Raw genomic sequence first — 72,089 nt, 5'->3', positions numbered from 1 at the left:
AGTTATATAGGCACAAAACCGAAAATATCCTATGCATATTTACAAGATCTTCAATCTGCTTTTTCAGTATAAATCTTCAATCAAACATATTTGTAAAATAACAAAACTGTGTAATATAATATTGTTAAATTTCAAATTTATTATGCTTATGAAACTGCAAATAACAAAGCAAGGATTTCATAACATTGATAAAAAAGTTGTTTAACAAAAATCTTTTCGATTAAGAAATAAAATTTTTGTATCATGCTTTTAAAAAGATAATAATTTGATAATAGATATGAACTATAGTTACTTTGAGCACTGGGCTTACGAGTTAATGTCCCTCAGCCCGCCTGAAACACATATGATTATAACGACCAAGTACGCGTCGCTGGTAAAAGTTTGCGACCAGTCAATCAGCATCAACAGTCGCAAAAACAAAATTTGAAGATAGTTATTCCCTGATTTACCATTGCTTTTCGGTCAAGTTAGTGTGAATACCTCGAGCCATTGAAAACCTCCTCTAAGATCTGAAACGATTTTCGCTCTAGCTATGAACTATTATTGTTTGATAGGACTTACAATGGGTTTGACGCGTTAACAGAGGGAGCTATTTTTCTTTGTAGGCCTCTGATCCTACATCTATAATTTCCAGGAAACCGTGATTCATGCCCTTTTCACTTTGTATTGATTATAGATTTTTGGAGATCGATCACTGTTCATTATCTGCACCATCTCATTTCATAGGCAACATTAAAATACTAGGGTGTTTTGAATACAACGAGATCTTTTGAACTTTACCATTTGTATATACTTAACCCAAACGGTCTCTAATCAGTGCCTTAATTTTGAACCGAATTTTATATACATTGGACTTGATGTAAATTATAGCCTTTTTTCTTCTGGCTTTTAACAATCAAAATCATAAAGGATTTGGATTGGTTGTCTTAGAATTTCCATTTTCAAACAGGAAATATGCTTGTACATCTGAATGATCTGTTTTCAAACTTTAAAATGCACGGCATGCAATAACTTTGATCAATATGTACAGTGGAGCCTCATTTATTCGGACGCTTTGGTTCCTAGTCAATTTGTCCGAATATGTGTTGAGTGTCCGGATATTAGAATCACCATTTAAACAAGCCACTGTATAAAAAATAAGGGAAAATCAACTTTGAATGAACCTTTTGCGATTTTTAATCAAATTGATATTTGCTCAAAGTTTAGAAAAAGGTAAAATTCATCGTCTTTTAAATTTCAAATTAAGACGATTTGTTCTCCTTTGCAACATTTAAAGTGTGGGGGTAGAGTATACTTACACATATCAAACCACCCAAGAATTACAATGTTTATTTATCTCGAAATTTTCTCCTTTATTTCAGTTTGGCTCCTATTGTTTTTGTGGTAGTCATGTAAGGTTCTGGATGAAACGCTCAAACAGCGTATGTAACTTAACCTGTCCAGGCAATCACCAGGTCACAAGTTGCGGATCTTGGAGAAACTAAATATTTACTGTTTTACAGTAAAAAGAGATATTGAAAGAGTAATCTTTTTTTACATAGATTTTGTCAGTTAAAATAAGTTCGATGTTTACTTACTTGTTGCCATGGGTACCCATGACAAAGTCTTAGACAAACAAACGTTCATGTAAAATTGCTTTTTTTAATTAATTTTTTCTAGTATAGTCACTTACAACGACAAGATGTATGAAACACAAACATGAGGTTGTTCTTTATATTTTTTTCATACAGCGTATACAAGCAAATTGTATATATAAATTCTTTTTTTTAATTAATTCTCATTGATCTTTATATGTTGTAATTGGTGTGTTGTATTCAAATCTTCATCTGGAGGAAATAAACAATGGATGGAAGTTAGCCATTAAAGATGACTACTTATAATAAAGACGATGAATGTAATTTCCTAAGAGGATAATCAAAAGATCTTTTTGGTTTGAACTATTTTTAAAAAGTAAGGGATGCTTAAATAGATATTACCTGTATTTTATATTGATGGTACTTAAAGGAAAAGAATTTTGACTTTCATGTGTGATTGTACATATATATATCAAAGGAGTTTCCAAGAAATTAAAATAATGAAAAAAAATTGACCTCTTAAATGAACAGGAATTGTCCTTGAAGTCTAGTTCTTATATCTGAAAAACATGCTCACCCAGCTTGTAATTTGAATTATTTTTTAATGGACAGGGATACCTTCTATGTCTACTTCCGTTAAAGAGTTCAATTTAACTGTTTCCATGCATGTTCATAGAATTTTTGTTGTGTTAATTTGATGACAAATACCAGAGTTTGACAAATTAATTTCAGAAATACTCATTTAAGTGAAACGATTTTTAACGAAGGAATTTAAACTTACAAAATGCAAATTCCACTGAAAGTAGTATCATGTTTTCAGAATCTACAAGATATGAGAAAATTATTTTTATGATTGAATGTTAACTAGGGTGTGCCCTACCGATATTGAAATCTATTAAAGACTTGGCTGCAGTATATGCATAATGTGGCAAAACGAAGTCGGATTATACTATGCTTTTTAAAATACATGAAAAAGTCATGTGATGATACAATAGCTTTCAAAAGTCAGTTCAAAAGATTATCTATTATCCGTTGATTTCTTTATAGTATGAATAACAATGCCTTGTAATTTATTGGTACAGTGATCTAGCAGATAGGTTATGTTTAATGTAAAGATCCTTGAAATTCTATTTCTCTGCAAAATATCTGATGAATTTCGTTTAAAATAATTGATAGATGAGTGAGAGTAATTACTGAATAGTTGATATTTTTCTATAATAGATGAAGGTTTGTGTTTTTAATCGATTTCTAAGTTCTTAAATGAGCGCAGTCGTTTGTTCTTAACACCGGTGACAATTTGAGGGATCTATTTGTTATCTGTATAACTGTCCCATTCATTACCTTGTCTAAGGCCACCGCTGTGTCGTTACATTACACAGCTAAAGTTGAATTTGATAATAAAAAGTCAGATAAAGACCTTCTGTGGGAATCTGACGCTCAGTCGTTATGTGTATGTACAATGATGTGTCCAGAAAAGTGTTGCTTCTTTGGTTACAATCCAAGACTGAGGAAATGCCGTGTTCATCGGACTTCCTTCTCTTCCGGAATGTTAGAGGAGCCCGGATGGAGATACTATAGTAACACCAGCCCAGGTATGTCAAGGTTACACTCATATACTTGCCTATGCCATACGACCTCATAGTAACCTATAGCGGTCATTATTTTTAAAAAGGGCATCTAAGAGTGTCACTTCCTTGGAATTTTCTATTTTTTTCAGGTTTAGTATTTTACTTTAAATTTTAATGCACCTATACTTTCTACACTAAATAAAATCGCATAATCAAACTTTTAAGTCAACAGGTTATTTTTGTATTATTACAAATTGCAATTAATTATCCCCGGGGTAGTGTTGAACTTTTAACTTTTTCATTAAGGCATATTTTCTAATTATAGACGTCACGTGGTGACGTCGTACTGAAGTGCTTCATGTAGTATAAGTCCCATTTAAGTCTATAGAATGCATAATTATAACAGAAGTTTTATGCTTGACTTTTCCAATTTATTAGTGTTACATAATTATAAGAAAAGTCTTAATTCGCCGAATTCTGGTCTATGTGCCGCCTGAACATACGTGCGTTTTAATTACTATACAGAGAAATATTTTCTTTTTGATTAATTAGAAGTTGAGAAACACAACTAAAAAGAGATTTTGATTAGTACATTTTTACAATGCACTGTTTAAATGCAGAATTAAATACAATAAAGACCCCTTTATCCTACGGATTCCTTCAGCTTTAAGCATTCGTGAATATTATGTTGGGGGCTTTATAGAAAAATAGTATGAGAAACAAAATTATTAAAGGTTTCGATGAGATGGTTGGAGGCTGCATGATTTAAAATGTTCAAGGTTTGCTACATACTCACCTATTCTATCATTGTTTTATGTTATCAGTACTACTAGTTGCGGTCACATTGGTGTATAGGGGAATCATTTAAGATCAAAAATAAAACTTGTAACTTTGAATTTAATTAAGTCAAAATTAAAGACATAATTACCCGATTTTATTTCTTGTAAAAAAAACCCCAAAAATAAAATCACAAATTACTTTTGTTTGATTTTTACACACACGACACCAGCTGAAAATATTGACATAGCCCCCTTGATCACTGAGATCGGAAATTAACTTAAAATTTAATAAGACTTAATATTCTAAGAGTTCGAACTGAGGCTTTAAGAGAATGATCTTTTAGCTGGACCGCCGCCAGTTTGTGGAATGAACTTTAAATACACATAGGGTGTTGCTCAAAGTGTTGGTGTCCTCAAGAATTTGCTTAAGACACACCTTTTTTAAGAATTGCTTTTCCTGAGTTTCAAACCCTATGATTTTTAAGTCTCTCAAATGCAGGTTTTTAAATCAATTATATATATAAGGTTCCCTTTGTTCGTTTTATTCTTGGTTAGTGTTATTAAGGGGCTCTCTACCATGTCACAACATGGCGTACTTCCATTTTGGTCCCAAATAATCTTATTCGAAGTCACTTAACATCGATAAATCACCGAGCATACCACAACATGCGATATTGTGGATAGGTAGTACATTGTATCACTTCGAGGCGAGAAATCCAACCAGTTATTCTCAAGAAAATGTTGTTTTAAATTTTCTTGTGTCTATTTTTGTAAATCTAAATAAAATTGTGTAGATTTTATCTATAATTCTGGTGTTTATTATTTGAATATTTTATAACATTTAAGTATTGAATATCATATTTTGGGATGTTTTTGGTCCTATAACACACCTGGCCGTACCGACAAATTGAATACCGCGCGTTAGCACGGTATGATACCTGGTAATTTTGTCGGCAGGATCAGGTGTGTTATAAGACCGAAGGCATCCCAAAATATAAATTCAATACAAACATTTACATTCTTTAATTTTTCATCTTCATAATTGTTTATTTCGGTAATTTTTATGTGAATTTAGCACTCTTCAAAATTGGTGCATTATAGAATTAAGAGCCGTCTGTGACGTAGTAAAGTTAAATAACGCAAATGAACATTGCAAGGAAAAAAAGGTGACCGATTGATTTTAAATGCACATTTGTCGTATTACACTGTATTACGTTAATTCAACTGGGTATTTTTAAAGATTAAATTGTGTCAAACAATGTACATGTTGGTGTTCATAAAGTATTGAAAATGCAAATAGTTTTTACTTTGTATTCTAACGTGCAGTGACAAGGTTCCGCGTGTGTTATAGAGATTTGAACGTCATGGATTTTTATTGGATTTCGTAATGAAAATTACACTGAATGTAAATATTAAACTCTGAATGGAAATTTAAAGCACAATGCTTTTAAAAATTAAGAAAGGAAAGGTTTTAACAAAATAAATAAAATATTTTAAATATTTTCAAAATATAAAGTGAAATACTTTCGACTCTTATTTTATCGGATATTGAGCCTATTATTAGAAAGAAATGCATGCAACAAAAATCAATTATACTTCATATGTGTAGAGATCTTCCTGAATACCGAGAAGATATTTTTGTTTTAATTTTATTTGTTTATTCAATCCTACGCAGGTAGGTTAAGGTTACAACCAAATATTCTACTTGCCTATATGATATGACGTCATAGTAAACTATATGACGCGAAGTTTAGATGTAACAATTTCTTGTAATCGATATCCAAGATTGATCTGAGGTCGTAAAAATTAATTAAAATATGCAGAGGCATTATAAAAACAGATTTTGTCGTTTCTGGGTATCTTTAGTTATCACAGGGGATAAATACCAAACCCGTGACGTCATAACTGTTGATCATGCAGTAGCAGAGTGAAAGTGAAACGTAACGAGAATTCATGTAAACAAACACAAGAAATCGGAGTTTAAAAGCATTTAGAATGAATATCATGTGTAATTCATGTGGGAATAAAGCTTATGAATAAGGTATGGTAATATACTTCAACAATTTCTTCCTAAAATTAAAGCAGGGAGGGTGTTTACTTGCCGATCAGCTTTTCCTCTGTTGTTCGTAACAAATAAGATGCAAAAGTTCAACACTTCGCTGCACACTTTGAAACTTAATTTTTGTTTCTTTCTAACGTTCTTATTCTATTGTTTTTGAAAAGTGCTGCTAGAATCGTATTTTTACGGGAATTTTTTTTTATGTTATGAACAAAATGTAAAAATTTTGGGAAGGTTTCGTCAGGAAGTGTTGAACAATTACTTCTGTAATAGGACAGTAGGATTCTAGAAGCACTTTTCATGGTACAGAGATGTTTTTACATAATTATTTTTACAAACTGAAATTAATGATCCCCGGGGTAGTGTTGAACTTTTCACTTTTCATTAAGGCATATTTTCTAATTATAGACGTCGTGGTGAAATGCTTCATGTAGGTATAAGTCCCATTGAGTCTATAGAATGCATAATTCTAACAAAAGTTTTATGCTGGACTTTTCCAAATTATTAGTGTTACCCAATTATTAAAAAGTCTTAATTCGCCGAATTTTGGTCCATGTGCTGCCGTAACATACCCGCGTACTTGTTGCACTTGGTCAGTTCAGAAATTCACACCGTCATGTAGTAACATTTTATTGCTTCGACCTGTTAATGGATAGATATCTATTACAATAAATGACAGTTTGTTGATAATTATACAATTCTCATTATTATTAACAGTCATTTTTAAATATTAAATAACTCACACATTGACGGGCTTAAAACATGACATTGTTTGGCCGTTGAGGAGTCCGTGCATCTCAAACCGGATATTACTTACGAAATAATAAAGTCCGAAACGATACGGACGGAATGTACAATTCCGAAACGTACACTACTTTTTCATTAATGTTTCTCCATTTTTATGCATCTTTCATTCCTTATTCTTTTAAAGCTTCAATAAACTTCTCGTAGATTTATTAAAATATTAATCCTTGTACACTGTTTTAATGTTAATTTTTAGCGCCTCAGACTAGTTTTGATATCTAAGGAGCTATACATTAGATAAATGTATTATTATATTTATCAATTTCTCATTTTCAAAGGCCAAATAAAAAGACTTGGGTGTTTCGAAGACAACTGGAGGAGATCATTTGAACCAAAGAAATTTTATACACTTAACAAAAACGAACCCTCTGCGTGCACTAATTACTGCCTGAAAATTGATCCAGATTTCACATACATCGGACTTCAAGTAATTTTTAGCATTTTTTCTTCTTAATTGTTTTAACAGACAGTATTATGAAGATATTGGAATATTTTCCTATAATTACACTCTTACTAAAAAAAAGTTGCTCCTCTCTTAGAGAAGGATTTTTTTTCATTTAATAGTAATGCATAGTATAGTACATTTCCTATGACAAAAGAGTACACAGACTAAAATAGTGTATTTTCAACCCAAGATGTTATATTTTTTCTTCACATATGAATAACCTGTTTTCAAACTTCAAAACACACGACATGAAATAACTTTGACAAGATATACTTTCAGGATAAGGGAAAAACAACATTTGAAGAATTGTGAACAAGAACTTGTTTAAAAGAAAGAATCTGAGTAAAATGCAAGATGAATACATCTTAAAGACAGGGTTTTTTTAAATAAAGGAAGTTTTTTTAGCAGATGAACCTTCCCATATAAAATTCAAATTCAATATTTTAGATGAATTATCGCATTTTGCAACATTAAACTGTCATTTGTATTTGTGTGTTGGAGTTGTTGGCGGATGGGGTGCCGTAAATCAACTCTTATCGAAACTCAAGATTTTCTTAATTTACCTCCAATATTTCACCTTTTCAGTATGGCTCTGATTGTTTTTGTGGTCGTCATATAAGATTTTGGAACAGACGTCCGGACAGCGAATGTAACTATCCCTGCCCCGGGAATGGACAGGTGACATGTGGCGGAGTGTGGAGAAATGAGATATTTACTGTTTAACAAAGAAGAAAAATCAATTGAAATTTTAGGAACATCTCTTATTATGTAAATATTGACAGAAAATAAGATCCTGATACATATATATGCCGATGTGTTTATTTAAGGAATCATTTATAGAAATGATAATCAAGTTATATGAACAAGGTATGGGATTTGGCAGTATACTCTTGGTAAATAAAAAGCATTTTATTTTATGATCAAAGAAATCTACACAAGGTATAGGAGTATCGCGTGGCTATGTATTTAATTACTTTCTAGCTTAGACGATTTGTTCAGAACATTGGCATTTAAATATTTTATATTGGAATATACTGTCATGCCAAATAATAGATATTTGAGACAAGAAACCTTGTAAAGTAACCGATGCTAAGCAATTTGAAGGGTCTTATCCAATCAATTTTCATTAAATTGAAGATTAAATTTGCTTTTTAAAGTGCATGAGAAATACTTGATTGCCTTGAGGAAACGGTATAAGCCTGATTTTGCGTTAGAAATAGGAAATATGCCTTAAATGCCCGACTGCAGAGAAAGGGGTTCAGCCACAGCGTAAGTGTTTTATCAGTGTGTTCCCGTTTTGCACACATTTAACAATTAAGTATAGAAAAATAGGTGTAAAATGTATTTTTATAACAAATAAAGTCTGATTCCTGTTAAGGATTTACCTGGCTTTACCTGTATATTTCCTATTTGTCATGAATAGGAAGAATACATTTTAATTTAATGTATATGAATAATTATTGGAGAAGGTGAATTTATTTCAAATATTTTTTTTTATTAATTATTATATTTAAAACAATTCATGCAATTTCTGGAAAAACAAATAATTTTTAAAGCTGATATTCAGGAAATTGACACTGATTTCTGAAACTGTTCTTGATTAATTATTTAGTATTTATTTTTAAAATATTTTGTTATAAGACTAAAGAAATAGATGATGACTTGTAATGAACATAATAATTTTTGTTGGTTTTATTACTAATATTAATTTTCTATTCTCTCCTACATAGATTCACCTTTCTCCTATCTACCAACTTTAGTATAGACTATACCAATTATGTCATTATCTAACCTGGTCAAATTTCCATTTTGCAAACATTTTTTCTATGCCTAAAATTACAATGTGTTCAAAACAGGAACAAACCATTTTAACATTATGGAAGAATATATATATATATTATTTTTATCATTTTTTCCCAGCTCTCTGATTGGCTCAAACTTGATCACATGATTTAGTATATAACAGCATAAAGACTTGAGTTACTATTTATAGAATCTGAAATGCATATCGACTTGAGGTTTCTTAAAATGGAGATAATTTCCGTGAAACAAAATAGTACTGTATTCAATCAAAGCTAATACAGTGTATGATTTGATGTTTCTAGAAAAAAAATATTTATTTCAACTTTTACTAACTTTGTTTCAATGTTCTGTATTTGATGAGACAAAAGAAGGCATTGGATTAGGATTACTTCATATTAATTAAAACATATTCGATATGTGTGTCAAATATTGATACAAAACTTAATCAAATAAATGAAGTATTCTGAATAAGTAAATCGTCTAAATCACTCCATCAATATAAAGGAAACGCATTTACATTAAACGGTGTAATTTATTTTGATCTCTAGTCTCTAATTGTTAAAGGGAGAAAACTTTTCCAATTATTTTCATAATTTGTTTTGTCAATCTATGTAAAAAATAATACAGTGAAAACTGTCTAATCCGACACCTGAATAATCCGACACACTGTGAATTCAGACGTAAAATTTCTTTCCCATTTGAGTATTTTCCATGTTTTTAACACTGTGCAATCCGACACCCTGTCTATTCCGACACAAAATTCATCTCCCAGTGCATGTCGGATTAGACAGGTTTCACTGTATAACAAATGTAGCCCTTTAATTCGGTCAATCCATAGATATATCGACTTCACAGAAAAGCATATCGACCTCGCACTTCGTGCTCGGTCGATATGCTTTTCTGTGAAGTCGATATATCTATGGATTGGCCTCATCAAAGGGCTATATTTATATAATATAATTTATTTTATTGTTCATGTAAGAATGTTTTTGTATACAGATGTAATACAACTACAAGTATGTGTTTGAATTAATTCCAATTATTTTTTATGATGTATTTTTATACCAGTTTAATTATATATGATAATTGTCGAATACACTTTCCAATATATCAATATATGCCTGAAATGCTAATCTTTGGTTTTTTGATGTTTAGATCATTTTAACTTAAATTATTTTTTTTCCTGGAGAGTAAGTCGTAGATTGCATAAATGATAAAAAAATGAATTGTGCTTCAATTAAAAAGACCAGTTTAAATCTGTCAGATAATATTATTATAAATTCAAAGTTTATTACATTAACGTTTTATGTGTTATTTGAAGACCAGGACTTCCAACAATCTTATGGAATTGAATTTTTATGGGTATCTGTGCATATCGGTATTAGAAGACCTATATTTTTGTATTCAAATGAAGAAGAGTTTGTTCAAAATTTAAACAGAGAAGTAAAACACACATTGAGTGGCCTTTCACTCAACGTTTATATATATTGCGCATTATGAATTAATAATGATTATTCTATTTCTATATGTTATTATATAAACAAGAGAGTATGCAATGAAAGATACTACTGGGTCTAAATATCTGTTTAATATCTAAATATTAAACTTATATATTAAACTTGAGAGGGATTTTAGCTGTACAGGAAACGTGTTGTCTTTCACTTTTCAATTATCATCTTCCCTTACATGTATTTATGCAGCAATTTACTTTCCTTACCTGAATACAGTGTTCAAATCTCCAAGTTGTTTCGATACGTTACAAGATGCACCACGTAAGAACAATTTCATAAACGAGATATGCAATTAACAAGCAAGTTGCTAAAACAAGACGAACAGCAGTCTCGTTCAAAGTATCATTTCGTAAGTTCTATAGTCGATACAATGACCTAGGCAAAAATACAGTCAACCATTAAACAGATTCTGACAGACGTTTTTCATATTAATTGTTAGACTATTATCTACACTCAAAATAGTGGACAGATGTTTCCATTATTTCTTGATCAAGGCAAAGAGCACACTGCAATTGTGACCGATCGCATAGAATGCTCACTCATACAGAGCACCTGATCCCAATGATCCCACCTCTGATGTTTTACGAAGTTCGTGTTTGCTAAATGTATGCAACAAAATGTGTTTTGGTTAAAGAAATTTGATCTTGAATAGTGTTTGTTATCTTTATACATTTTCATAATTTTGTGTACATTCTAATCTTTGAAAAAACAAAAAGTTATTGTGGAATCATAATTGTGACAGTTTTATAAACCTCTCGGTTTGCTCTTTAGATCGCACAATGATATAAGTTATACACTTGTAAATAACACCATTTTGATTCATGTACAATGTTGTTATATAAACAGCAGATGATAGACACTGCTGATAACAGACAATTTTCAGTACTTGATTACAAAGAAGCATTATAGTTTACAGAAAGATCACATATTTTCGAGGGTCAAATTTTCTTTGTTTGGCAAAAAATATATTAGATCGAGGTTTCGAGGGAATTTGATTTTGAAGTTGAAGAATTGTTAAGAGATAGTATATGTGAAAAATTGCATTTATGGTAGGCATGAATTCGTGGGTCTCTTCATACCTTAAAAACCACAACCCATCAACCCCCGAAATTTAGTGATTTTACAGTATATGAAATAATTATGACTTAAATTTTCTGGCTGTGTGTACTGCCAATTGAAAGAAGTTAGTACTACGTGTAACTCAGAAACATTTGATAAAGTCAAAAGTTCCTGTGTTAATCTCATTTCATCTTATTAAAAATAAATTAAGTTCAGAACATTTCTTATTAGATACTATGAAATAACATATTTCTGTGTTTGATTTATTTTTTACGTTTTCAAGGTATTAAGGAGCCCTAATTTATGAACACCATTAAATGCAAATTTTCACAAACATAACCACTCTGTGATACACAATGACCATAGAAAAATTAGGTTACAACTTAGGACTACAATTTATAATAATGACAACATAGTCATAAAATTTTTTAGATCCTACATTTAAATGTTAGCACTGACGTTGCAATCTAATTCCGGAAAAAAATATTACAGCTTACAATGATAAGTTTAGGATGATTTTACTTTCTAAAGATTCCTTCGTATACAAAGCGGTGGTATTTCAGCAAGAAATGACAGTTTATCTTTCAGCAAGAAATGTTAGTTTGAGGCTTAAAGCTTTATATAAAACATTTGTCCACTGTCGAGCACTCCCTTTGTTAAATATAACTCACTGGAGTGGACTAGTCTTATTCTGCTTAAATGATGGCGGGGAAGAGGCACCATACGAATCTACAAACCATTCAAATGTGTGAGCAAGACAAAAAATATTACAAAAGATATCCAAATTAGCTGTCATGCCAAAGGAATATTGAATTGGCATCTGTTAATTGATCAAAATGATACTTTGAGGTATGAAATACTGTGGACAAGTTTTCATCTCACCGTGTCATTTCCTAACACCGGAACCTCTGACGACGAATTCAGATCTTTGCACTGCTCATCTTTTTATTCGAATTTTTATTAGAGGTTAAGATTATAAGGCTTACAATATTAATGTGTATTATTTGACCTTTGAAACCCTCTGTATATGATTAGATAACGAACTTAAGGGCAATCTAGAGAATCACATGATTTAGAATAAAAATCAATTTTATTGATTAACCGACGAGATTTTTCGACGCATTTTAAACTTGAGATTTCGGATAATCCCTCTAAAACAGAAAGGAGGAACAGAAATAGACATCAGAAGGTTTTGAAGATTTTGTCACCATCAAGGTATCATTGTTACAATAAACATTTATTATATTGAAAAAAAAAACCCAAATATAATTATTAATGTTAGTAACATTAATGTTACTAGTGAAGACAATTTTTTGGGGAAAAATGAAATTATCAAGGGGACAGAAAGAAGTGAATATTATGGTGATCTACTTAATCCATTTCAAAAATACTCGAAATAGAACAATTTCAAATTTCATTTCCTAATTTTTTACTTGAAACAGATATCTTTACTCATTGTTACAGAAAATTTTACCTTTGCGCAATGTAAGTGTCTAAATTTTCATTACACAGTGACAAGTACTTTCCTTGTCTTGATAACTAAAACAATTTGCAATCACTTTACAACGTTCTTATTTCAGATATAATCAATCTTGATCACAAATAATATCACATCATAGGTAACTGTAGTTTAATTAGTTGTTAAAAATTTTATTTGTTTTGTCAGATCAAAGGAAAAAAGTACATTTACAACTGCCTACATTGATACAAAACGACACCAAGTTTATTTCTCATCAGATTACATCCATAACAGCAAAAGATGTGAATTGTTAAACCGTATTATTGTGATATAAATCAGCCAAGAAGACAAATAGGTTTTTACATTTGATATATTTGTTCTGGTTGATAACAGTACATTAGGGCTTACCTAATGCGTATCCAGGTTATTTAAGAATGTTCTATTGACACTTTTTCAAAGTTCATAAAAATTTTAAACCCTGTCCCATGATTATGTAATATATATGTCACCTTTCGATAGTCTGGAAAAGTATCACAAAACTTTGCTGATCATCTGACGGATGTGTTATTTTTAATTCTCGATCCTTATAAAAAGCTTTTTATTTTTGATCAAGGACAAGGATCTATACGAGCTGAAAGTGAAAGTTAAAAGACATTTTTTTTTTTCATTTTTAGTCTACAAAAGGTTTCATTGATTTCAACGACAAAAAATTAAATTAACTACATGAACCCTATTATTTGAAAATATCTTATGTTGATTTGAGCAGAGGAACTTTAAGGTCATATATACACTTAATATATGTTTAATAAAACATCAATGTACATGAATCTTATCATTTGACAATTTATAATTATAGATTGAGTTTAACTATGGAACTTTCCGACCGATCTGCTCAGCACTACATTGAGTGCGAAGACTGTGAAGGCAGGGCAGCCAAATATTTGTGCAAAACGTGCGCTTGGCACCTGTGCGAGATTTGCAAGTCAAAGCACGAAAAGAGAAAAATCACCAGATATCACGAGATTAAAAAAGTTTCGGAAATTCTTGACTGCTCTATCCATAAAACAAAGATACTTAAATTTTACTGTTCACTCTGTCAAACACCAGTATGTTCAAAATGTCGAACAGAAAACCATACAGGACACCAAGTCGCGGGCCTGGAAGTAGTGTACGATAAAATGAGAGCTAAACTTCAGAGTGATAAAAACGAAATAGAAGGAATACTTCTGCCAAAATACCTAGACCTGTTGTTAAAGGAAGAAGCCAAGGAAACAGATCTATCGAGGAGAATAGGTGAAATTCAGAAGCAAATGGAAATTCATACAGAAAAGATTATAGAAAAAGTTATTATGCTTAAAGAAGAGAGAATATGTGATCTTCTCAAAGAAGAACAGAAGGCAAGGAAATGTATCAGAGATAGAAGAAACGATGTAGAAAGGCGGATTAATACACTAAGGGATATCAATAATGATATATCACACAATTTAAGTGCTAACCGAGGGATTGTATTTTTGAAAACCATACAGTGTAACAAATTATATGAAATGCGAGTTTTTCCTTGTTCTTCTGATTTCAGTATTGGGGATTTTCGTCCTGGTGATGTGGATCAAATTTTAAACAAAGGAAAATTTGGTGATTCGCCGAAATTTCTCCCAAAAGAAGACATAAAGGAGATAAAGAGAAAGAGACGAGAAACGCCGGTTATGTGCTGTGAAGAGTATGATGAAATTGAAGACTTCCATAGATCACTCTTGTTAGAAATTGAAGATAAAGATCAACATTGCTCGTATTCCTTTATTTCAGACCCCACTCTCCCTATGCCTATTATGTTTTTAGAAAGTCTCTACAGCTCAATACCATTTTTCCGATTGATTTCTACAGAGGGTGGAATCTGATTAGCAAAGAAAAAAAAAACTTACAGAAATGTGGTCCATCCTTGCAAACTGACAGCATAATGAACAACCAATCCAAAACAATCATAAACAAAGCAATTCTTAGACATTTACCCTTTTTACGGTAATAAATTTTGAATAAAAGCCCTAGAAAATCTAATTGTGTGATAAAGAAACAGACTTTCAGGATGGAAATAAGAACATCTCTATTTCAGATATTTGTAAAATGTTCTAGTTTTGCACCCTAAGACCTTTCCTGGGATATTATTTGGAGAAGTCAAGAATATCAGCAGTCTTGTTTAAAGTCATCATTTCGTAAGTTCTATGTTTGATACAATGACCTTGTCAGCAAATATAATTTATCATTAAGTCAAATGCTGACTGACGTTTTTCATACCAATTGTTAATCCATTATAATTATTTATACACTGAATTGACGACGGATTTTTTCCGATATTTCCTTATCATGACGAGGAGCACACGGCGGGTGTGGTTGGTGGGGAGGGGATGCTCAGTCCTCCATGTCACCTGATCCCATCTCTGATGTTTCGGGGATCCGTGTTTGCTCTGCTCTTATTTTGTATTGTTTTATGGACTTTGAGACTGCATACTTTTCGTTATCTCCATATCCTTCCTAAGAAATATCCCAAGACACGTCTTATGGCGCAACTTATGACATTTTCATGATCATACCTGCTGGTATATTTTTTCTGACATTTTATGAAATGATATCGTAAATAAAAATTGTATTTCCGCATAAATATCTACCATTAAAATATATATCTGAAATGTGAATACCTTATTCCAACAGTATTTAGATCCATGTATTCTTTTACATGAAGGAAGGATATGGAGATAACGAACAGTATTCAATATCGAAGTCCATAAAACAATACAAAAGAGGAGCTGAGCAAACTAGGTACTCCGATACATAATACATTTGATAAAGCTGTTGGACGTCAATTCCTTAAATTCAAATAAATCCAACACATCATAATCTGGTATACCAGAAATGGCACCGAGTATTTAAGCAATTTGCAATTTAATGCCCTCATTGCATGCTGTTCGTTATCTTCATATCCATCATATAGCTTTCAAATCCTTCAAAAAGAATGTAAAAAATAAAATCCACAACCATTAGCTTGTGATCATCTATTATTTTTGTCATATTTATGAAAGACAATTTAAACTCTATCTTTTTCATTGATTATGTGATGATATTCTTATTCCAACCAAATAGGTTAAAATATCAACTTTGAAAACTATAAATGTGCATTACGTACTTAATGGTACTTTCATCGTCCTTTGCTAAGCAGATATTACATTAGAATATATATTTTTAATAAGTTGTGTAAAACTGACATTTATCATGTAATAGGAAATGATAAACATGTCTTATCTAAACATGTAATATGTTTACATCCTTTCCCGACAACGAAGAAGTTTTATGATACATATTAGTCACACTTTAGAATAACTCAATGACGTCAATAACCGTCTATTGCTTACTCCTATGAGTGTTAGATAGTACAGTTAATACCATAAATGTTTTTACAATCGCATTATTTGTTTAATTCCGGCTTTCAAATTTCATGATGGGCAATTAAATCCAATTTCATTGACATTTAAAAATCTACATCCTTGAAAATGAAAGCACAGTCTTAGCGTAGAACCTACGTCGTATGACATCATAACTGGTGAATGTGTTTAACCTGTGCTAGATCCATTATGACGTCATAATTAATTCAATGTCACTTTTCCTGTACTTGACAGCTTCAATAGAAATGGTAGAAAATACTGCATTTTGAAATTCACAGAATTCAATCATGCCGAAATAATCATAATTTAATTCATATATATTTTGGTTTATAATGCTTAATGGCAATATATTTCTGGAATAAGAGAAAACCTGTAGGCACCTTTCATTTACTAGATCTAGACCTGAAGTTAACAAACGCAAAACTATCTAGTGTAATGAAATTACAATGTATACAACTTTCGTTATAATTTTTATGGTATGTAACCATTTTGAAGGAATGTAAAAATTGTAAGAATCTTTAGTTGCAAGCTAAATAGTGTAATAAAGTCTAATAAAGTCTATAAACGACGATGTTTGAAGAGGTATTTTTGTGATTTTTCATATTCCCTTTATGACAAGTACCCCTAAAATATTTAAAAATGTGAAGTCGCAATATGTGATTACCATACCAAGTTTCACAGCCTAAAGAATACAGGATTATAGCTATCAATGTTTGTCTGAAATTCAAATAAATAATAAAACATAAGCCCATTGCTTTAAACCATCAAAACAAAGCAATGAGATGCACTTTTTTGTATCATGAGAACTGGTGACGTTTCTCTTCTTGTGCTTTCCCTCGCACGCCTCACAGAGATACCAAAAACACGTCTTGCACAGAAATTTTGCTGGACTTTCTTTTTACAGTCCTCACAATGCTGAGCAGATCGATTGCTTAGTTTCATTGTTTTACTTCTGTCTCCTTAAGCATTTAAATACTGTAAGATATGGGTATTTAGATATTCAAAGATTCTTGTAGTTAGACGCTCTTTCATTTAAGATATATATAATTTTGAAAACAATTTCCTGTTCTTCTAAACAACAAAAGCATTGAGCAACATGCAGTACTGTAGGTAAAGAATATAAAAGTTATACATATTTTTTTCCGTTTTTAATTCGTTTTAAATTATTGTTCATTTTAAATCATTAGTATGTAAAGTGCTATACTTACATTTCAAAGACAAAATTATTGTAAAAATAATACTTCTATCAAGAAGTAAAATAAAGAAACTTCAGAAAAATATTAGAAAGGCTTTATAATAGCTTTTTAACATATCAAAACATAGCGTTGCAATACTTCAGGTAGAACCTATGTCGAAAAAGTCTTTGTCACAAGATTTTCAAACTTCTCAAAATGATAAATTAGTACTTGCTTATCAATCAGTTAAAAGCTCATGATATGTTTCCTTGTTTTTAAATCAAGTAGTTGTTATAAGCCGAAAACTGTCCATTATGTCAGATATTAGACGACCCGAGGCGCGTTAGCGCCGAGGAGAGTCTAATTTCTGACATAATGGTGAGTTTGAGGCTTATAACTTACTTAAAACATTTCACCACTGTCGAACACTTCCATTGTTAACTTACTGGACAGCCACAGATAAGGTCTCGTTTTGCTTGGATGACTACCTGGCACTGTTCATTAAGTTAGTCCAAAAAAAAACTGTTTTGGTTTTTCTTATGTCTTAATTAATAGTGGGAATCATCGAGAAGTGTTTTATATCGATAAATATGAACATTAACTTTATTTAGTCTTATTTATTCGCATTGCGACATTTTCTATATATACTACGCATGCGTTAAAGTCAGTTTTACTAAATTTTTTACAATGTATTCATTTTACAACGCAACGGCCAAGGATGACGACGTACATTTTATTTTGAAAAAAAGAACTTCAGAATCGGGTATTTTAACGATGCCAATTATCGATTACACCAAGATGCCCTAGTTCAAGTATTTACTGTGAAATCCGGATATATAATTATTCTTATGTTTCGGAATTTGCAATAAACAGTTTCCCGTTAACAGGTAATTTTTGTAAAGCAATAGGATTTGAAGGATTTTACTTTAACAACTTTTTAGCTGTTTAAGCATTTTCTATGAAATTGGAAGATTAATCATGATGTATGTGACAGACCCATGTTTTTATATATTATGCACATGTGCATGGGAATGCATATTGCATGTGCATTTATTCATCAATTTAATTATGTGTATGTTTTTACTTGCAGCACACTTCTACAGCTGAATTATATAATTATTCATTTAACCTGTTGTAAAGTGCATTGATTCTGAAATTAATCTTTTCCAGAGAGGTCCAGGGTTAGCCTCAGGGCGCTAATTATTTTCTGGCCATGGTCATTTTGTATCTTTTAGTTTAATTGTTTTTTTAGTGTTGTCTCATGTTTTTCTATTGGTTTTTGTTTTTCTCTCCAAGTTTTCTTTGTGTCTTTGGTTAATTCTTGCTTGGTCTTGGAAGGTGATGGAAGTATGGTTTAGGCATTGAGTTTACGATATTTTACACATCAGACATTTGACATAGAGACCAACACTTCCTATTGCATGGTAAGTAATTCTTTCATACTAATAAGTAATAATATTCTAATTCAGTCTATTAAATGTTAAATCTGTAATTTTTGCACTTAACTCCTTAAATCACTTTTTTCTGGAGTAAATGTATAGTGAGAGTGAGACCTTAGGTATAAAGTAACATGTAAATAGTAAATACATTGCTGTCTCATTTTTTCATACTTTTAAAGTAAACTTTATTTTATGATTAGTGTACATATCTACTAAGTTGTTTATTGTTGATTTGTAGATATTGAGTAATCATCCTTTTGCTGTGTGTATGCAGCTTTTATGCTGTTGTACAGCGTTTGACCCATTTCCATTGAATGGTATGCCTGTTAATTGTTTTTATGCCGAACAATAAATCATTATGTACATATACATTGGAATGATAATTATTGTAAAGATTTTATTGTTAATATTCATTGATTAAAGAAGTGGGAGATTTTATTGTGTAATTTTCATATAATTGAGTTATCTCCCTTGATTCTGATAAAGCTATAATTATAATGATTGTACATGTATATTGATTTATAGCTTTATAGTTTTTATGCTAAATATTTATAATTTGTTATTTCATTATAGGGTTTTGATGATGATTTTCTTATTCAATCATAATAAAGAGTCATCGTCTTGTCAAAACTCGAACCAACAGCCTTGTTGTTATTAAACATCCGACTACACAAGTCCACACAAGTCTGTTACATGTATGTTTTAAAAATACAACACTTTCTCTTTTGTGTGCAGGTTTCGAACTCGGAAGGATTTTACTCCAGCCGCTCCTTACAACGACAGATACTCGCTCAAACGACGCAGGACTAGGTGGACAAATGGTCACAAATCACCGAACGAAATTACAGATTCTGTTGGAATTTCGTGAAGTAAATGTTGTGCTAAATGCGGAAATTATGGATATTCCAATAAACAAAAAGCCCAAGGTTGTATGTAAGAAAACGCATTCTTCTCGTTCATCTTTTGTGTCAATTGGATTCTTTATTATGTTCCGTGGATCAATCATTGTGAAATGAATCTATTACATAGCAATGAACGGTGAATTTAGGAAATTTATGATCGGAGCAATGGATGCGTCTGCAATAATGAATCTGAGACATTCAATTCACTGGATTATTTGTGCCATTTTCAATAGGACTTTTTTTGAAATATTAACTTTTAACGCTACTTGTTTCCTACATTGTTCATATTAAATTGTTTGATTTGTCATTGCCTTTTAAGTGCTGTTTACTTATTTGCCTCGCCCTTTGTTCTCATTTTAACGTTACCTGTACCTGTCCAATAAGTTGAATCTTTTTGGACACCTACAGGTAACTTATTGGATGGGGTACAGGACAATAACAAATTCATTGAACCAGGTTTAACAAAAGATGACGTCACAATTTTTTTTAAAATTATAAATACATACCTCATGACATTGTTTAGATTTCATTGAAAAATTTACTTTCACCACTGGATAATAATACAGTTGGACTTATCAGTAAAATGGAATAATCCTACTCAATGGTTAACATAGCTTGTATTTTGAAGGGTGCCCGCGTGTCGCAGTGCTTAGATCATCTGCTCTAGAGTCGCGGTGTTGATAGTTACCTGGCGGGTTAGAATTCCACTGGCCCTTCGTATAAGAACGTATAAATCGAGCTCCCTTAGGTACTGGCCCCAAAAAGGCCGCTCCCTTCTCTATGGCCCTGAGTGCCGAGTATAGGACAAAATTTGCAACTATACGCAGACAAATTGGTGGTGTCTAACATTTATAAACAAGTACAAGAACCGTACAAATATACTAAATGTAAGAAATAATTTTTATTACCTTGATTATTCCTTGTAAAAAACATAACCTTATAAAATTCGTTTCATTGTTATTATTTTTTGACGTATTACACCACATTTACACCAAAATGAAGCACGTGGTGACTATTAATATAAATACCTTAAGTTAATATCTAAATATCATTGAAATATTTATTTTCACCACAGGGTAATGATAGAGTTGGACTTCAACATCGTAAAATTGTAACGTGTCGAGCGGAATACTAATAGCAGTCGGGGGTCGTACCTTGTCGATTCAAGGTTTTGGGGGATGATTTCCAATATAATATAATTTTTCTTAATAAATGATTGACAAATGATTGATTACAAAGGCCTGCAAAACATACAAATAAATGGCCAACCTTATCTAGGTTAATAATCACGTTGATATTGAATAGTAAATCAAATAATTACGAATGATTAGGAAAATGGCAGTGGGTAGGCAAACCCTAACACTGGCCAACCTCGGACTGACGCTTGTACTGCAGCCTTATTCAGGACACAGTCAATACAAGTGACAGCCCTTCAACTGCTGTGCACACTGCTAGCCTTATTCAGGTAGACACACTGCACACAACAGCATGGTTGCCAGACAGGTCGACAAGACGAATTATAGATGTGGTGGCTAACCTCCGTTGTTGGTTAGCCTCATGAGTGGCTTGCCACTTAAGAACACAACAGCCTTCATTTATTGTTATCCTCTTAGACTAGACCTTACTTATCTCATAAGATCGACTTCTTTTGTAAGCTGACTTTATTTCATAGCCTCACTTACCGCTGTTGATATATTAGCACACGTCTTGTTTGTCACACAGCTCGAACTGGAATATATATTTGATACTGCGATTCGGGCTTTATATACTTTTTAAAGCGGATGTTTACGTTCACATCCTAATCACCGAACCCGAATGATTGCAATATAAATTTCCGGAATATTACACTACCCACGCCTCCGATGACATGCGTCCCGCATGCAAATTCAATAGATCAACTTTTTTTTTATTCATTTATCGTGTGGTTTTTTCTTTTTCTAACGACAAAACTGTATTTATATGACTGACCAAATAGTCAACAAAACAAGAACAGCAATAAAGATAACCAACAAACTATTGAACACTATCTGTGTTAAGTGTAAGTTTCAATTAAGTTACTTGAATATGTCACTTGTAAATTAATCTTTCCTTTGTGACAACCTTGATATCTGCCTCTCCTTCACGATACTTTCTTGTCGTTTTGGTCACAACTTCTCTCTTCTTTGGGAATGTCTGCGTATGAGCGTCAACTCTGTTACTTTCTACGGGAGTAACTGCTGGTTCTATATCAACCTGGATGGAAAAATCCATACAAGTAATCTTCTTTGGAACAGGGATCTCCTCCAAACTTGGTCTTTTTCTTGTGAATGGCAAAGACGGTTGGGTCTTCTTAGGGAAAAGTCTTCCTTCTAACAAATTGCCTTCTATCTTCTCTGGATCCTGTTTCTCCTTCTGCTCATCAATATCATCTTCTTCATTTTCATCACTTGATATACTACTACATGAGTTGGCAGAGGATATCTCGCCTATAACTTCACCAGGGTCCTGGTCCAACTAATCTTCATTTGCGCTTTCTTCACCTTTGTTTTCTTCACCAAACGAGCAACCTGCCTTCTCATTTTGTTCTTTTGGGCCCAGTTTAATAAGTTCATCATTTGGTCCTAATCCAGGGTGACATCTTTTGATGTGTCTCTTTACATTAAGTTCTCTACTGTTGGTGAAATCGCATATTGGGCATTCAAACAGCCTCATGGCACACACCATAATGTGCCTCTTAAATTCGTCCTCTGTCTTTGCGGGTTCCGAACACATTGGACACCGCCGATATTCTTTTCTTGTGGTCGTCTTAGTCTTAGCCATCACTACAAAAATATACAAACATAAAAACTATATAAGCTTCCTAATAATTTCTTTTTACATGCGTACTACAGAGATAATTAAAAATCTGTCTCATAATCGTGCAACCAACTAGGAGGTTTGCGATGTCTACTAGGGCGATGGGACACTGGTAGTTCGTCATTAACACATGAATCAAAATCATCATTTATAGGACCAGAGTCCTCAGGAGTTTCACATGTTGGCAACGGCTCATCGCTGTCCCCTGACAAAGTTTGTGCATGCTTTTTCCGCATTCTGTCAACATGGATGACCTGATCTGATCCTCTTGGACCACAATTGACAAGATATGTCAAGTCAGACATTTGTTTTACCACCTGAAATGGACCTCGCCAATAACTTGTGAACTTTGGTGAAGTACCTGGTTTTCTTCTTGGGAAGAAAACATAAATTTCTTCTCCCGCTTCGAAATGATGCCATTTCAATTTTCGATCATGGTAATGTTTTTGCCTGACCATTGCCTGATTCATTCTTGTTCTCACAAATTTATAAGCGTTTTCCAGGCGTTCTTGTAAATACCATGCCCATTTATGACTTGGCACCTCTTTTACTGATGGAGGCATTTCGTATATCAAATCAAGTGATGTCGACACCTTTCGCCCAAACATCATCATATTTGGTGTCATTCCTGTAGTCTCATGCACCGAGCTTCGATATGCCATCATTACAAAAGGAAGATGGACATCCCAATCAGTGTGGTGCTCATTGACAAAACCACTAAGCATTGTTGTTAACGTTCTGTTGAACCGCTCCACCATTCCGTCCGACTGTGGGTGGTACGGAGTGGTGTGGGTTTTCTGTATGTCCAACAGTCTGCACATTTCCTTAAAAAGGTTGCTTTCATACTGCGGACCCTGATCAGAATGTATCGTAGCTGGTACTCCAAATCTGGAAACGACTTCTTCAACAATCTTTGTGGCGACAGTTTCCGCCTCCATGTTTTGCAATGCAAAGGCTTCCGTCCACTTCGTAAAGTAGTCTGCGACAACAAGGATATATTTATTCCCATTTGATGTCATTGGCAGTTCGCCTAAAAGATCAGTCGCCAGTCTTTCCATTGGATACCCTGTGAAGACTAAATGCATTGGAGCCTTGTTGTTTTGTCTAGGTGCTTTTCTCTTGGTGCACACTTCACAGCCACGAACATAAGAATGAACATCCCTTTGGAGGCCTGGCCAATAGTAAGATTGACGGATTCTTGCAAGTGTCTTGTGAATACCCAGATGGCCCGCTGTCCTCGAGTCATGGTAATGTTTCAAAACATTCCATCGCTCCTGCTTCGGGACAATGGCTTGCAAAGTATCCTGCTTTGTAAAAAGATCTGACCATCTTCTATATAATATTCCATTTTCAATGACCAGCCGGTCCCACTGAGAGCAAAGGGATTTAACAACAACAGATTCGGACGCAATCTCATCATTCTTCGGTTACATTCTCCTTTCAAGCCAATCTTTTACCTTTTTGATATCCTCATCATCATCCTGAAGACATTTCAAAGGCTTTTCTAAAATCAACTTGTCTTCGGCCTCAAGTTTGTTTACGGTTTGGTGAGTCAGTTCATTATGGCTGACTTTACACTGCTTGCATGGCACTCAACTCAGACCATCCGCATTACCATGTAGTCTACCTGGCCGATATTCTATTCTGAAGTCATATGTGGATAACACATCCATCCACCTAGCAAGCTGCCCTTCGGGGTCCTTAAAGTTCATCAACCATCTAAGGGCGCTATGGTCTGTCCTAACCGTAAATTGTCTGCCGTATAGGTAATGTCTAAAATACTTGATGAAGTGTACAACAGCCAGAAGCTCTTTCCGGGTAACACAATACTTTCTTTCGGATTTGGAAAGACTTCTGCTGGCATAGGCAATTGGTCCTTCAACACCATCTTTTATCTGTGACAATACTGCACCAATTGCATATTGACTGGCATCGGTATCCAGGATGAATCGTTCTTTAAAATCTGGATGAGCCAAGACAGGAGTTGTTGATAGCTGTTTTCGAAGATTGTCGAAGGATACTTGGCATTCATCAGACCATTTAAAATTAATACCCTTTTCAGTCAGGTCATGCAGTGGCTTGGCGATATTGGCAAAGTTTTTGACAAATCGCCTATAATAACTGCAGAATCCTAAAAATGATCTTAACTCTGATACATTTGAGGGTACCTGCCATGTCTGAACGGCCTTAATTTTATCAGGGTGTGTAGCAATCCCCTTTTCAGATACGACGTGTCCCAAATATTCTGTTTCTGTTGAAAATAGAGTGCATTTGCGAGGCTTGAGCTTTAGTCCCGCAGCTAACAATCGATCAAACACTTGTGTAAGATTTGAAATCATATCGTTTACCGTTTTCACAACAACAATAATGCCGTCAAGATATACAAGGCATATCTGCCATTGCAGACCTCTTAGCACAAGCTCCATGAGACGCTCAAACGTCGCAGGGGCATTACAAAGCTCAAAGGGCATAACTTTAAAACTATAAAGCCCTTTTCTGGTTGCAAATGCAGTCTTGGGTTGATCTTTTTCTGCAACTTCCACTTGCCAATACCCGGCATTTAAGTCTAATGTGGAATAATACTTGGCACCGATAACTGACCCAGGGAGTCATCTATCCTAGGAAGAGTATAAGCATCTTTGACAGTTGAGTTGTTTAGCTTCCTGTAGTCAATGCAGAACCTAGTCGTTCCATCCTTTTTCTTAACCAACACAACTGGAGACGACGAGGGACTGGTGCACTCTTCTATGATTCCTCTTTTTAGCATGTCGTCAACATGACGGTCTGCCTCTTCCTGCATATGTATTGGCAATCGTCTTGGATGCTGCTTAATCGGAGTATTCGTACCAGTATCGATAGTATGTTCCGTCATCTTGGTTTGACCAAGGTCAGCATCAGTCGCAGCAAACAGACTCGAATACTTTCTTAACAGTCCTCTGACTGCCTTGGCATCCTCTGTGGTCAACTCTTTGACTGACCGCTGATACAAGTCCTGTAGATGAGAAGGCAGCTCTCCTACCTTGTTAATGTGACTGCTCTTTTCATACACATTGTCGACAGCCGACAGAGTGGCAACAAAAGTCCCTCTATACACATTCTTTGTTTCAGTAGATAAATTCATAAGTCTGACAGGAGTGACTTTGCTACCTCTGATCAATGTTCTGGCTACTAAACCCCGATCCGATTGTATGAAACGATCTGACGGTTCAATAACACCCAGGTTTGGTACTTTCTCATACACAGGTGCAACAATATCACACATGGCAATAATTTCACAACATGGAGGAATTGTGATATTGGCAGCTAAGGTTACCCTACAGCAACCTATTTTCCCTTCGAATGACAATTTTACCCGCTTACTTCCCATCAGCATAGAGGAATTTGGCAAATCAAGCGAGCAATTGTTTGAAGTAAGAAAATCAAGCCCTAATATGCCATCAATGCCAACATCAATTACTGTAAATTTCTGATTGATTGTCAGGGCAGACAACAAGAAAGAAATTGAGATAGAACCTTCTACATTCATTGCAGTACCATCTGCCGTAAGAACGTCCTGGTTGACCTTGTCAAGAACTGGCTTTGTATCACCCATCACAGAATACAATGTTGATGGTGAAATGATGCTAACGGTTGCCCCAGTGTCGATTAGAAACTTCACTTTACTACCGTTTATCGTAGCATCAACAAATATACCGCCCTCCCCTGCCCTCTGACTTACACCAGTTCTACTTGCATCTTTGTCTGCCCCCTTTCCTTGTCTTGGAAAAGAGGTGGGCTTTTCTTTCTCTTTTAACCTTAACTTCTTCTGCATATTTTGATAAGAGTAACAATCTTTCTTCATGTGGCCCTTCTTCTTGCAAAAGTTGCAAATTATGTTTGACGATGTACGCTTTGTAGATTTTGAGTTCTGTACTGCCATCTTGATTGATTTCATTTCCTCTTGCATGTCACGTACTACCTTCAACAGCGTGGTTACGGTGTCTTTGTCTGATTCCAATGGCTGGTTGGCTTCTCTCAAATAACCTTTATCTTCTTAGAGACGTCATTCAGCAGAATTAAATGCATCTAACTCCACAGCATGGCGCATGGCATCATTCAGGTCAACAGGCCTGGCTTGTTTGATGCGGATCCTCATGTTGCTGTCCTTCAATGCATCAATAAATTGCTCTTTCGCAAGGGTTTCTCTGACATCTATCGGGGCAGTAGGATACGCGAGGTTGGCCAGCCTGCGTACATCCTGCCCTAACTCTGGCAATGTTTCAGAAGCCCGTTGTCTCCTTTCTCGTAATTGTGCCCTATACAACTCTGTTTGGTTAGGTGGCAGAAATTGCTCCTCCAGTGACCTGGATAATAACCTGTAGTTACATTTTTCTCCTTCTGGAAGACTGCCCAGCACAGCTTGTGCCCGACCTCGCAGGGATACAGCTAAGTGCATGCCTTTCTCAGAGGTTGACCAACCATTCAATTCAGCACATACATCAAAATGAGATTTGAAGTCTAGCCATGAGGTAGTACCATCAAACTTATCTGGCTTTACCTGATTACCCTTATGTTGATTAATGTTTGTCCTAACATCAGGTCTGCGTGTTGTAATATTTGTAAACAGAGGGTCATCCTGCCTATTTCTAACATAAGGTGTACTTGTTAAGGAAAATCTGTCTGGAGTCTTGTCATCTGACCTACCTATGCTAATGCGGCTCTCAGGCTCTCTTCTTTCTGATATATCAGTAGGTAGAGTGGTCGTCCTAACTGTTTTAGGTTTCGCACTCATCTTCTAAGGTTGTCCGCCTGCTTTCAGGTAGACCTGAATCTTTAGCGGTCTTTCTTTTACTTTCATCGAAGCTAGCCTGAAACTTGCTTAGCTCTCTTTCAATTTTGGTAAGGTCATCCATACTATCCATTATAAACAAATATGATTATTGGTAACTACTAAACGGTTAACAAAGTATAAAGAAAAATCAAGTACCCCAAATCCCAGCGCTGCCACCAAATTTTGTAACGTGTCGAGCGGAATACTAATAGCAGTCGGGGGTCGTACCTTGTCCATTCAAGGTTTTGGGGGATGATTTCCAATATAATATAATTTTTCTTAATAAATGATTGACAAATGATTGATTACAAAGGCCTGCAAAATATACAAATAAATGGCCAACCTTATCTAGGTTAATAATCACGTTAATATTGAACAGTAAATCAAATAATTACAAATGATTAGGAAAATGGCAGTGGGTAGGCAATCCCTAACACTGGCCAACTTCGGACTGACGCTTGTACTGCAGCCTTATTCAGGACACAGTCAGTACAAGTGACAGTCCTTCAACTGCTGTGCACACTGCTAGCCTTATTCAGGCAGACACACTGCACACAACAGCCTGGTTGCCAGACAGGTCGACAAGACGAATTATAGATGTGGTGGCTAACCTCCGTTGCTGGTTAGCCTCTTGAGTGGCTTGCCACTTAAGAACACAACAGCCTTTATTTATTGTTATCATCTTAGACTAGACCTTACTTATTTCATAAGGTCGACTTCTTTTGTAAGCTACTTTATTTCATAGACTCACTTACCGCTGTTGATATATTAGCACACGTCTTGTTTGTCACACAGCTCGAACCGGAATATATATTTGATACTGCGATTCAGGTTTTATATACCTTTTAAAGCGGATGTTTACGTTCACATCCTAATCACCGAACCCGAATGATTGCAATATAAATTTCCGGAATATTACAAAATGGAATACTGATTATCCTACTTAATGTTAAACATAGTGTGCATTTTGAAGTTTTCCACTTTTCTCTTTACAACAGTACGAATTCGTTATAAGATACTTTTAGTGACCAACAAGAATTTAAAAAAAAAATTGATGATTATGTACGAAGACATTCTGACATATATACATTTCCTATTGTTAAATATATACATTTACTATTGTTAAATGGAAAATTATTTCATTAATTTACAATAAAAATAAAATAGATTTTTAAAGATTTCACGTTTCAATTTTTTTTTAACTCAACGTAAGGATTTTTAATTATTCAATCAGCATTCAAAGTTTTCTAAGCTCCTTACATTGCCCTGAAAGGTAAAGTGGAAAATATTTATTTGTTTTGTTACTAATTTTCTACCCACTCTTTCAAAAGTTTTTAGGGTTGATTCCTTCAACATTGAATTGATTTCTTCTGTTAAAATATATATAAGTAAATAACAAAGTTTATTCAGAGATATTTTATATGGAAGAGCGCGCAAAATAGACTTCTGGTTTTTCAGTATATAAAAAAGAAAATCCAATTGTACGTTTCTTATGATAGCAACATTGGAATATCAATTTATAATGTTATTAGTTATTGAATAACCATTTATTTTAGAACTTAGATTATTGGATGTTCAGCTGTAAAATATTTCTTTTATTTACGGTAATAGTATATACACCTGATCAGTTATCTTGTACAATTGGTGACATCACAATTATTTTGTTCTCAGTAGATTTCTTTTTACCTAATTTGTTTTCATTGTTTTTTCTTTTGTTTATTTTTTCATTCTAAAAAGTGCTTGGGATATTTTATTCTCTCTCATCATATTAATTGATAACACGTATAAACATTGTATGAGCACACGTTTGAATGTAAAACAAATGGGTAAATCACTATGAAGAAATAACAAAGATTAATGAAAGCACGTTTCTATAAAATGCATTTCATCTCTGAAAATCTGCATACCAATTCCATATTTTAAATTCATTTCTGACCTGGGTTTTCAAACGTCTTCATTCATTGGCCTATTTGCTCAATTTGTATTTTGCATTCGATTTTATTGAAACACACATGTGATGGTCATTTGATTGTCAAGTAAAGACAAAGACATTGATACATGGTTTTATATATATTTCTTGACCTATTTCACTTGTAAATGATGTGAATAATGAATTTGTAAAATATTGATAATTTGTAAGCTTGCTATAATGTTAAAAATTCACCAGGTGTCATGGTCATTCGGACAACACGTTCAACTTAGGGACTGGAAAAAGGCATAAAATAAATTATTGTCCGGGCCATTTATTTGTAATAGAGAATCACTAAAAGTTCATACTTGATTTTAAAAAAAATACTTATGATCAAATGGTTTGTTTTGATCTGAACACAGGGACATTCTTGTTTGTCAAAGGTCAGTGAGAGAAAAATGTGAAATTACTATTGCAAAGATTTCTTATAATTTGCCACTTGAGGAAAGAGGAAATGTGGGTCACTGGAAGTTTATACTTCAAACAGAGGCTACTTGTGGTCGACGGTTTGACATGACCGTGATGCATGGTTATGCTGACAAGTTGAAGGTCAATGAGAAAAAAATTCTGTTCCATTTTATACATCTTTGGTCGATAAAATGACCGTGACAGCACACACAATTCATCATTGAGACGAATGCTGACTGGCGTTTTTCATACCAATTATAAGTCCATTATTTATACACTCAAATGACGACGGTTTTTCGGCAGGGGATGCTCACTCCTCCATGGCACCTGATCAAAGCTCTGATGTTTTGGAGGTCCGTGTTTGCTGTGCCCCTTTTTTGTATGGTTTAATGAACTTTTGATCTCGAATACTGATCGTTATCTTCATATGTTTCATAACAAAAAATTACTGGAAGCACTTACGTGATACAACTATTGCTAGTGATCTTAGGGAGTGTCCTGACCTTAATCAGAATAGACGATTACTTCAATTTACTTCAATTTATCATTTAGTCAAATGCCGACTGACGTTTTTCATACCAATTGTTAATCCATTATTTATACGCTAAATTGACGCCGGATTTTTCGTTATTTCACGATCATGACAATGAGCAGACGGCGGATGTGACCGGTCAGCAGGGGATGCTCACTCCTCCATGGCACCTAATCCCACCTCTGATGTTTCGGAGGTAGGTGTTTGCTCTGCTCTTGTTTTGTATTGTTTTATGGACTTTGAGATTGAATATTGTTCCATATCCTTCTTCAAAAGCATTACTGAAAAAAATAATGTTAGTCAATGTATTGAAATAATCAACATAAATCAATTTTGACATTATATCGCTGCATATATGTAGTTATATCGAATTTTTTTTTTTTTAATTTCCTTCAGTCAATACATTGACCGTGTTTGAAAGTAAACCCTATCCTTGAGTCAAATGCTGACTGACAGTTTTCACACTAACTGTGACAGCTTCATTTTTGCACTAAATTCGTGACGGACTTTTCAGTAATTTCCCAATCATGACAATCAAGGAGCACATGCCGAGTATGACCGGCCGACACAGGATGCTCTCTACATCATGGAACCTATTTTCCTCTCTCATGTTTTAGAGGCTCGTTTTTGCTCTGTTTCTACTATAGATTGCTTTAATGGACTTTTGAGTTTGAATACAGTACGTTTGCTCCTTATGTCAATGTTCTTGATCTGGTATGTCATAACATTGATAAAGAACTTTCACGCAAGTGCAAGGTCACTATAATAAAAAGTAAAACTCATAAGGTCTATAATTTTTAATGGAGAAATGTTGCATGCATTCGTATTTCACTAAAAGATTATTAATGACCAGAGGATGTGTGATTTAACACATCGAATTCTTAGCTTTTAGCTCACCTGAACCAAAGGCTTGTGTGAGCTTTTCTGATAAAAAAAATTATCCCCTGTTGTTAAACGTTGCCATCGTCATCGTTCGTGTTGTCAAAAACTATTCACAATTTCACCTTTTTCTCCATAGGGCTAACTTAGGACAAGTATTCTTGGGTAAAGGGGATTCAAGTTTGTTCAAATAAAGGGTGACGCCCTCTTTAAAGGGAAGGTAATTGGTAATAAGTGAAAAACTAATGACATGTCTTTTTCTCAAGAACCACTGGCTCAGGAAAGATTAAGCTTATATGGAAACATCCACAGGTAGTGTACATTTAGGTTTATCCAAATCATGACCCCCAGCGGAAGGGTTGGGTCAAAATGGGCAATTTACGTTTTACCTTAGAAATACATGGGAACAGTCTTTAAATATCTTTTTCGCAAGAAAAGCAAAGCCATGATTAGTAATATTTATATGGAAACAAGTAGTGAAGTCTCAATTTTGTTCAAATCATGACTCCCTGGAGATTGGGTTAAGCCACTATAGTGAATCAAATTTTCACAGAGATAATTTATAAGAAATATCGCTAAAATATTCTAAGGAGCAGCAAATCCATCACTGGTTATATTTATTTATTATTATTTATTATATTTATGGTAAAATGGAAACATCATCCGGTAATATAAAGTGTCAAGTTTGTTCTAGTCAAGGCCACCATGGGGGTAGTAAGGGTAGGTTCACAATGGGGGATCAAAATTTACATAGGATTATATTAGTCAAATTGATATGGATGCATTCCTAGATAGTGTTTAATCATATTGGTTTTCGAGGTAGGGAACAAATTCTTCGAGACTAGAAGAGCTTACACGTCAGATGTCCGTCGTCCATCCGTCTATCTGTCTGTCCATCTGTCTGTAAACAATTTTTTCAATATGCTACTACTCCTACAGTTAAGTCTGATTTCAATTTATTTCGGCACACAAGAATATACAAAGATGGTTATGTGTATTGCTTTTTGATTTCGATGATCTGATCGGTGTTGCGATTGGCACCAAAATTAGAAATATTTGTGAATATCTTAAACACGTGACTTCTCCTATTTTAAAAATTTCTCAAATGCTAGATTTAAATCAATTTCAAGAGCTTATATTTGTTTGCATGTCTTATTTATCGTTCGTGTTATAAATACTTAAAAAATAATTCGTAATATAATGATTTAATTTCATTTGTTTATTTAATTTTACATTTTCATGTACGTTCCTCCATTTTGATGCACCATCCATTTCCGTTTCCTTTTTTAAGCTTTAATGGATATCCCATGTATTTATTTTACTCTATTCCTTGTTCTCTATTAATGTTTGTTTATTATTTTATTTCTTACCTTCTCATTTAATAGGCATCATAAAAAGACTTGGATGTTTCGAAGACAACTCTACAAGATCCTTTGACCCTGAGCATAAGTATATTCTTAGCATGAACAACCCCGCTGTATGCTCCAATCACTGCCGGAACATTGATGAAGAATTCAAATACATTGGACTTCAGGTAAATATGTGTGTGTTTGTGTGTGTGTGTGTGTTTGTGTGTGTGTGTGTGTTTGTGTGTGTGAAGGTGTGTGTGTGTGTGTGGGTGCGTGTGTGTGTGTTTGTTTTTTGTGGGGGGTTTTTTGTTTGCTTTTAACAAGCTTTTAAGCTTTTGGAATAATTTTCTCAGAATTAACTTTGTACTAGTCAGAGGAAATTTTATTTACATCTGAATGTTCTGTTTTAACTTTGAAACACACAGCATGCAATTAACTATGGAAGGAACTTTGTCGTTTTTAATAGACCTATGAAATAGAGCGAGATGATATTAGCTTAAAGTTCAGAAACAAAGGGACGATAAATAACAAATAAACATTGTCTTATAAAATTTCAATTCAGACTATTTATTGTCTTTTACATTATTAAAAGCAGTGGCGTAGCATCGTTTTTGAAATTGGGGGGGGGGGGGCAGCCGGAGAAAATTTTTTTTTTACTTACCTGGATAAGTTGACAAGCAAAAAAAAAAAAAAAAAAGAAAAAAAGGAAAGAAGTTGAAAGTTGCTCGAAGTCGAAAATCCTATTTCGTGGGGGGGGGGGGGGGGGGGGGGGGGGGTAGAGGCTCATTGTCAACTACTTTCAGTACCAATTACCAATTCTAATACTTCATTTTCGGTACATCACTAAAACTGGGGGGGTGGGGGCAACCAGGTTTTCAATTAACATTTGGTATAGTATAGGTAAGGTTGGGAAAAAAAAGTGCTGCGCCCCTGAAAAGTGAGGAGTTACATGATCGTAGATATACTTACACGCTTATTAATCCTCCAAAGATGAAGTAATATTTTCTTTTTCACCTAGATTTTTTTCAATTTACAGTATGGTTCCCGTTGTTATTGTGGTAGTCATGTAAGGTTTTGGAACAGACGCCCCGACAGCGAATGTAACTACATTTGCCCAGGCGATAAACAGGTTACATGTGGTGGACCTTGGAGAAATGAAATATTTACTATTTAACAGAAACCTGAAATTAAATACGTCATAGTTCTTCGCTACATTTTTTTTATCGTCAAGAATTAACTGATAATAAGAACCTTGTCTATGACGATGATTAGAAATGAATTTTAAGGGTTTTTACCACAAACAAAAAATTGATGCGCGGGTTTATATATATTTTTTGACTGATTTTGATTTGAAATGACATAAATAAGAGGGCCGTTCAAAAATTACGCGGACTGTGCTATTATTTACTCTTACAGAGGTCATATAGTTATAAAATTTCACAGAAATATGTATCTTAAAGATTCCAATAAATTTTGGGCAAAATTTCTGTATTTTAAAAAAATTCTTCTAAAATTATCGGTATGTTGATATCGTTGATGGAGAGGTACGGCGCACGACAAAAAAATTGAAGCAAAAGCATGCGGATTCAAAAATTTAACTCATTTATTTTCTAAATTACGCGATATTTTTCAACAATTTTCTCAGATGTACCTTTAAAGTGTTCTAATATTATGTATTTAGATTTCGGACGTAATATTTGAAGTACTAACAGAAATATAGAGATTTTTCTCTGATGCGATTCGCGTGAAAACGACTGTGAAAATGACGTCTCCTGAATTGACGGCGCACCACACTTTTGTTAAAATATGTGTAATGCTCGAGATATCGGCAACATAGATCCAAAATATGCATAATAAAACATGTAGTAAACTAGGCTACTCGTGACATTCGCCCACAAATAGCAAATTGAAATGTTAGACAGTTAGACCTCTGTAAAACGGCTATACGGGAGGACGGGAAGAAGATTATAGACAAAAAGTTAACTTTATCCGGACTGTAAAGAACGTGATTGAGAGTCACCAATATCACATCACGAGTATATCTCATAAGTAGTTTTTGGTTTTAAAACAAAAACAAAAAGAATATTCTTTACTTGTTTAATAGATTTTAAGCTTGACAAGAAATGGTGTTTTTATGTTGAGTAGATAAGGTATTCAAGGGAAAATATTGAGAAAATGAAAGCTCAATCACATATTTTTTTATAATGCTTGTGACGTCGAAGATTTTGCTGCGCCGTGACTTAATGGTATGTCCTGAAAAATCACTCAAAATTAATACCAATTTACAACATTTTGATATGAAATTTTGAAGACCATATAATTAAAGATTCTTTTATATTATTTGTGAAATTTCGCCCGATTATGTCGTCAAATATTTCTTCTGTTCAACAAGTCCGCGTAATTTTTGAACGGCCCTCGTAATGAATCCCTGAAATATAAAGAAATCTTAGGTTTTCCTTGGTGTTTAGATATGAGATTTTGTTTTGCTTTCTGTATAATTCCATACAAAATTTTGCACATTTTTTTAACTTTATGACAAAATCTTATTCTCCCACTCTACTTTATTCAGTTTGTCAATTAAAATGTAAGTCTGTGAGAAACAATGTTGATTTCTGAAAAACAGTTTGTGTTATTTATCCTTAAATGCGTATCACGTTATTAAAACTCAATACATGCACTCGTTTGCTTAAGCTTCTCTTGAATACCCAAGACACATCTTAAAGAATTTAAAGAAGGTTTTTGGTGCATCTAATGACTATTTGTTAAAAAAAGATTTCATAATTATTATTTTGAAGCAGAAAATTAAGGCCGTTTGGTTCAACATCATTACCATTGATACGTATGTGAGGTGATTAATGCTGTGACGTCAGCACACGCTTAGAGCAATGAATGTTGTCATAAAGTTCAGCAGTTTTAATAAGAATTTATGTACTAGTATTGTTGAAATGAAGAAATCTGTAATTTGTTGTTTTCGTGTTATAATTAAAATAAATATATTATCACTTATGTGCAGTCATTTTGAAAATAGGAGGGGTTTCCTTATAAAAATATTGACAATAATATAACCACATATAGTGGGTTTGAAAGACAATGTCATTTTATCTTTATGTGAGTCTTATTGTTTATTCTTTTTCTTTATTTACGCCATGTGGTTCCAAACGAGGCTATTTTGACGTAAATTAAGTTTGTATATTTTCACTTAGGTATCAGCCTTTCTAAATGTTTTTATCATTAAATTTATTTTTTGATCATTTAAGTTTTTTGTGCTTCATACAAGTCTTATAAACTTATATGACTATGGCAGAATTAATTCATTTTGTTTCAATTTATATATGAAATCTATTGGAACCAGTTTATTTGAATATTTATACAATCTAATTTATATAATATATACCTGAAATTATAGTTTTAGGTCTTGTCATATTTTAGTCCATTGTTAATACATGTAGTTTTACTTTCTATTGTGTAAGCCATTTAGTGCACAAAGATTTTATTACATAATACATTTCTTATATACGAGTGTTGTCCGGTAAAATCGAGGACAAAGCGTTTTCCTCGAAAAATGATTGGCGCATTGAGCTAAAATTTTTAGTAAATGTTTATTTATCATATTTTAGTGCATTATATTTTGGGGATAAAATATAGACAATTACAAAGATTTTATTGAGCATGAATGTGCGCAGAGTAGGGTTCTACGGCGCACGGACAAAAAGCCAAGGTTTTATTACAGAATACAATAGTATTAATTCAAAATAAAAGTTTGTAATACCTAAGATTCGAATAAAAATTATGCTTATTTGATTCCATAATCAATTTTCCCTCTTTTAAAAAATTCAAAATGTTTGGTTAATTATTGACAGTTTTCCGAGCATTTGAAATAGGAAAAAAGTACTCATATTACACGAAAAATGTCGACGTTTGATGACGTTACGGCGCACCGGAGAACAGTTCTTTTTGATTAAGATGTTATATTGACGCCTTACGAGACTTTGAATAAATACAGAAGAAGAGAAATATATAAACATCAGCAGATCTTTTGTATACAAATGAAATGGGAGTTTTCTTCGCGAAGTCCTTTTTTGATCGAGTCCCCAAGTAGTACAAAACAGATTGCTATTGTAACAGCAAAAGACGCTGTCACTGTCCACCGTCGATATAATGTATTAGTATATATATATATATATATATATATATATATATATATATATATATATATATATATATATATATATATATATATATATATATATATATATATATATATATATATATCGATACTGTCTATTTAGTTGAATGATTGAGAATTTCATCCATAACTTACTAATAAATCTTCTGAAGACTAATTATTTATGGAGACTCAAGTGTGTGTATCAATGACATTCCTTAAATATAGAGGGACTCATACAACTTTATTGTTAACAAAGATGAAATGTGACGCTATTTTATACACTTTGACGTTATCATCCGTGCGCCGTAAGGCGATACAATACATAACATAAAATCTCATTTTTTGTTTATTTATGCATATACCTATTTAAAATTTGCTATGTCTATTCATAAAATATGTACTTAATAGTGTTAAAAACTTCAGAACGTAGCACATGATGATTATCTTTCTCACTCGACAACTTGTTTATAATTTTACCGGACAACCCTCGTAAATGTACTTAGACATGTTACATCGATTGGATGTAATAGTTTTCACTTTAAATCTTATTACGAAATGCTGTTCACAATGTCTCTTTGTATCGTTGTCAGATGTTAAACTCAATTTTAGTGTTTTTGTTCACATCCATACACGTAGTTAATAATCTTGCTGAAGAAGGAATTTATGCATAAAAGAACGGTCATCCCTTTCTTTTACTGTTATTGTATGATGTAATCTTTATGTCATTATTCAGATTGTAAAAATTATCTCTATGTTATGTATTCTTTAACAACATATTTCATTAAAAAGTTGTTCAAACTTCTTGAGGTATTTTTTGAGGATATTGCAACAGTGGCCCTTTGGAGAGAAAATCACCGTATCCGAAAATTCAATTTGAAAGTGTCTTTCTAAAGTAAGGTTTTTGATAACTTGAAAGGTAGATGTCACGACTGAAAAAAGCCATCAAACATACACATACAGTGGCAACTTAACATCAGTTCACTGTTACAATAATAATACTTTATATAAACCAACTTATGATTAAATGTCATCAAATGATTTATTTGTTTTGTCATATCAAACGACAAAAAAAAAATAGTAAGTTAACGTAAACAATATCTGCTGTCTGAATCCAAATTTTATGAGACCTAAGCATTTTCTGTTACATCGGTAACAACACAGTGTGTCAATTGATAAACCATGTGATTTGTAGATTGACAAAAACCTTGATTTACTTTCAACAATTTATCGGTTTATTTCTTCAAAATATCAATAAACGATTGACTAAAAATAATTCTTTCAAACGAAAATGTATGTGACCAGAATAAAATTTACTTTTATTTAAGAGCAATGCCCCGTTAAAAATATATCAAGATTGATTGTTGTTAAACGTTGAGTCGACAATGTTTCGTCAACACATTTAATAAACATAATGTCGTTATAATATTAAGGTAATTTAACGTATACGTCAGTTAAATATAAAGATTAAATATTGCTCTTTATTTTACATCCTCCTCGTGTAGGTAGAGAAAAAAAATTGCGAGATTCATGAGGGTATCGTCATCGCGAATATTTCTCTCCGCAAACCGGCCTTAAAAATCTTTGTTTCCATTAACAACAGATCCAAAAAGACTTGGTCGCGAAAATTTATCGTTGCGAACTACTTTTCAATGAGTAAATGGCGAAATAAAGTCGTCACGAATAAAAGTTGGTTAACAGTATGTCCATGTTCGGAGTCTATCAAATAATAAATACCTCATGTAGAAGAAACTTAATAATGTAGATTTTAGCTTTTTACATGAAATTGTTTAAATTTTTTTTTTACCAATTTTACTAAATTTTCTAGATAGAGATTAAGAGAATGAACAACAAACTTAAATCTTTGACACAGGAACAGGTACCCTTGGTGTGTAATTCATCAGTCTGTTCCCAAAATCCTCACATTAAAAAATACGTATGGAAAAAAACGCTTGAGATTCTGATTAATAATATATCCATGTGGTACTTGGAGACCCGGTCTTGTGACAATTATTCAGAATTTGCATGGGTACCAATCCACCCCATCCCATCCCGTTATTAGCAGACTCATTTTATATCACTTGAAGTAAGTAAGGATTATGAATACTGTTCGCTATCTCCATATCCTTCTTGAAGAAGATTATATTTTATTGTAACATAAGAAGAAAAATTGTTTACTGTGTCCCTTTACCTAATACCTTATTAGCAACTAGCAAAGGTAATATCAATTCGTTCGTCAGCACGATATATTCTACGATTTATTACAATGCAAGCAACTGACACATATGTTTCAACAATTGATTTTAACCTCCTTGTTTAAAGAAAGCATTTCGTAATTCCTTAGGTCCTCTATTTGATCTTATTAGCAAATATAACCCATCTCTGAGACGAATTTGGGCCGACTTGATTCAAAACACATGTAAGTATTTTGTCTTTGTACTGAATTTTACTACAAAATGTTCCGTTCACTCGATTGATACAAGCCGACGACGTAATTCATTGATTTACAGGGGATGTTTACTCCTCTAAGGCTGTTTACTCCTCATGAAACTGGCTCTAAAATTTTCAGGAAGCCCTTCCTATACGCAGTTCACAGATTTATGAATATTTTTTGACGATTTTTGAAATCGATCACTGTTCATTATCTTTACTTTTCCCTATCTATTAGATTCAAAAAAGAGACTATTGAGTAGGGCTCATATATTTCAATATTTTACACAAAAAAGATGTCGATGGTAACCAAACAATAGAGTTTTACGTAATACCAGCAGACACTAAAATGCTTATTATTGAAATTGATTTCTGAGAGGATATGGAGATAACGAACAGTATTCAGTCTCAAAGGCCATAAAACAAAACAAAATAAGAGCAAGGCAAACACGGACCTCCAAAACATCAGAGGTGGGATCAGGTACCATGGATGAGTGAGCATCCCTTGCCGACCGGTCACACCCGCCGTGTGCTCCTTGTCATGATCAAGAAATAACGGAAAAAATCCGTCGTCAATTCAGTGTATGAATAATGGACTAACAACTAAACGTCAGTCAGCATTGACTTAACAAGAACCTAATATCGTAATATTGTAATACTGTTCTTCGTCATTTTACGACAATTTATCGGTTTTTTTTTCTCCCAAAATGACAATTGAATATTTAATATAAATAATACTTTCTAACAGAAATGTTGGTTGTCAAACGAAAGTATGTATCTTAAGAGCAATGTCGAGAAACAAACAAAAGATTGATTATAATCAATAAAGCCCATATAAAAAGGATATAAAAATAATTTGCAATATATTGATACATATATCAAATGTACAATAAAGAAAGGTTAAACCGAGGTGTCTTGACCATCCCTTTGTTTTCAAAATTGGCCTAGGATAATGATCCTTAATTCAGCGTATAAACTTATGCCAAATGTTAAGTATAAGATCCTTTATTTTTAAATTGAATTTCTTTTTAAGAGGGAGTCTATGAGAAAACCATGCAGAGAGCTATTCATGTTAGGTTCTCAATTTCACTTCCCATTATTATATTTATTCATTTCAAGGCATTGTTAGACTTTTCTGTAAATTTGGTCAAAATCTGCTGATTAGCATAGTGTGCATGAGCACTATCTATGTTTGTCATTGGCAAATGGTCATAATGTTATAAAACACATGAAAAATACCAGTTACCTTTACAGCTTTACTTTATTACAAACAAATTTCTGGGAAAAGATATGGTGTATTTTATACACATATGAACAGTGTTAATCATTTCCATTATTAAACTTTTAAATTTGTTAAACTTTGAGCTAGAGACAACTCCAATTATCTCAAGATGTTCTAAAAATAGATTTTTCTTGCCTAAATTTTAAGAGCCATAACACCTGATACACAGTAAAGAGAGAAATTTTTTATTTGTTTCTTGAAAGGTCATTATATAGTGTTTTTACCAAAAATTGGAATTTTTCGGATAATAAAATATAACAAAGTTATGATGAAAACAAACTTTTACCAATTTTTAAATCAACAAGGCCAATTTCAGCCCATATTAGACCTAGTTCTTTAATATTACAAATCTAAATATTTATAACATATCTTGTAAAATGAACATAATAATCTACACCTAGTATAAAAAATATTGATTTTGAATCAATTACAACATTCTGAAAAGATTACGCTAATATACCATTATTTTTGCTTATTTTCAAACCTCAAAGGGTTTGGAGGGAGTATATTCACTAATATTTTAAAGATGATTCATTTAAAATAAGATGTTTTTGTGAAACACTATGCACCCTTTGGCAACAAAGTTCTAAAAAGTTATTTTTAATATATAGGTCAAGGTCACAAGGTCAAAAGTTATGGCAAAGGTTAAAGTTGACAACAGAAAAACAGATAATCAGACAAACAGATAAATAAATAGGACAAAATAATATACGACCCGTGTCTATGTATCCAGGCGCATAAAAGTATTCTATTACGATATGATTTACACATCTGTTTTTAAATATACTTTGAATATCAAATATCTTCAGTAAGTATAGTCGAAGGAGAGTATGATGATTGATGAAGTAATGAGCTCCACAGACATGTATGTTTGGAAATTTGAAGGACATCGGGTTGAAATGTACTTATAAGACCACATTTAATAATTTTAAACTTCCAATAATCCTTTGAAGCAGAAGGCCAAAATTGCTAAAAAATTAAAACAAGAATTGATGCAATTTTCATACCATTAACTACTTGTATTGTTTCTGTCCTTTAAGACAACATGATTTGAATGTGAATGAATTTACTTAACCACCTTGCAATAAATTTAAGTACAGGCAATATTATATATAATTATGTGTCTGTAAATCTATAAAACTGTTTGGAAGGTTTATAGAAAAAGAAAAAACATTCAAAATTCTACATTAACATTCTGAAAAAATTATTTTACGCAAGTACATGTATCATGTTTGAAAACAAATAAAAGAAATGGGAAAAGATATACTTTCATTCTATTGAAAAACACACAGTATGTCAATGAAGTAATATCTCAACAAAATGATATAGTTTGTTGAAACCCTCGAAGTTCATCAATCCCAATAAGAATAAATGTCAATGAATTAAATGTAATTATATTGAGGATGCACATCTGAGTACATGTATTATTTATATAAACATTATAAGTAAAACTACCGGTACAAAAATATTGAACTTAATGAGTTTCAGTCACAGCCCTTTTATTCTGTAAGTTCATTGGCTATTGCTTTGACACTGTCAAACTGTTCTGCTGCCTGAAGTTTCTTCAGCAGGATTAGCATTGTTGTTGACATTTGAAATTGTAGAAAATTCTTCTTATGATGTATTTAAACTTTATATAAAATTATTAGTAATCACAAAAAAAGAGGACTATGGGCCACATCGCTCACCCTTTGGCCAGGAACTTTAGCCATGATGCTGTTCTTAACCAGATTTTTCCCCCTGCAAATTTATATTGTGCACCCCCCACCCCACCCCCTCAGGGGTCATGAATTGTAAAATTTAGAATCTACACATGACAGACAAATTTTGATAGAAAAATGCAAGATTTTTTCCTAATTAATGATTTTGCATAGTCTGAAAGTTTAATGAAACCATTCATAAACATCATACAGTTGACTTCAGTGCAATCTCCAAGAATAAGTGGAGGTATTGAGGCACTGGTTGAATTGGTCAGCTGCTCAAACTGTCTAAGTAAAAAGAAAATATATGGAGATAACAAACAGTATTCAAGCTCAAAAGTCCATTCAAAAAATACAAATCAGGAGCAGGGCAAACATGGACCTGTATATAATAAGGGACAAACCCATTATCAATACATGTCTTGTTTGGCATGCATAATTTGGTCAATCTACACACACTCCACTTCCAACTCCAACTAACAAAAAAAAACAAGAGACCCAGGGGCCACAGCGCTCACCTGAGCACATCGGGTAGGAAAAAGCACATATCAGATCAGAACTGAAAGTGAGGTGGGGGAGGGGTTAAATTTCAACACCCCGAGGGATCATGATATGAACGAACTTGAATCTACATTTTCTGAGGATGATTCCATATAAATATTACTAATCATGGCTTTTAAGTACTTGATAAGAAGATTTTAAAAGAATCCACTATATATATAGTCCTATGTAAACCTTTGGTCAGCCATTTTGGCCCAACCCTAGCCCTGGGGTCATGTTTTGAACAAGCTTGAATTTACACTATCTGAGGATGATTCCACATGAGATTCATCTTTTCTGGCCCAGTGGTTCTTGAGAAGATCTTCAAAGATTTTTCCTTTATATTTCTATGTAAATCTTCGATTCCCCTTTGTGGACCCGTCTAACCCCCTGAGGTCATGATTTGAACAATTTAGATCTTCCTATTGTCTGACTAAAAATGGTCTGATTTATATTAACATTTTAATCTGAGCCAAAATATTGTATTTATTTTAAGGTAGTAATCATTTAATCTTTTGTCACATGTCATAACACTGCAATATATTTGATGTCACAATGTAATAATTTTTATGAATACATGCAAAATGCTCATTTAGGGCATTGACCAAATATTATTTACTTCTTCTTAATAAGATCAATGTACGTGGTGCTTGCATGATAAACATTTGTAACAGGGCTCTCATACCCACTTTTCTGTCCTGGGGTCAGGGGTCAATAAAACTCGGAAACAAGTGACTATATATGGGGAATAATATAGGCCTACTAATAGTAGTCTACGTATTCATGTTCTTCAGTAAAACATAATATTTTGTGTTTCTATTGTTGAAGGTCAAAACCATATGCCCAAATAATGATATAATAGTCCATTTGGGATATAACATCCTAAATGGGATGTAAATTTACAGTGTAAAAAATGATCATTTTTATTACTTTGGCAATTTTTTGCAATTTTCATTTCTTGCACTGCACATTTTATATCCATTTAGAATATTATATTCCAAACAGACTATTATATCCCATTTGGGTGAGTGGTCCCAACCTATTGTAGCTGCAGAACTGTACCTCTCTGAAAAAATATATAAACAGACTGGAAAGCTAGACCCATTGAAAAAAATGCATATCTGTACCCTTAAAGTTAGAGTCCAAACATCTGAGGTGGTAAAAGGTTTGTTTAACACAGTCTTTCAAATAATAAATCGCTGTTTCTTCACAATCTTCACCAAAATCAAACATACCCGACGACATCGCTGCCATTTTCCCTCCATGTAAATAATGAATTTTTTACTCTTCATGCACTGAAGAGTTCGAAAAGATAGATAATTCCGGTAAAAAATAAAGAGATTCAAAAGTGTATATCTTGAGATTCATTGTAAATCCAAGAAATTCCTTGAAAAATGTTGTGTAAAATAACTCATTAAATCAGATAGATAATTATAAACAAAAGTTCAACCGTTGTATCAAACACAGCACTGCGTGTCTCATAGAGATATAAAAGTCAAGTGAATTTTCTCTAATAAAACCTTTTGAATTTCCCAAATGAATAAGATCTGGTAAACAAAATTCAACTATAAAAAAAAAGTTATACTTATTAATTCAACATAGAACACAAAATTTTTCAAACTCATTGTTTTATTTTATTTTTTTAGAAGGGCTTATAAAAGTGCTATTTTTCCTTGAAAATCCCAACCACCAGTGGGCTATAAATAGATTCGGGGCTATCTCGATAAGGAGGGCACCTTTGTTGAAAATTTTCTAACAATACATATATAGGTCCATTCTCTTCAAAATTATGTATTTAAAATCATCTTTTTAAAATGTGACTTGTGTAACAATTTTTTTAATTTTGCATGATTTTCTCCTAGACTCGCTTTTAATACTATTTTGTTGCGATTACAGGCAACAAAGACATTTCTTTGTCAGTATGTCACAGATTGCAAAACATCTTGATTTATACGAGCAAAAACTTTTTCTTCCGACAATTTATCTGTTTTTTTCTCCAAAAATGACAATTGACTATTTAATATAAATTATACTTTCTAACAGAAATGTTGGTTGTCAAAAGAAAGTATGTATCTTAAGAGCTATGTCGAGAAACAGAAAAAAGAATTGATTGTTTATTGTTAGACATTGAGTTTACAGTATTTCATCCACAAATATAATAAAACTAGGTAACTGCATGTACAAGTTGGTAAAAACAAAACAAATAGATTCTTTAATCCTATCTCATTCTATAAAGATTTAATATTGCCCAATTCCTAGATCCGCCACTTATAGATAGAAAAAAAGTTGGCTGGTTCCCAAAATCGGGAAGATGTATCCACAAAAAGATTAGTTATCTCCATGGTAAGAATCCCTCAAATAAAATTTTCTTTAAAAATATACATTTAATTTTAAACAGCTCTAAGAAAAAAATGACGAATAAATTAACACCCTTTTCTACTTTCGTTTTAAAATCCACGCACATAAAGCAGGAAGGAAGGTTGATAACACGGTGGACATAGTTTTGTAAGCAGGTCGATGCATGTCCTTGTTACCATATCTATATTACTCTAGAATGAATTTAATTACATGTTATGATTGATTATACAGTTTAGGATAATTGATTACACAGTTTAGGGGCAATTTAATGCTGAAACGACATTTTGATTTTAGGATATATATATGTCTAAGTGCCTCTGATATAAATAGCCTTAAAATTGGTTTTACCTACGGAAGCCCAATAGTGTAAACCAAAAATATATAAAGAAAAAAACGAAAATATTAGATGAAGAGAAACAAAATTATTAAAGAAAGAGAAACGAAATTAATATATAAGAAAAACAAAATTATTAAATAAAGGAAAACGAAATTATTAAATAAAGAAAAACAAAATTAATATATAAAGAAAAACGAAATTAATATATAAAGAAACACGGAATAAATATATAAAGAAAAACGAAATTATTAAATAGATCATTTTGTTTTTCTTTATTTAATGATTTCGTTTTTCTTTATTTAATAATTTCGTTTTCTACTTTTAATAATTTCGTTTTTCTTTATATATATTTGTTTCGTTTTTCAATTAGAAAACTGAAACGAAAATAAGGAATTTTGAGATATGCAAGGTAAGGCCTGAACCCATAAATCATTAGCGCACGCGTTTGTTAGCCTTGATTTTGTTTTGACAATTTACAAGTGTGATGTTTGCCTTTGCACTCACCGACTCTCAAATCGAATGAATAACCATTACAATAATTGAATGGGGAGAATTTAACCTTTGGTATCTAATAGTAATATGCTTAGATTTATGTTTTTATTTTACAATTACACGATGAATGTGAACTTAAGCCAGTCTCATAATTTGGCCAGTGATTAATTCGGTGAGAAGTTGACGTTAAAATTGGTTTACATTAGCTTTCTCAAATCCTCTGCTCGAAAGGTCTAATGATCAGCAAATGATGAATCTGGACACATTAATAATCACTTTGGACATGAAACATTAAAGAGATTATCCTAATAAATTTCACAAATATTTAAGATAAACATGAAGGTTAATATTACGTTATTTACAACATGTAATGTTGAATTTTTAATGTATGTAATCCCCATGGCTTTACAGTACATGCATTACAAAAAAAACGTATAATAATACGAAATATCTGACTTTGTGAGTTTGTTTGACATTGTAAAAAATGTTTAAATGTTTAATAACAATTGCAAAACTTAAAACAAGCCAAAGTGGTTACAATAAGTAGATTTTAATGATTGCTTTCTATATTAGAAATAAAGCAAACCACTTCTGATTTCTTGGTCTTAATGAATGTCAAACTCTCAATATGTATTATTCGGGTCAGTGGTACTACATTACTACTATAGTACTTGATTCACATATTCTAAATGGCATACTCTCAATATGTATTTATAAATCAGTTATATTTGTGACCAAACAATGCCCACACTTGCACAAAACAAATCCCACAAAATAATTCAATCAATTTTCTCTTTATAGTTTCAACAACCTATGATTTATAGTACACAGATAGGACGCTAGGTTAAGTTCGAGGGAATTCAGTAATACGATACTCAAGGTCTTGTTCATGACCTTCTCGCGATTCATGAGCTTTATTGGAATGTCATTAATTCTGTGCATACAGAAACAGCCATCCTCGCTAAGTCAAGGCTTACAGACTCCAACAGTGATGTGGGGATATGACACAACATATAAACAAAATTGAACAGTTTATGAATTGTTCACAGAAATGGGAATTTTCGGCCGTATGTACATATTTTTTTCTACGTTTGTAATTTGACATTTATATGATCTTTAATTTTTCATTTCCACTACACATTTGTAATTTCGATATAAGGCATAAAGAGTTACGAGGTGATGCTTTATAGCATGTGCGCTTTATGGAATGATTCATGGGTTCAGGTTGCACAACAATATTACATCCAGCTATAGCTATATATTTTTACCAAAAATGCGCAAGTTGGATTAATTGTAATTTATTCAAAACAAACTTCTCAGAAGTTTCCTTTTCAGATCTTGTAAAACAATTCTTTATAAAGATTTTAATACCAAAAAATACATAGCCATGCTGCAAGGCACACAAGTTTGTTTCGGTCGAAGTCGAGCAGGTGTTTGAAAATGTAGTCCATGGCCTAATCACTCCCCACACTTGACAGATGTAGAAAAATCAGCACGCCCTAAATTTTAATAAATCTAGTCAATACAGGATGTTTACATGTTTTTGATCTCATAAAAAAATTCAGCTCCAGTCTCGTATAAAAATGCCAGAATCGGAAGGGAAGATTCCAAGATTATTTTGCGTCAGCCATGATTTACTGTTACGACACCTGCAGGCCCTTACCATGCATATATTTAAATTCTGTATTTTAGTTTCAGTTTTCTAGTTGAAAAACGAAATAAATAGATAACGAGAAACGGAATTTATATATAAAGAAAAACGAAATTATTAAAAGTAGAAAACGAAATTATTAAATAAAGAAAAAGGAAATAATTAAGTAGAGAGAAACGAAATTGAAATATAAAGAAAACAGAAATTAGTATAAAGATAAATAAAATCATTAAATAAAGAAAAAGGAACTGATTTATTTAATAGTTTCGTTTAATTATTTAATTATTTCGGTTTTCTTTATATATTAATTTTGTTTTTCTTTTTTTGATAATTTCGTTTCCGTTTATATCATAATTTCGTTTTTCTTTATATATTAATTTTCGTTTCTCTTTATATATTAATTTCGTTTTTCTTTATTTATTTTTGTTTTGCACTATTGGGCTTCCGTATATACCTGATTGAAGAGCGTCGCTTTGTACTTGTAGGTAATACACAGCTGCCCTTTTGAATACATTTAAACTTTAAACCTTGCCTAAGCTAAAAGCTGAGGTGAGATTTTCTAAGCACATTTTGCCCTTTAACCGCCTGTCTGTCTGTCCGTCTGTAAATCTTTTACTCGTTTGACTTTGTCTCCGGACACGCTGGGTCAATTTCAACCAAAGTATCCATGAAGCATCCTTGGGTAAAGAGGATTCAAGTTTCATTTAAATAAAGGACCATACTCTCTTTCAACGGGAGGGAATTAAAAATTAGTAAAAATTTTGTTATCTTTTTAACGCTGCGCTAGAAAAGATGAGACGTATTTGAAAAGATCATCAGTACATTCTAGTTTGTTCAAATCATGACCCCAACGGTAGGATGTGTAATATACGGGGTTCGTTCAAATATCGTGTAGATTGTGCGAGCCATGCTGCTTATTTCCATGACGTCACAAAATATATATCTCTTTCCTAAATGTTTCCTAAATCATATACCGTATACAGGGTTATTTTCACCCCGTGTAATTTTCGTCCTTTCACACATTCAAACAATTTTGTCCCGTTTTAAATTCGCCCACTCATATAGTTTTATTGAAGAAATTATGCTGTATTCTTTGAATTCGCCCCATTTTAAATTCGCCCAAATGAGGGTAGGGCGAAAGGGGCGAAAATAAAATGGAGGCGAAAATTTCCCTGTATACAGTATTCATTTCCATAATTAACAATATACTGCTGAGTGGGGCCACAATGGAGGTCAAAGTTTTACGTAGAAATGTATAAGATAATATTGATAACAATCTTCTTCTCAAGAACTATAAAATCATGATTAGTCTTATTTTTATGGAAACATTCTCAGGTGGTGTGAATTCATGTTTGTTTAAATCACAACCCCCAGAGGTAGGGTATGGACACAGCTGGTAATCAAAATTATACACAAGAAAACTTAGAAAATTCTTAAAACTCTTCTTCTTACGAACAGCAAACCCATAATTGGTCAAATTTTAAAAGAAGCATCCTAACGTAGTGTAGATTAAAGTTTGTTAAAGTCATTACCCCTGTGGGTAGGGTGCGGCTACAATGGAGATCAATCTTTTCCACAAGAATGCATATAAAAAGCTTCTAAAATCTTCTTTAGAAGAGCAAACCCGTGATTGGTCATATTATATGGAAACATCCCCAGGTAGTGTATATTCAAATTTGTTTAAATGATAACCCCAATGGGTAGAGTGGGACCCATTTGGCCAGGGGGATCAAAATTACACAAAAGAATATGTAATGGAAAAATCATTTTCTTGAGAACGGAAAAACTTTTTTGAGATATATTATGTTTTATGGATATTGCAAATCAATTTCATAGGCATTTTAGAACTACATTTTACGGAAGAAAATGCGGCTAAAACAATCCGTCTTTTCCTGAAACTTCAATATACCAATAAAGAAATTGACGCAGTTAATATAAGTAAAATTCTAAACCACAAAAGGGTCCAGTCATATTCAAACATATTTTAAAGTTTAAGACTACACCTTGTATTTCCTACAGATATACATCAACCATTGCTTCAAAACTATAGAATTACAAAACAAAATTACGTGACCTAGATATCGAGTACCTGTAACATGATCCTCCATCATGTTCATGTTCTTCGTCGCCCAATAACTATAGTCCTGCTAGACACCTCATTATAGGTGACGTAAATATATGCAATAATAAGGACCTAAGATCACTTATTTCAAAAGGTCCTAGATATAGGGAATCCCGACCCTTCAACTGGCGTCGGAATTTCATAAATATTATGGATTCTGTTAAAAATTACCCCACACGATGGGCCAAATACGAACAAGAAGACGTTGACACCTTGTCAGAATGGATTAAATTCATCAGATCCATGTTAAAGTCACGTATTAAAAGATTGAAGGGAAATATGAAAACCATCTATCCTTCTGTGTTCAATAATTTAGAAGTGAAAAAAAGAATTAGATAGATTACATGATCAGTACGTACTGGTCCCTGTCGACAAACCAGGTAACAACATTGTTTTTGTTTGTAAGGCTCATTATATAAATTGTATTTTAGAAGAACTTGGATTTAATTCTACAAGTGGTAATCCTACTTATACTCATACTTCCCTTTCTAAGGAAGAAATTCTTCAAAATCATATGCCTGTTTTAAATATTTTCAATATTCCACAGAGCCAAACTAAATTTGAACTACTGAATGGATTCCGAAACTTCATAAAAATCCTTACAAACAAAGATTCATTGCAGATTCCGGTAAATGTTCAAACAAGCCTCCTTCGTTACTCCTCACTATAAGACTGACAGTTGTGAATGAAAAGCTTCAAGAGTACTGTGTAACAATATATTCAAGAAGTGGTGTGAATCAGATGTGGATACTAAAAAATTCGAAAGAACTTTTGAACAATTTGAAATCACAGGATTTTACCAAAATCAACAGCTTAAACACTTACGACTTTTTAACTTTATACACAACCATTCCCTACGATAATTTAAAGTCCAGGCTTTTTGATACTATTTATTGCTTTCTTTTCAATAAAAATGAAACTCCTAAGTTTTCGTATCATTTCCTAGTTATTGGTCATTTGCAAAATTATCTTATTTAAACACATCCTGATTGCACACAAGTACTCTGAAGTTGATTTAAAAAGATGCTTGAGTTTCTGATTGACAATATCTATGTGATTTTTAGATACGAGGCCTTCCAATAATCTAGTAGAATTCTCATGGTTTCCAATGACCCATGCGATCCATTATTGGCAGACATATGTTTTGATCATATGAAGCAGAATTTGTGCAAAATCTTTTGCGTGTGAAGAAGAAAACACTTGCTGTGGCCTTCAACATTTAGATATATCTACGACGTATGTTCAATATTAACAATGTAAATTTCTATTCCTATGTCCAAACTATATATCCTGGTCAGCTTGAGATAAAAGATAACAAAGCCTGGTACATCTGTTTCATACATTGATATTTTACTTGAAAAAGACATTGTTGGTAATCTACTACGAACAACTAAGTTCTATGATAAACGCGATGATGTAAACTTTTCTATTGTCAATTTCCTTATGAGTGAAAAATTCTCGAAGGGACGTTAAACAATATACGATCTATTGTCAATTTCCCTTACTTATGCAGCAATATACCATCATTACCTTCATGCGAATTTTATATATCTAATTTGTTTATTTATTTAATTTATTCTATACGCACTAGCATGTTAGAACGTTTGAACAATTTTCATTACGTGGCTAATTATTGACTAACATGTTGATGAAACAAGATATCAGCAGTCTCCATGGAAGTCATCATTTCTTAAGTTCTATGGTAGATACAATGACCTCGTAAGCAAACACAATTTATCCTTCAGTCAAATGCTGAGTGGCGTTTTTCATACTTATTTTTAATCTGTTGTTTAAACACTGAATCAACAGCAGATTTTTTCCGCTATTCTTTGATCAAGACAAGGGGCACACGGCGGGTTTGACTGGTCGGCTGGGGTTTTTCTCTACTCTATGACATCTGATCCCATCTCTGATGTTTTGGAGGTCCGTATTTGCTCTGCTCCTACTCCAAAATAACTGCATAAAAACGACTCATACGCGAGTACGTTTGGTATATCCTTTATCGTCTTGAAAGAGTCAAAGTAAGCAAACAATATGACTGCAAAATGATCTTATAGTTTTTGTCGCGCGTTTTATCTTATATTGCTTAAGTATGGATCAAAAGTCCATTTGAAGGATACAAATCGAGTAGAGAAACATCTGCAAGGATCTACAAAAATATCGGAGATCGGGTGCCATGGAATAAAGCTGCAGTCAATGTAGCATTATGCTTTTATATTTTCATGTTTAACCAAAACAATATGGTAAATCTTGAAAACACAAAAATATAAACCATAACGCTACAGTTTGTAAAGTTATGGACCGGACACATAACCCATGTGCTCCTTGTTATAATCATGCAAGAATCCGATGAAATTTCAGTGTGTAATTACGCACGAGCTGCCATCTGACCTAATGATCAGTTGTAATCGCTTTTGTTTGTTGAAGTAGCTGGGAGACGGGGCATGAGAGACATTACTTACCGAAATATCTAAATGAAGGTCAAAACAAGTGTTTTCTTTTTTTAATGTTGCCATTGTAAAAATGCTTCAAAAGTGCACAAAAATTAGACTGCTTATAACGGAGTACAAATGGTAAAAATTTGAATCACAAAATATTTTTGGACAACATGATCTTCAAAAAAAAGAAAAAAAAAATAGATATTGTCAATCAGAATTCATGCATCTTTTAGTAGCAACTGTAGACTACCTGTGTGTACAATCAAAATGATAAATTAAAAATATTTATTTCTTTAATTTTGTTTTAAAATGGAGGCCGCCAAAAATAAATCTTGCCGCCCCCACAATAATAACTGGCGGCCGCCTGAAAATGTTAATTTACCTTGCACCTAACGACTATCGTAGTAATTATACAATGAAACATGTTCAAAACAAACAAAACAATTAAGGGATATATATTTCCGAGTTCCATTTTATTGAAAAAATAGTATTAAAGCAGTGAACTTAATTTATTGTGGGAATAATTTCATGCATTTTTTACAAGTCATACTTTTTAATGTTATTAAAAAAATGGTAACATTTTTCAATTTCAATTTTCTTATGGTTCCACAGAGTTTTTTTAGTATTAACATTGATACCACTTCTTGAATACGCATATTCTGTTTAAGTTTATTCCTCACTGCCGTTAATATTTTAAACAGATTTTAAGATTGGGCCTTTGTAGAACATTTACAAGAACCTTCAACCTACCTTTGTCAGGATTTTATGGAGATTTCGAATCCGGTATAGCTGTTAAAATTCATTTTAAAGATGAAAATTAAGCCATATTTACGTGAAAAGTAATGCCCTGTGTAGCAGGACTATAGTCTTGTGTAAGATGAATATGAAAACGATGGAATATTATGATTCAGATATCAGATATCTAGCGCAGTACTGTTAAGGCTACCCGCACCTTAAAATGCATTTATACGAAACACTGCATTGCAAAGTTGATTTTCAGTTTTATTTTTAAGTTATGTACTTAAGAACGCCTAATTCATATAGAGAGCTCTCTAGGCTATTTATAAAATAACATATTTGTTACGATATCACATAACCTTATTGATCACGTGACGGCCATTTTTTTCTTTTTTGGAATGATTCACATAAATTGCCTCGGTGCAGGTTATTATTAACACAATTATTATTAACTTCTTGTCACATGAATAAACTCGTTGAATCCTCGTGAACCCGAAATATGCTTGGGAAAAGTTATACTATTTCTTTGGTACAAACTATTTCACATTAACTTCAACTTACCGACACATCTGAGGGTATTTTCCGCTATATATTGTCGTCTGTTTTAAAACAAAGCCAACACATATTTTCCCCAAATCAGGATTCGGTTAGAATTGAAACCCCTCTTACATATTTTCGCAAAAAACATTAAATAAATCTTCATTATTAACCTGATCCAGGCTATGTTATACACATATAATCAATTCTGCCTCCGTCCACGGGTATAAAAAAGGTTAAATGTCAAACGTATATTTCCGTACGTAGTTTGAACATGCTGACTCTAAACAAGAGTAATAATGCAAAATTATCTAAATTATTCAGATATACCTGTATTAGATTTTTGAAAAAATGATAAAAACACGTTTGTTTTAAACTAGCATTCTACATCTTTATATGCAGATTAAAATGAAGTGTTTTTGTTACTTTCCCCATCATTAAAGCTCAAGTATGCAGTGACTTGACGTCATTTTCAATTATGATTTGATATATTTTTTCAAGAAGTCCTTGCTTTTAGTACACTGCAATATTCTCTGGGAAGCCTTATCGTTCCTGCGAGGAACCGTAGATGTTTTTTTGCAATTAAAACAGATTCTAAGAGATTGTCGATGTATATTTGTTAAAAAAATTATAGGTGTTACTCTCAACATGAAATATTGTGGAATACAAAACATGATCTCATTGTAATGAAGAGCATTGCCTATACTTACTGCGTTAATTTCTTTATTTCAGAGAAGTATCTATAAAATTCTAACCAATTTTATGTCAGAATTTTTCAAGAAGTATATGATTTGAGACTTTTTCAATTTGTTGCTTTTATACCCAATATATCGACATATAGTATAACTTTAGCATTTCTTCTTCAAAAAATATAATGTCTGCATATTGTATTAAATGTCATTTCGAAAAAAGTATAATTTATTCACAAACTTTGTAGATTAAACCTCGGAATGGCTAAATCATTTGCTCAACATTTTCTTGAATGCGAAAACTGTGAGGAAAATCCTGCCCAGTTCCTTTGTAAAACATGCCCTGGTCATCTTTGTGAGACCTGCAAAACAGATCACGAGACGAAGAAAATAACCAAAAATCACGAAATTATACATTTGCATAAAAATAAGGAGGGAACCATGGGCCTACTTTACTGTGGGAAACATACAGTTAACAAGTTAGAGTGGTACTGTTCACCCTGCAAGGAGCCGGTGTGTTCTAAATGTCTCATAGAATTCCATAATGGACATAAATTGGATGATCTGGCCGCAATTTACCAAAAAATCATAAGTAATTTAAAAGATGAAAAGGAGGAAATAGAGGGGGTGATTTTACCAAAATATAGAGAAATGTTATCTAAAGAAAAGATAAAGAAATCAGAGATATCAAAGAGAACCGATGAAGTTAAGAAACAAATTGAAGATCACACAAAATTGATCATGAATCAAGTCAAAAAAGTGAAAGAGAACGCTATACGGAATTTACAAGAAGAAGAAAAGAAGGCCTTGAAATCAATTGAAGAAACGGAAAATGAAATTGAAAGAAGAATTGAAACACTTGGGAAAATCGACGAAAACATTACCAGTAACATGAGGGCAAATCCTGGAATAACATTTTTTACAAATATAGATTATGATACTTTACGACATATGCAAGGCTTTCCGTCCATGGTAAATTACAAGCTTAGTGACTTTCAGCCTGGTGAACTTTTTAAAGCAGAACATTTCGGAAAATCTCCAAAATTATTAAAATCAGAAGAGAGTAACTTGAAAACTGAACATTTGTTAAGGAGAAACAAAGCTGCAATAGCTATGAGGCAAAAATTAAAAGACTTGGAACTACAAAGTGCTTTAACAAATAATTTTTCTGAATGGACAGCTATTCGTAAAGAGATTGATTTGTTAAACATTGAGCTAAACGAACTTGAACGTAATGAAAATTGAAGATGTCATTTTTGTGGAAGAAAAGATCTCAAACGGTGTGGAACTGCTGAAGAGTATTATCAGTAGATTTATCTAACATTTTTATTGAAAACAAGGAAAAACATGTTTTACCCCTACAAATAGCAAAAACTCCCAATAAAATTTTAATACGGACTGTCGACATTCTAGTATCATAACAAAAATTGCACTAAAAATAAAAAGATAGCACATGGGATGAATTTGTACTGGTCAGCTCAGCGTAACTAACTTGGCGGAGATAGCACACGTGGGCGCGATCATATAGAATCAGTTAAATAAGTAAACAAATAAGAATTGAACTTTGACCTGGCCGGTTCCAAGAAATGAATCATTGGAATGCATTTTTTTGTTAATCAGAAGATGTATTTGGTTAGGAGGAAGAAGCAATTAGATTGAAGTGACCAGAGGTCAAATATTTGGATAAATTAACAACGGAAAACAATATTAAAAGATTATGCAAAAGATCTGCAATTATTTTAAAAGTGCATTAAAAGTTTAAAAGGCATTCAAGTTCAATTTTTAAAATTCAGATCATAATAAAAAGTAATTATTGCAAATTTCGAACGAGTTACAAATATGGAGATGGAAATCTACAAACGTTAACCTAGTATATGATACAAGATTTCAGTGGAAAGCTGATGATTCTTGATTTCATACAGGTGAGATAAATTTCTAAACTTGCGCGGTTTTTGTTAAATTATTAAAATTTTCACATGGCTTAATTGATTTACAGATAACATTTTTTTTATATTAGAACTAATGATATTTAGTATAATATCTTGAATATTGTGAGAAATTATTTATTGTAATCATAATGATTACAATTAGATTTTATAATTTAATAAAGAGTGAAAGCTTTTTCTGTCTTGGTTGCATTTCATAAGTTTTTACTCCCCAACCATGGCGGCCGCATTTTTAAAAGGAATTTATAATACTATAAAATCACATATTTTCGTGGGGTCAAATTTTCGAAAAAAAATGTTGGTTCGTGGGGGCAAATTTTTATTGTTGTGCATATGAAAATTTACATTTCGTGGTGGACATGAATTCGTGGGTCTCGTCACACCACGAAAACAACGAAATTTAACCCCCACGAAAATTTGTGATTTCACAGTAAAAGAAATAGCTGAATTGAAACATCCCGGTACCTCCACAAGCCAAGAGAGAGTTCAGAAGATCGGCACCTCTTCACGAGTCACAGTGAATGAGGGTACCTTATAATGGAAATCGAAAATTTTAATTATTTATTTTATTTTATAAAACTAGTAAGACGTGATGGCTTCAGGAAATGCGCTCATACTTTGACGACTATGTTTTTATTCAGGTGATCAATTTTTGATTTTTAATACAATTTTTCTGTTTTTTTCTTGAAATATACAAAGTTCTGATATTAATATAACCAACATATTATTGATATGATATGTTTGTCAAATTCTTGATAAATGATGTGATTTTTCTCCTTCAAATGTTTTTATTACATTTTTCAAATTGTAAAAGATTTAATTGAAAATTAAAGGCTAATATCACATTTACAATTCCCATTTTTTACGAAATCAAAAATGGTGACATGAAGAAAAGATCTATAACTTGGTCGTTTTATTTTTCTATACACATGATTTTTAATACCCTTGAAAACAAAGTTAGTCAACGTATTTTGAATGAAAAGTTATAAATAAGACAATCATTTTTATCCTTTTATTTGTTAAGAAGGGATGCTTTGCATGAACAAAAAAGCTCAGTGGAACTAAGTGCTATTAACGACATCGATAGAACTTGCCATTTCAGAATTTTAAGGTTAACCTGAGCTCTGGTCCGTCCATTCGTCGGTTAACTTTTCACATTTTCTTTTTCTTATGAAGAACCAAAGGGACAAATTTAACGAAAGTTGATACGATAAAATATGTGAAAAACCACAATTTAGACGTAAAAGCATTCACGGATGGTGTATACAAGACACCAATTTGTTGAAATCGAGTAACCAAGGGTAAGGAAAGAGACACAATATACAGCTCCGCGCACTTTCTAAGCTCATGTGGCTTTTGTAGAAATTAAGGTCAAATTCTTTTTGCGATAAAATATAAACATTACCCACCCTTAATACGAGAAGTGGCCCTATCATGTATTTGTTATCGCATGTTAAAGGTACACATTCTTTAAATTAATTATCTTGATGTTTAAAACTCGGTGTTTTTCGCAAATATAAACTCTATAACTTTGTAACAATCTCCTTATACAATATACGTTCAATTACATTAAGCTTCTCTTTCAAATTGATGAACTTTTCATAACAGAACTTCATTTTTGAAAATCTTCAAAATTTTCAAAATTCAAAGATAATAATTTGCAGACTTAACAACTGTCAAGAAATACCCTAACTGCAAAATTATTGATTCAATAGAATAATGAAACTTAAAACAAGATTATGCTACTTGCATAGCTATCTGCAACGAGATACTTAGGTTAGAAATTTCACTTGTAATATTATTAATCCCACCAAAAAATATGGACAATTCAGAGATTATCGAACTACTGAACTTACACTACCCTTTTTAAGATATAATACCTTCCGTTGTCATAAAGCACAAATCCATAGTGTTATCGTTTTACTTTTTTAAATGATTTTAATACCTCTGAAATCAATTACAAGAAATGGTAATTTAATTAATTACTTTCCAAAAAGGCATGTAATTCACAATTATTTTTCAATTACATTCAATTACACTGATTTTAAATAAATGAAAAATAGTCTCCTCTAACTTAATTTCATACACATTATTTATGACAGGTTAATAATTTATATTTTGGACCAAATATTTTAATAGTAATATTTCTTGAAAAAAAAAACTTCCCATTTTAAAGAACTTCCCTTTTTAAGTCAATTTTTGTTTGAATACAATGCCCCACTTCATTTAAAAAAACTTTTAAATCAAATTAATCTTTGTAAAGATTACAAATAAAATTGATATTTTGATTTTTAATCCATATGAAAATAAGAAGTCCAATGACTTCTAATCCTTTGGTTGGCCATATCTTCAGCTTGTGTTTGAAGCTATTAACAGGTGCTAATTAGTGTTTTGAAGCAAATACCTATTCCTACATAAGCATTGTTCACACCTTTGACTTTGTCTGTTGGTGTTTTATATATACTCGTTGACTTTAAATTGTAGTTTGGCACATAATAAGTCAAATATCCACATTTTGAGGTAAACCTATGATGCTGAAATAAGGAAATATAAAGGCAAAATAAAGCATCAAAAGTACATTTAGTATAAATTTATCACTTGTTTATGGGAAAGCTTAAAAATGATTCCAAAATTTAAACACGTGAATTATGGTAAAACCATCTGTAAACTTTCTACATGTATGCATTTTTCTCACAAATTCCCCAGTTGAAAGAATCTTCAGCATGGCAGGAAAATTTTTAAATTAATCGAAGATACATGTATATTAGGTTAGTAGACACAGTAAAATGTATGAAGCTTTTAATTATATTATTGTAAAAAGTGTTGTAAAATAAAATGTTATATATATAAACAAATATACATGACTATTTACTTTTTTAACTTGTATTCTTGAATGTAATTTGTAATCTAATTAATTACATTTGCAAAGAATTTGTAATGTAATTAATTACATTTCAAAATCCGTGTAATGGTAATGGTAATTTAATTGAAGATTTTGGGAAAGTAATTGTAATTTAATTAATTACTTTCCTATGTAATTGACCCCATCCCTGGTTTGTTTACATCAATTCTCGTTACGTTTCACTTTCACTCTGCTACTGCATGATCAACAGTTATGACGTCATGTGTTTGGTATGTAACCCCTGTGATAACTACAGAGGTCCAGGGACGACAAACTTCCGTTTATATTATGTTATATTATGCCTCTGCATATTTTGATTCATTCTTACGACCTCAAATCGATCTTAGATATCGATTTTAAGAAATTAGTATCTCTAAACTTCACGTCATATAGCTTAGTATGACGTCATATCATATAAGCAAGTAGAATATTTGGTTGTAACCTTAACCTACCTGCAAATTGACGATACAAACATTTAGTAATTAACTATATACCCGAATAATATAAATAATATAAATGAGATTTATTTGCCTTATTCTATATAAACCGTTTTACGGTACAATATATGTCGGAGTAATTTTTAAGAATATTTAAACTACTTTTAATCATTTTACTTGCACGATAGATTTAAAAATAATCGCCACAATATGGTCAATCTTAACCCGTCGATATTTTTTTGATACTTTTTCATTTCATTGGATTGACAAAAACGGTTTCCATTCAAAGGAAAAATGTTTTTTCAAACAACTGCAGTGTGGACACCGTCGATCTGCCAAAAAATAACAAGATAAAGTGGTCAGTGAAATTTTATATGAACATATATTGATGAAATGATTGACTGATATATGCATCATAAAGCAGCGTTTTATCATTAGAGGTTCGTTTTACAATTATAATGCAATTGTTTTTAAGGTCAAGATCCCGTAAAAACTATAGACCAACTTTTTGATGCAAGATCCATTATGACGTCAAAGTCATCTTCAATTTTTTTTCCCGTACTTAACAGCTTTAGCAGAATTATGTAGAAAATATGGTATTTTCATGACATTCAATTTGAATTTATATGAAAAGTAAACCGGGTACCTATATTAAATTTGATATTGATTTAACCCCCTTCCCCACAGTAACGCGTTTTAACGCATATACCATTTCCTATTTCTAACGCACAATCACGCATATACCGTTTCCCCTCAATCACGCATTTTCACGCACTTTAAAAAGTTTATTCAATCTTAAATTTAATGCAAATTTTCTTCAATTTTATGCTTGCAAAAATATCATAAAATAAGAAAAAGTTATATTTGTATTAAAATATTACGTAATAATATTATTTATACTAAATGTTAGAGAAACGTGTACCACACTATAAGGTGCTTGGGGGAAATGTTAAATTTCTATCTATATGACGTGAACATTAAGTGTATATTACATAACAGTTCAGTAAGTTGTAAAGAGTTAAAGAAGAGGCCAAGAACATACTAATTACTGTTTTCTGAGAGACTGTAGGCAATCTGGATACATTTCCTTTGTCGAATATGAAAAAAAACTCCCATATTCATGATTGGTGTTCTTAATTTTTCATTGAAAATGACAGTTTAAAATATTGTTTTCATCTTGTTTACATACAAATTATACCCCGATTACGAAGCTTAAGTTGTAAAACATCAATAAAGGAATTTATTTCTCAAGTTTGATAAATCTGTAGGCACCTTTTATTTACTAGATCTTGATTTTAGAACACGTTTTGATTGGCTAATGCACTGGTGTTCGAAACAGTAAAACGAGCATTATCGAAAGTGAAAGCTTTACATTATGACGTTCATAATAGAGCGACGCAATTGTTTTATAATACGCATATTATTGTATAATATATTATAAATAGTTATTACCTTTTCGTTGAAGAAACCGCTCACCGGTATACGAAAATTAGAAAACTGACAGATATATATAGTTATAATGTGGGTGGTTCTATGTATCTGTAACATATGCAAATTGAATATGATATTGACATCCCGAAATTAAATTATATTATCATTAAAATATACCAACCTATGCCGAGTGCAACTGTTGCACCTTTTTTTGAAAAATCCATACCGATCCGATGTAAGTTGTGAAGAAAACTTCAGGATGTTTCCACATTAATGTTATTTTGTGTATAAATTAAGTATATAATTACACAAAAAGTTAACATCATCTTCTTTTCATTAATATTTATCTTTTGTCCTTCCTTTTGCAGTTGATTTCGAGATAATTACAGCCCAGAGATAATTAGTTTTAAGAATGATATGTTTACTTAACATAATTATATCTCTGAATAAAAAAAAAAAAACTTAAGAAAATATGTTTTGTATATATTATTTCTTTTTTGATCTAATGAACTTCAAAATGAAATACTCAGTAATTGTTATCATTTTACGTTTTTCAAAACTTTACAAACATCCTATATAAAAGGAAAGCTCATGTACATGGAATAAAAATCGCCTACAGATTTGTTTACCTGGTAAAATATACACTTTCAAAAATAGAAATTAGATTTATCGTAGCCAATGATTGTGTTTAAAGTTGAAAATTAAAGTCGTAAGTTTTTAGACTGTTGATTATGGTAAAATATTGTGATTTCAAATTCTCGAAAAGTTTTTTGGGATTTTTGAGAATCCATATCTAATTCAAACAACTTCCTGAAAATATTGTTGCGCAGAACTCTTGAAGCATGATTTTTACACCTAAAAAATATTAGAGATTGGACATGACCAGAACAACTATATAACCTCACCATAATCTCATGGGGCAGGTTAAGGAGATGATTCGAGCACATGACAAGAAATGTAGGCAAAAATAGGTTTTGCGACTTGTTTTACTGGAAATGGCATGGACACGATAAAAGATCCCTTACTGATAAGAGTCTGTACCTGTCGTGAATAGGACAAAATTTGCAGCTTTCCACCGACAAGGGTGACTTCTCGTTTTGAGTGGAAAAATTCTCGAGAGAGACGTTTTAAAAAAATATATAGATAATCAACCAGACTTACTTTTATATTTTGACCAGTGATTTCTTAAGACATCTGCTTCATACTGGTAAATACATAAATGGGAGTATAACAAGTTAACAACAAAACTTTATGATACGGGTAGTATGTTGAGTTTCTACCGTACATGTACCTTACTCATATAGCAATGCACACTTATCAATTGCATTTGAGGTTCATGTTTCCAAGTTTATTCTTTACACCAATAAATGCCCAACATACAAACAATTCCTACCAGGATACAAGCGATAGAAAAATATTTTGCAGAAATACGTTTTAATACATCAATTTCATTATTTTGCAAATTCTATGATCTATACAAAATGCTTGTCAGCAAATGCATGTGTACAATTTATCAGTATGCTGAATAACGTTTTTCTTTTCAAATAAATTCCTGTTAAACACTGCTTAGGAAAATTTACATTGTGTGATTGAGAAATGAAACACTTCCCTCATAAATTAGCAAATATGTTACATAATTTATGAGAAACAAACATACATTGACAAATGCATCTATTCAACACTGTATTGTTGCATAAATCGAGGTCCAATGTCCCAGTAAGTGCTGGCAAGAAAAAAAAACATTACTCACAGCTAAAACAGTCATGACTTTATTCTGTTCAATATAGCATTATATTTAACATCTTTGCCTAATTAACTCAACACACAATTGATATTTGTTTGATTAATGGTACATCCAAGTCAAGGGTCATAATCAATTAATGAATGTTATATTTTCTAAGATGGATGAGGAGAAATAAAAAAAAAAATTTTACAATGTCAAAGTAGTAGAAAATAGTTAGGCCAGGAATTTCCCCAAATTATTTTTTTCTGAAAGAACCTTATTCGGTATTAACCAATATTTGCCCCCCCCCCCCATCATACTTTGATGGAGAAATATTTAATTAGGTTCTGGATGGTATATGCTGACTTCAAAGTACTATATATTATCATTTTTAATGACGTCATAGGTACGAAATGACGTCACAAACATGACGTAAAAATCAGGTTTTTGTGAATTCTACAGAAAAATATACATATTTCGTCGATATTTTGAGTAAAAGTCACCGAGCGCATGTGTGTTCAGCTTCAATATTTTGATATAATGTGAAGAATGATAATATCAATGAAATATGTAAATATTGATCCTGAACAAACTTGTGCTCTATAAATTCTAAAGCTTAAATTGTTGAAATTTTGTCCATTTTGTCCTCTTTCTAAAAAAGGATATACCAGATCAGGCTAGTTTGCGACGTTATTGTGAATAAACTACTTTGAACCTATTTTATGTTCTGTTAATTTATATTTCTCATACAATTTGTTTAATTTAGCACATTTGAGGAAGTTTTCAAAATTTGACATCTGTGGGGGAAAATATGACGTCATGAATTCAACAAGCCACAAAAATTAATTAATGACACGATGATCGTAAATAACAACATGAATTTATTTATTTTATCAATTAGTTATAAAATCTTATAAAAGTGCAATACTTGGTAACAATATATTCGAAAGTATTTCTCAAATATGACGTCATCTGCCTTGACATGACGCAGCACAGGTGATCCAGAAAAATAGATTTACTAGGTTAATAATTACAAGAATTAAATACATGTATATTTTGAGAAGTGCTTATCATTGTCTGTATAACGTTATTTTTACTTATAACAGAACTTAAGTGAAGTGGAAATATTTAGCTATTATAAGCAATGTCGTCAATATGTTCAGTTCTTTGCAAACAACACAGATTAGTTCCTAGCACTTTTTGAGTACAGGAAATAAACATCATTTAAAGTGTATCAATTTTTTTCTTGAAAAACAAGCGTACGTCCTTGCACTATCCTAATTTCTTATATTCAGCTTAATAATTCATTTTTTTATACAAGTCAGGTGACAAATAGCTGATACATGCAATATAAATGGTAATAACTACGGCGCATCCTATCCATTACGGATAGCTACGAGGGGTGTTAGAAAAGTTCGCGGACAAGTTCTATTGTGAGCGCGCTATTTCAGCGAAACCGGTCAAACTTTCCAGATAAAATCTTTACCTTTTTTCCAATAAATATACAAGAATTTGGTGCTCTACGGTGATTATTGAAAAATATACAGCTTTTTTATTTTGATAAAACTTGCTTCACGGAGCATGCTACATTTTGGCACGTTTACATCACAAAGACTCTTTATTAAAATTAAAAATTGCACAATTGTAGCGCAAAGAGATTTATGATATTTAACCTGCCGCTAAAGTATTCATGTAACGTCACTGGGAGAAATTTTGAACTAAATTGGAGGGTATATGACTGTTTTATAGCCGTTTATAAATGAACAACGCGTAAAAACACAGCCAAAAATCGGAACGTCATTGAGCGTCATGGAGCACTGCACAACGTAAAAATTGTGTATGCAGACTGGAAACTGTCTAAAAAGAGATTAAAATGTTCAAGATGCTGCCGGGAATTTCCTACACATACAAAGGACAAGTTTTCAAATAGTTGAAGCTTCAAAAGAATGGAAGGATTAACATTTTTAATGATTAACTCCATCGATACTTCAATACCCCCGTATCGCATGGACGTTGTGTTGCGCCTATATGGTTTTGCATAGTTTCCATACCTGATCGATTAACTGCATAGACTTTTTATAAGATCTCAATAATATCCGAATCAGTACAAAAGACATTATAGAAGAAAAGTAACATGTCTTGATATAGATATTTAATTTTAAAGTAGAAAAAAGACAAGAAATATCTGAAGAAATGAAAGATTTATAGAACTGCGACAAAGCTTAACGGGGTGAAATCTGGTTGTCACGTCGCCTTACGTCAATTGATTGCTCCGTGAATCCCAGAACCTCATACTAAAAATCGTTGTAAATTTTCAAGATTTTATAATATGGACCTGATTTTTTACACACCAGTAAACAAAATATAGGAATTTATTCAGACATAGGTCATACTTCACAGTACACAACAGATTTTCCGTAATTCAATGTGTCCGCGAACTTTTCTAACGACCCTCGTATATTACATTTTCTACAGATATTCAGCTGCTTTGTTACCATTTTAAAAAAGAAGTGTAACATACACATAAAACGGTACTAAGGTTACATTTTCCACATCGGTCCTTAATACAGCTTAGTTACACACTTGTATCCATCATTGATATTTTTTGCTTTACCTTAAATAAGATCAATATTGAGATATTGATGGTTTTGTTTGAGATTAATTAGATGTAAGTTGTAAAGTTCCCGATCCGGAAATTTTCCCTGTACGGGTTTGATTACTATGTGTTTTCTTTATGTTTCCGCCCAAGTCAATGGAGTAGCTTTTCACATTATATTTGATCTTTTCCTAGCCTCACAGGAGTAAGTAATTGTTTAAATGCATAAAATTTCATGAAAAATAATGTTTAGGACATATTTGAATTGTTTTATACCCATGATACTGGTAAATTCACTTGTCTGGATAATTTTTAGCAAAATGTCAGTCTGTTTGTCTATAGTCATGAACGAGAAATTATTGTCAATGTATATTATTATGTTTTTTGGTAAATTTTGGTATGTCAAATGTTTATGATTCTTTTTTACCCTTTTCACGAGGCGGAATGTCAGTTCCAAAATAAATCTGGAAACATTACATAAGTCTAATTTAATAAAACATTGTCATATTTACATGCTATGTGTCCATTTCAGGTATTGGTGACCAGTCACCTTCTTTCGAAGATGTTCCGCTGCCAACAATGGAAGGGAACTCTAATGTCATTTCTCGATTATAAGATTCATATTTCACAAGGACCCGTTACGATAATTGTGTAAACTGTCCCACATTTTTAAAGTTTAAAGAATTTATTAGTATAGTCTTCCGAAATAAAACTCATTAAAACAATAAACCGGAGTAGTACATTTACTTTTTAATAATTCTGTGAATAGATGTAGAAAAGCAAGAAAGATTAATACATGTAAGATTTGGACTGGGTAGATTTTTTAATGAAGGAAATGGAAACATTGAATAATATTCGACATCAAAGTGCATAAAGCAAAACAAAATAGAAACATAGCAACAACCATCAGAGCTACATGGGTTTGTTAAGGCAGCACATGGATCAGAATTCGGGGAATTGACATTTTTTTAAAATTATATAACACTAATAATTCGGAAAAGTCAATTATTTTGCTATTACTATGCATTCTTTAGACTTCAATGGGACATATACTACAGGAAGCACTTGACGTCTATAATTAGAAAATATGCCTTAATGAAAAAGTAAAAAAAGATCAACACTACCCCGGGGATGATAAATTTAAATTTGTTAAAATAGTTATGTAAAAACATCTCTGTACCACGAAAAGTGCTGCTAGAATCCTACTGTCTTGTCACAGAAAAAAAATTATTCAACACTTTAGGACGAAACTTTCCCAAAATTTTTACATTTTGTTCATAACATGCATCAATTCCCGTAAACCATACGACTCTAGCAGTGCTTTCCAAAAACAATAGAATGAGAGCTTAGATAAATACAAAAAAAATAGTTTCAAAGTATGCGGCGTAGTGTTGAAATTTTGCATTTTTTCTGTTACGAACGACAGAGGAAAGGCTGATCGGCAAGTAAACACCCTGCCTGCTTTAATCTTACGAAGAAATTGTAAAAAATATTAGCGTACCTTTTTCTTAAGCTTTATTCCCAGATGAATCACACATGACATTGATTGTAAATGCTTTTAAACTCCGATTTCTTGTGTTTGTTTACGCAAATTCTCGTTACGTTTCACCTTCCTTTATGATCATGAATTATGACGTCACGGGTTTGGTATGTAACCCATGTGATAACTACAGAGACACAGAAACGACAAAATCACGTATATATTATGCCTTTGCATATTTTGGTTTATTTTTAAAATCTCAAATCAATCTTAGATATCGATTTTAAGAAATTCATATCTCTAAACGTCACGTCATATAGCTTACTATGACGTCATATCATATAGACAAGTAGAATATTTGGTTGTAACCACAGGGGCTTGTGTAGAGAAAATAAATCAGTCAAAAAATAGTACCTCGGAGAAAAATACACAAAGGAGGACGCCATTTTGGATACCACCTCGCTTCATTAGCTATTTCCTCGATTGAATTGTTAAACTAGACATAGGAGCCGGTTCATATCCCTTAATTAATGATTTTTTCATGGTCTTACTTGCAGTTTTAATCTTTCTTTGTTTACATTTAAATTCTTGGTCAATTTATCGCGTAAACATCCAAAATCGACAACTCCTTGGCTTTTGCAGAAAACGAAAGTATAGCACGTGACGTAGTGTCACTCGGTTTGTCTCAGGACTTTTCTATTACAATGAAGGTAAAAGCAAAGTCGTACCCAAACTGAAAAATTTGAATATTTTATTGGTAAACGCAGATACTTACATCTTATCAATGACTGTTATTTAATTTCTGTGCTCTTCTGTTTGAAAGTATTTTCGTTTCACTCCTTTCCAAAATTTGTTGAATTTGGACTGAATCCGGGGTAGTTCGAAATATTCTCTAAGTCACATGTCATACTTTCGTTTTCTGCAGAAGCCAAGGAAATGTCGATTTTGGATGTTTACGTGATGAATTGACCAAGCCCCTATAAATGTTTTTCATGTAAACGAAGAAAGATTTAAACTGCAAGTAAGACCATCAATAAAATACATTTATTATGGGATATGAACCGGCTCGTAGGTCTAGTTTAACAATTTAATCGAGAAAATAGCAGATGAAGCGAGGTGGTATCCAAAATGTCGTCCTCTCTTGTGTATTTATTTTCTTTACACAAGCCCCTGTGTTGTAACCTTAACATACATGCGTAGGATCAGAAACGTAAGCATCTCCTTTCGACGGCTCACACCCACCGTGTGCTTCTTGTTATGATCATTAAATGACGGGAAAATCCGTTGTCAGTTCGGTGTATAAATAATGGACTAAAAATCAGTATAAAAAACGTCAGTCAGCATTTTTCTCAATGATGAATTGTATTTACTGACGAGGTCACTGTATTTACAGTAAAACTTACGAAATTATGACTTTAAGCAAGGCTGCTAATGGTCTTGTTTCATTAACTTCTTTTGCATATGGAATCAACTGAGATATATAAATGCAATATACAGGTGATGAAGGTATATTGGTTTATAAGTAAGGTAAGTTCACGATAGAAAGTTAAAGGGATGAAGAAGCATCCCTCTATTGATTTCTCGCGTCTCGGTTGTTTGATACGCATACGATGTAAATGGTAAAAAGAATCGCGACATAGCCAGTGTCTCTGAACCTTTCAATATGGCTTCCCCTCCAACCCCCTGCGCATGACATAATATAAAAACCTAGGATAAGATTAGAGGAATCTCGGATTATATAGTTAGTATCTTTGGGAAGTCAACATGATTTTTCAAAACTTGTAAAAAGAGAAGGAAAAAAGGCCAAAAAGGTGGTTTATTATACATGCTTTATTTCATATGTTTGTATGAATATTTAATTGTCTTTATACTTTGAATCCAGAAAAACTGGACCATCCTCCCTCCAGGTGGTTTGCGCCTACAGTCCGGATGTTAACTCTATCCCCGGCTTTCAAAACCAGTGGATATGTTCGTGAGCAGTTTTCATAACCTAGACCTTTCAGATTGTTACAGTTTCCGATTCCTTTTCTTTGATCATTGAGAAGGATTTCCGAGTCAAACATCTTTTTGGGTTCCACGACACTTGCCCAAGAAAATACGTAAAGCCCGTCAGATGGCGCTATGAAGACACCCGTTTGTTTGTTGTAGGCGTTTCCATAGTTGTAATATACACCGTCATAAACAACGTTGACGTTAGAACCTATGTTCAGGTTAAGTGATCCAGTTGGAAATGCATTAAATGCAATAAAGTTACCTGCAATATAAAAGTTAAATATTACAAAAGAATAATTGCACAACAATCAAAAGTATATGTTACCTTTTCATAAAGAAACTGTTACAGTTTAAATTGGCTATAAGTATTTGCTAGTCATCATTTGAACCAAAGTGATGTAATTAAATTAATCTGGGTCTTTCTATCTGCAACATTTAAAGCTCACCAATTATTTGGTTACACATTCTACAGTTCATGAATACATCATGGATATCAAAATATTATTTTTCGCTTACTTTTTGCATGGATTATCCATATAATTAGTCCCAGTTACTTAAAATACATTCACTTGGATTAAAAAAAAAACATCACAGAAAGCAAATTACTGGTCTTTTATGCAAAACATACTTTATATGTATTAGAACACCTGCATCACAGTGGGCTTGCGTCACGTACCCACTTAAGTACTATTTTTACAATTATAATTTTTAGATTGCACTGCCGTCTGCACGTGCTGTGTGATGAACACATCATTGCATGTATATTTGAAGGAATTATTTCATTTCTTGTTTTAATTGAATTATATTTCATGAAGTTTTCTAGTTTAATGGACCGGCATACTCTACGGCTGAGAGCTATATTTTATAAAAGAGACATTCCGCCTCATACATTTTCGCCAGGTTGTAGAATTTTCTCAAGTCTTTCTTTTTTAACTTGCAATGAAAGTGAAAAGAGGGGGGGGGGGTATTTGAGTCGTTTATTTTACATGCTGATAATATTATTTTGTTAAATATATGAAATTGGCTTCTATTAGTAATAAGATAACGCTAATATTCAGCTCGAATTTAACTCAATGAGCATTTGAAAGTAATTTTCCTTTTTTTTTCAACTTAAAAAATACGTTAAAAAAAAAACAAGCATGTCACTTTCCCTTCACATTCTTGTTTGTACAAGGTATCTTGCATGAATTGATATTGTCTTTCTAATCCATAAGCAATACAAATTAACACAATTATGTATGAAACCAAAAGAGAAAAACTATAATTTTTAGTATTTCATCTTAAAGACTGTTCATCACTTTACAGAAACTATATATTTCATGTTTCCTTCGGAAATATATTCAGTGTTATCTACAGCAAACACATGAACTTTGTCATTATTCAAACTAAGGGATATATATTTTGTTTACGTATTTCCTCATTTACATGTACATATTGCCAAAAATTGAACTCTTCTGAAATTACTATAATCCTTTATCAGCGGGGTATCATATTTTGCTTACAGTACTTAAGTTTTCTTTTGTAAAGAAAGGAAGATATGAATCGAACGGAACCGTAAAAGCAATCCATTTAAGGTTTTGCTTGGAAAACTTTTGGTTTATTCTGTCATAAGTAAGCTTTTTCAATATTTTCCTTTTGAGAAAGAAATGTCAGTTCTGTCTCAAAATTAATTGTCTAATATTAATCTTACAAATTAAAATGGAGACAGAAAACATACTAGTTGGTCTACGAGGGTTGTCCGTAAAGTTCGTGGACAACATTGATAATTACCGACAAACACTGATAAAAAAAACTTGGAACTATTATTTTCATTAAATTCATATTTCATTTTATCAATATGCAAGTTTTCTACAAAAACAAAGCACAAATAGTTATATTTTTATCAGATACAAAAAAGACAAACACTCATTTATGAGCACTTAAACAAAAATCCTTGACGTTACCTGACGTCAAAAGCTGAATACGAGTACATGTAACTTTTTTCAACAAAGTCACTGTTTAACTCAATATAATTCTGGTGTCGCTTTAACCAGTCTTAAAAAATGCACAATATGTTCAGCTTTCATACTTAAAACAATACTTAACAATACCTGTTCTCATTACCTGCAATCATCCTACCTCTGTCCACTAAAAACGACTATATTCAAGGAAATACGGCAAAATCACGTTACGAAATTAAATTTTTACAGCACCGCAATCTCAGAATGATGGTCTTCTTCACACATGTCATTCTGTAAAATGTTCCTTCCGTCTGAAAATTTTATTTTCAACTAAATACTTATGAGCATTTAAAGGTCTCTGTTAGTGTTTTTCCGATATCTAAGCAGAATTTTATCACTGCTCGCTGCTTCGCCTATCCCGAAAATGTCCCTTTTTTCAAGCGGGGGGGGGGGGGGATAATTACACGATTATACCAATATAAATATATAAACCAAATATGAGTGTAAGAGGAGAGAGGAGAGAGGTTTGAAAGTGCAAGAGATTTACCTTCATGCCGCAGGGAATCCACATCATCCACGGAAGCCTTCCCATCACTGTCCACAGCCAGGCGATCGACAGACTCTTGGATCCTCCCAAGTTTCATCCAAATTTTTTTAATTTGTTCCATTGCCTCTCCATTTCTGGCGCAGTCAGAGTCTTCATTCACATAAATGTGCTGGGAACACGTACATAGGAAGACGGGCATGAGGAACGCTGCCCACACGATTGCCATGGTTTCACTCTTTTGTTGTTGTGTTATTGGAAATGTTTCTGAAATATATCGTTTCTTGAATATATCCACAGCTTTATACATCTCAAAACAGGGAAGTTTAAAATTCAACCAATGAGAAAAGTCAATACACCCTTAAACTTCACTTAAATGTTAAGCAACAACAGAAAAAAGAGAAATAATAGAAACATTTGATAAAACATTGATCAGGCGCATGATATCAGAAAGGAGGGGGCATTCCTGCGACAAAGAATGCTTTGTAGGGAATTCTGGCTCATGTCTGCACTTAGATCGGAAGCTTGTAAAAGCTAATGAAATTCTAGTTTATTTGAAAAATCATTTATTTAATATATTTTGAGACTGTAAACCCTTCTTATTAATTTTTGTTGTCAACCTTAACCTTCGTTATAAGTTTGAACCGTAAGAGATAGAAACTTCATATTTATAATACATACTCGACTAATAAAGCTCTTTTAAATGATTTCAAGGTCAATAACCTTGTGACTTTGACATAAGCCTACATTAGCTGCAGATCTGTAGCGTTATGGTGTATTTGTCTTTACAGCATCGGTCAATAAACTATACCTTTCAATCCCTTATTAG

General features: G+C 32.5%; 2 protein-coding genes and 1 long non-coding RNA gene across 4 annotated transcripts; 2 read left to right on the top strand and 1 right to left on the bottom strand.

Annotated features, from left to right (window-relative positions):
• Window positions 1–3,041: 3,041 nt before the first annotated feature.
• Window positions 3,042–7,924, top strand: LOC134262939 (uncharacterized). Its single transcript, XR_009991139.1, has 3 exons — window positions 3,042–3,166; window positions 7,063–7,211; window positions 7,815–7,924. It is a non-coding gene; the product is annotated as an uncharacterized LOC134262939 (long non-coding RNA).
• A 37,451-nt stretch (window positions 7,925–45,375) lies between these two features.
• LOC134262938 (E3 ubiquitin-protein ligase TRIM71-like) lies at window positions 45,376–55,864 on the top strand. Of its 2 annotated transcripts, none has more exons than XM_062745258.1 (2): window positions 45,376–45,420; window positions 54,518–55,864. In XM_062745258.1, the coding sequence occupies exon 2, from the start codon at window positions 54,531–54,533 to the stop codon at window positions 55,512–55,514; it is 984 nt and encodes a 327-aa protein (XP_062601242.1). In that variant the 5' UTR covers window positions 45,376–45,420; window positions 54,518–54,530; the 3' UTR covers window positions 55,515–55,864. The 2 variants fall into 2 exon arrangements, with proteins under 2 accessions (XP_062601242.1, XP_062601243.1); XM_062745259.1 differs by having other exon boundaries at window positions 45,382–45,477.
• Window positions 55,865–68,649: 12,785 nt separating this feature from the next.
• On the bottom strand, window positions 68,650–71,489 carry LOC134262942 (cerebellin-2-like). Its single transcript, XM_062745262.1, has 2 exons — window positions 71,264–71,489; window positions 68,650–69,038 (listed from the first exon to the last, which is right to left on the bottom strand). Exons 1-2 carry the CDS (start codon window positions 71,487–71,489, stop codon window positions 68,650–68,652), a joined length of 615 nt encoding a protein of 204 aa, XP_062601246.1.
• Between the last annotated feature and the right edge of the window lie 600 nt (window positions 71,490–72,089).

This window comes from Saccostrea cucullata, unplaced genomic scaffold, assembly GCF_032062105.1.
Source record: "Saccostrea cucullata isolate Sc308-1 unplaced genomic scaffold, CSIRO_AGI_Scuc_v1 ctg2144, whole genome shotgun sequence".
Classification (NCBI taxonomy): domain Eukaryota; kingdom Metazoa; phylum Mollusca; class Bivalvia; order Ostreida; family Ostreidae; genus Saccostrea; species Saccostrea cuccullata.
Note: the sequence above shows the minus strand (reverse complement) of the source record. Positions and strands in the feature narration are given on the sequence as shown.

Excerpts from the sequence above, each read along its gene's own strand:
- LOC134262938 (XM_062745258.1), top strand. The coding sequence starts at position 54,531 with ATGGCTAAATCATTTGCTCAACATTTTCTTGAATGCGAAAACTGTGAG.
- LOC134262942 (XM_062745262.1), bottom strand. The coding sequence starts at position 71,489 with ATGGCAATCGTGTGGGCAGCGTTCCTCATGCCCGTCTTCCTATGTACG. Across the intron at positions 69,039-71,263 it reads GGATTCCCTGCGGCATGAAG|GTAACTTTATTGCATTTAAT; the intron begins GTAAATCTCTTG and ends TTTATATTGCAG.